Source organism: Triticum urartu, chromosome 3 (genome assembly GCF_003073215.2).
Source record: "Triticum urartu cultivar G1812 chromosome 3, Tu2.1, whole genome shotgun sequence".
In the NCBI taxonomy this organism is placed as follows: domain Eukaryota; kingdom Viridiplantae; phylum Streptophyta; class Magnoliopsida; order Poales; family Poaceae; genus Triticum; species Triticum urartu.
The window spans coordinates 543,640,153-543,712,241 of NC_053024.1; the positions used below are offsets into that span (position 1 = coordinate 543,640,153).

The 72,089-nt window shown below is 44.3% G+C and overlaps 1 protein-coding gene across 1 annotated transcript; it reads right to left on the bottom strand.

Annotated features, from left to right (window-relative positions):
- Positions 1 to 13,432: 13,432 nt before the first annotated feature.
- LOC125546942 lies at positions 13,433 to 25,383 on the bottom strand. Its single transcript, XM_048711028.1, has 6 exons — positions 25,240 to 25,383; positions 25,179 to 25,194; positions 24,987 to 25,094; positions 23,687 to 24,714; positions 14,309 to 14,371; positions 13,433 to 13,678 (listed from the first exon to the last, which is right to left on the bottom strand). Exons 1-6 carry the CDS (start codon positions 25,381 to 25,383, stop codon positions 13,433 to 13,435), a joined length of 1,605 nt encoding a protein of 534 aa, XP_048566985.1.
- Positions 25,384 to 72,089: the final 46,706 nt, after the last annotated feature.

Here is a 72,089-nt window from a genome sequence, read left to right on the forward strand (position 1 = left end):
AGACCGACTCCTGCCTGCATCTACTACTATTACTCCACACATCGACCGCTCTCTGACATGCATCTAGTGTATTAAGTTCATGGAGAAATGGAGTAATGAAATAAGAACGATGATATGATGTAGACAAGATCTATCTATGTAAAGATAGACCCCATCCCTTTATCTTTAGTAGCAACGATACATACGTGTCGGTTCACTTTCTGTCACTGGGATCAAGCATCGTAAGATCGAACCCACTACAAAGCACCTCTTATCATTGCAAGACAAATAGATCAAGTTGGCCAAACAAAACCCAAATATCGGAGAATAAATATGAGGCTATAAGAGATCATGCATAAAAGAGATCAAAGAAACTCAAATACTTTCATGGATATAAAAAGATAGATTTGATCATAAACTCAAAGTTCATCGATCCCAACAAACACACCGCAAAAAGAGTTACATCATATGGATCTCCAAGAGACCATTGTATTGAGAATAAAAAGAGAGACATGAAGCCATCTATCCACTAACTGCGGGCCCGAAGGTCTACAAAGAACTACTCACGCATCATCGGAGAGTCACCAATGGAGGTGGTGAACCCCATCCGAGATGGTGTCTAGATTGGATCTGGTGGTTATGGACTCTGCAGCGGCTGGATGAATATTTCGTCGACCCCCTAGGGTTTTGGGAATATTGGGGTATATATAGAGCTAAGAGGCGGTCCGGGGGGCACCCGAGGTGGGCACAACCCACCAGGGCGCGGATGGGCCTCCTGGTGTGCCCTGGTGGGTTGTGCCTCCCTCGGGGCACCCCCAGGCGCAGCCAGGGCCCGTTGTGTTCCTTCTAGCCCATTAAAATTCTCCGTAAAGTTTCATGGCATTTGGACTCCGTTTGATATTGATTTTCTGTGATGTAAAAAACATGGAAAAACATCAACTGGCACTTGGCACTATGTCAATAGGTTACTACCAAAAAATGATATAAAATGACTATAAAATGATTATAAAACATCCAAGATTGATAATATAACAACATGGGACAATCAAAAATTATAGATATGTTGGAGACATATCAGGCACCCTGGATGTCTTCTGGATGTCTTCTGGTCCATAAAAAATCCACAAAAAGTTTCGCGGTGTTTGGACTCCGTTTGATATTGATTTCCTGTGATGTAAAAAACAAGCAAAAAACTGCAACTGGCACTGGGCACTGGGTCAATAGGTTAGTCCCAAAAAATGATATAAAGTTTCTATAAAATGATTGTAAAACATCCAAGAATGATAATGTAACAGCATGAATACTTCATAAATTATAGATACATTGGAGACGTATCAGCATCCCCAAGCTTAATTCCTACTCGTCATCGAGTAGGTAAATGATAAAAGAAATAACTTATGAAGTGTGAATGCTAACAAAGTGCACAAATTTGATCAATGATAATTTCAATGACTTTTCCTAGCATCATAACAACAACTCTTTCTCATAAAACTTATCATGATAAAGTAGCAGTTGAAAATGGAATATTTGTTGTGGAAAGCTACCTATCATATTCATCACATATTCTTTTCTTTTGTAGTATGGACATTTGGACTTTTATCTGGTTCAAAGCAATAGTCTAGTTTTGCCATGAAGATTTGAATACTCAAGCATATCAATAAGCAACCATGTCTTTCAAAATATCAACACTAAAGAAAGTTATCCCTAGCCCATCATGCTCAATCATTGATCCATTCATGAAACACACTCGCATATGAGCTACATCCAGTGCTCAAGTACGATCATAGTACCCCTTAGTTGGTGCTTTATAAGAGAAGATGGAGACTCAAATAAAAATAAAAATTGCATAAAGTAAATAGATAGGCCCTTCGAAGAGGGAAGTAGGGATTTATAGAGGTGCTAGAGCTCAAAGTGAAAAAGAGAGATAAAAACATTTTCGATGGCATCCTTTTCCTGTCAACGAAAATGGTCGAGTAGTTCCCAATACTTTCCATGCTAGATATGTCATAGGTGGTTCCAAAATAGAAAATAAAGTTTATTCCTTTTCCACCATTCTTTCACATTCCACGGCTAGCCGTATCCACGGGTACCATCCATACCAACACTTTCCAAGGAATTTATTATTTGGCAACTGTTGGGGATATTACTATTAGGTATGACCCGTCTAGATGGGTCGGGTCATACCACTGGCAGCCTAAAGATGAAGATGGCGGGTCGTGAAGGAAGCCTATGGAAGGCCCAAGAACCAGAGGCGGCCTGAGGTCCAAGAGGATGAACTGCCATATGTGCAACTTGTATTGTAAGGCATGCTTAGTTAGTCACCGAGCCGGACACATTGTGTATGCGCCGGCCGAGACTCTGTAAGCCGTCGGGAGTCAACCTGTGTATATAAAAGGGGTGACCCAGCGGCGGGTTAGGGCAAGAAACAATCAATCGAGATCTAGGTCAATCGTATTCGCTCCCTGGTAATTGAAACCCAAGCAATACAACCTAAAGCAGGAGTAGGCTTTTACCTCGTTGAGAGGGGCCGAACCTGGGTAAACTCTCTATGTCCTTTGTCCCGTTTAAACCCCTTCAAGCTAACCTAGCTGCGATGGCTCCACTCATAAGTCCTTTTGTTAGGGCATCTGCCGTGTTAAGTCCATGATAGTTGGCACCCACCGTGGGGCTATGGCATGGTGGTTTCGAGTTCTTGAAGGGCAGCTTTGCATGGATCAAGGGATACACTGTGGGCCGGATGACCAAGAGCCGGTGCAGCAAGATCTACATCGACGATGCTAGCTGGGGTCCTGAGGCCGACTCAATCGAGTATGGGTACAGGGTCCCCTTTGGTGGGATTCATGTCTTCATCGGCAAGATCGGCGAACCGGGCCCTAAGCCGGATCTCTGTCCCAGTGTTGTCGAGACGGTCCAACGCATTCGACCCGCCAAGCATCAACCTGCCGCGAAGCACGTCTTCATGGGGTGTGTGCATGAAACAAGTCTGGATGAAGGATCTATGTCCAATGGAGAGACAACCATCTATTCGGGTGATGAGTCCTCCACTGTAGAGACTGATTCAATGTATCTGTTGCAAGATGACCGGCTTGGGGGCTGTTCCGATGGCGATAGTATTCCGGACCCCTATGAGCCGCCGACTAGGGCTGCGATCTTCATGGCTGGTATGCAACTGGTTCATAATTCATCAACGGTAGCGGCTATGACTTCCAGTTCAACGGTCGCGGTGACAGCCGGTGCGAGCGGTTCAGCACGCTCGGCCTCCGGTGCAAGTGTTGTCCGAGCTTTTGGACGCCTTAGCAACACTCATGGAGGTTGAGGTCACCTCGGCGACTCAAGCACATCATAAGGTGGATGTTGCAAAGCTAATAGATGAGATAGCTCAGGCTAAGAAGGAGCTCAATGCAGAGAACACTAGGATGGCTACGGAGCGAGCCGCCCTGGATGCAGAGTTCCAACGGATTTAGGTTGAAAATTTCCGTTTAAGTTTGGACCATGTTGTTCTGCGAAGAAGTCATGAGAGCCGGCTGCCCCTCGGGTACAGTGCATGGAATCTATTCAACACACCAGGGGCAGGGCCAAGTAACCCGACGGAGGTGGGCTGGGCTCTAGAGGCGCCTACGACCGATGCAACGGTGCAGCCGCGCGCCGTCGATCCGCCTCGTTTGATTTTGACTCTGCCTCAGCAGACGTTAACACTGTCGGGTCACTATTCCAACCCCCTAGATAATTTGGTTGCTGCGCAACATGACTGGAAGCTCTTCCGGTACAAGGTGAATCTCCCATGGCTGTTGAGACTCGGAAAGCTGTGGAACTTCTTAACACAGCACTAGTTCAGCAAGCGGCTTATTCTTAGAGCCGCAACTAGATTGATTCGACTCCGCGTCCCAGACGGAGCTTTAGCAGGCATATTGAGTCGGCGGTGGTTTCAAGCAGTGAGCGGCACCGTAGGCATGACACGGCGCGTGTTCGGATAACAATGCTCAGGTTTTGGTGGATCAAAGTGGGGTGCATCAAGAGGCTAAGCTGGTGGCTCAACAACGATCTCTGGTTTACCCATCGGTGTCCATGGGGGCTGGAGTGACCTCTAGAACCCTTGGTGTACCATGCCTAGTACCGGCTTTGCGTAATGAGCATCTGCCAAAGGATTTTAAGGGACCTCGCAAGGTGCCTAATTACACGGCAGATCATCCCCCTAAGGCTTGGGTTGAAATCTATGACATGGCCATGGAGATGCTAGACGTCAGTGATGCTGTGTGTGCTAAATATTTTACCATGATGTTGGTTGGGCCGGCTCGTAACTGGTTGAAGGGGTTGCCTGCCAATTCCGTTGGATCGTGGGTGGAATTGAAGTCCCGTTTCATTCAGAATTTTAAGGATACATGCGAACAGCCCATGTCGATTCTTGACTTAGACACTTGTGTCTAGGGCGAAGGCGAGTCAACAACCCATTGGGTGCGCCGGATCTCAACCATTATTCACTCCTCGGACAGTATTAACGTCAGCTCAGCTATCCTCATGTTAGAGAAGAACTGACGTTTTCTTCCCCTCAAATAGAAGCTGGGGTGGCTTAAGCACCACTGTAATGATATGGGGGAGCTCATGGCGGCTCTCGTCAAATACGCCGACTCAGATAGTACCAACGATCTAGAATCTGATGAGGAGAAGGCTGGAAAGGGGAAGAAGAATAGCAACGGAAAGGGGCAGCAACCCAATACGGCGGGTCAAGGTAATAATAGTAAGCGCAAGGCGGACGGTGGTTCAGACTTTGTGGCTAATACCAATGCTCGTAACAGTAATCAGCCTCATAAGGGGAAGCCATTCGTACCCCGGATCAGCGGGCCAAGGTTCAATATTGAGGCGGTGATGAATCAGCCTTGCCCAAAGCATAGCACCCCAGATAAGCCGTCTACCCATATGTGGAAAGATTGCTTCATCATGAAGGAGTACCGAAATTCTGGTTTTCATCAGGACCATAATGGCCTACATGGTGGGTCGAGATCCGGCTCACAGGGGCACGACTTTGGAATTAGCGGTTCAAATTCTGGATTCCAGGGCCAAGGCAGTCAAGGTGGTTTTAACCAGCAGTCTACCCAAGGCAATCAGCCACAGCAATCTGGTTATCAGAGCAACCCTAAGCAACTGAATAGTGGTCAGTATCATGTGTTCACCACCATTTTATGCAAACGAGATCAAAAGATTCATAAGCGAGCAGTGAATGCGGTTGAGCCGACGGTTCCTCGATACTTGCGATGGTCTGAGCAGCCTATTGTATGGAGCCGTGAGGATCACCCGTCCCGGGTTGACAATCCGGGTCAGCTGGCTTTGGTGGTAGCTCCTCAGGTTGGAGGATACAAATTTACAAAAGTGCTCATGGACAGAGGTAGCATTATCAATATCCTTTATTATGATATTTTTCGCTGCATGGAATTGACTGATAAAGATGTTAAGCTGTCTTCTACCGTCTTTCATGGAGTGGTGCCTGGTAAGTCAGCGTATCTGGTGGGTAAGATAGTGTTGGAGGTGGCTTTTTGTGATGAGCATGATTACAGGGCCGAAAAATTAACGTTTGAGGTTGTTACGATCAAGAGCCCTTATCACGCCCTGTTTGGGCAGCCAGCTTACGCCAAATTTATGGCACAGTCTTGTTATGTCTATTTGTAGCTGAAGATGCCGGGTCATAAGGGCACCATCACAGTGCACGGTAACAGGAAGATAGCCTTGGAATGTGAAGAAGGCGATACTACTTATGCAGAGTCTGTTTGTGCAATAGAGGAGTTGAAGTTTTACAAAGATAATGTTGAACCGGCAGATATGACACCTTTGAAGAAATCAACCACGGAGCATGGCCCTCTGTTGAATTTTAAGTCGGCGGATGACACTAAGCTGGTTGACTTTGTTCCTGGCGAGTCATCCAAGCAGTTCAGTATTGCTATGTCTTGAGCTTGCGTTGGTTTTCCTCGAAGAGGAAGGGATGATGCAGCAGAGTAGCGTAAGTATTCCCTCAGTTTTTGAGAACCAAGGTATCAATCCAGTAGGAGGCCACGCTCAAGTCCCTCGTACCTGCACAAAACGATAGCTACTCGCAACCAACGCGATTAGGGGTTGTCAATCCCTTCACGGTCACTTACGAGAGTGAGATCTGATAGATATAATATTTTTGGTATAAAGATGCAAAGTAAAAAGTAAAGGCAAAGTAAAAAAGCAAAGCAAGATTAAAGTGATGGAGATTGATATGATGAGAATAGACCCGGGGGCCATAAGTTTCACTAGTGGCTTCTCTCAAGAGCATAAGTATTCTACGGTGGGTGAACAAATTACTGTTGAGCAATTGACAGAATTGAGCATAGTTATGAGAATATCTAGGCATGATCATGTATATAGGCATCACGTCCGTGACAAGTAGACTGAAATGATTCTGCACCTACTACTATTACTCCACTCATCGACCGCTATCCAGCATGCATCTAGAGTATTAAGTTAAAAACAGAGTAACGCCTTAAGCAAGATGACATGATGTAGAGAGATAAATTCATGCAATATGAAATAAACTCCATCTTTTTATCCTCGATGGCAACGATACAATACGTGCCTTGCTGCCCCTTCTGTCACTGGGTAAGGACACCGCAAGATCAAACCCAAAGCTAAGCACTTCTCCCATGGCAAGAACTACCAATCTAGTTGGCCAAACCAAACGGATAATTCAAAGAGACTTGCAAAGATAACCAATCATACATAAAAGAATTCAGAGAAGATTCAAATATTATTCATAGATAGACTTGATCATAAACCCACAATTCATCGGTCTCAACAAACACACCGCAAAAGAAGATTACATCGAATAGATCTCCACAAGAGAGGGGGAGAACTTTGTATTGAGATCCAAAAAGAGAGAAGAAGCCATCTAGCTACTAACTATGGACCCGAAGGTCTGAGGTAAACTACTCACACTTCATCGGAGGGGCTAGGATGATGTAGAAGCCCTCCGTGATGACGACCCTCTTCCGGCGGAGCTCCGGAACAGGCCCCAAGATGGGATCTCATGGATACAGAACGTTGCAGCGGTGGAATTAGGTTTTTGGCTCTTGTTCTGATCGTTTGGGGGTACATAGGTATATATAGGAGGAAGAAGTACGTCGGTGGAGCACCGAGGGGCCCACAAGGCAGGGGGCGCGTCCTAGGGGGGTGCGCCCCCCCACCCTCGTGACCTCCTCTTTGACTCCCTAGAGTAGGGTCCAAGTCTCCTGGATCATGTTTGGTGAGAAAATCACGTTCCCGAAGATTTTATTCCGTTTGGACTCCGTTTGATATTCTGTTTCTCCGAAACACTGAAATAGGCAAAAAACAGCAATTCTGGGCTGGGCCTCCGGTTAATAGGTTAGTCCCAAAAATAATATAAAAGTGGAGAATAAAGCCCAATATAGTCCAAAACATTAGATAATATAGCATGGAGCAATCAAAAATTATAGATACGTTGGAGACGTATCAAGTATCAGTGCTAATTTGGATCCCAAATAGGAAAGCACGCTCATCGAGTTCATCCATGAGAACTGGGACATCTTTTCATGGAAGCCTTCATACATGCTAGGTGTACCGAGAGAACTCACTGAGCACACTCTCAACATTGATCCAAAGTTTAAACCGGTCAAGCAATTCCTTCGTCATTTTAATGAAGAAAGGCGTAAGGCCATTGGTGAAGAAGTGGCCCGGCTCTTGGCGGCAGGGTTTATTGTTGAAGTGTTTCATCCTGACTGGTTGGCTAACCCGGTGCCGGTACTTAAGAAAAATGGCACTTGGCACATGTGTGTGTATTACACAGATCTTAATAAGGCTTGCGCCGCTGATCCTTTTGCTCTCCCTCATATTGATCAGATTATTGATGCTATGGCGGGTTGTGAGCGACTGAGTTTTTTGGATGCTTATTCTGGGTATCATAAGATCAGGATGGCAGTTAAGGATGAGGAGAAGACAACCTTCGTCACTCCCTTTGGAGCCTTCTGCTATGTGTCTATGCCATGTGGGCTCAAGAGTGCCCAGGGGACTTATCAGCGGTGTGTTCAAAATTGCCTTCATAACCAGATTGGACGCAATGTTCATGCTTATGTGGATGATATTATTGTGAAATCCACGAAGAAGGAAACCTTAATAGATGATTTGAAAGGGACCTTTGAAAATCTCTGGGTCTACAAGATGATGCTTAACCCAGCTAATTGTGTTTTGGTGTGCCAGCAGGCAAGCTCTTGGGTTTTTTGGTTTCTGAAAGAGGCATTGAAGCTAACCCAGAGAAAATCAAGGCTATCACTTCCTTGGCTAAACCGGTGTGTATTAATGGTGTTCAGCATTTGGCGGGTCGTATTGCGGCCTTAAGACGGTTCGTAAGCCGATTGGGAGAAAAGGCCATCCCTCTGTATCAGATGATGAAAAAGACGGATCACTTTGTCTGGAGTGATGCTGCTGATCAGGCATTTGAGGCATTGAAAAAGTAGTTGGTTGAGCCACCGATCCTTGCAGCTCCTATTGGTAAGGAGCCCTTATTGTTATATGTAGCTGCTAATAGCCGAGCCATCAGTGTGGTGATTGTGGTGGAATGGAAGGAAGGAGTCAAGAAACATCCGGTTCAGCAGCCGGTTTATTATATCAGTGAGGTGCTCATTGAATCCAAGCAGAGGTATCCGCATTGGCAGAAGCTGGTATATGGGGTGTTCATGGCTAGTCGTAACCTGAAGCGATATTTCTATGGTCATCCCATCACTGTGGTGAGTTCTGCTCCTTTAGGAGATATTATTCAAAACAAAGAAGCCACAGGTCGGGTAGCCAAGTGGGCCATTGAGCTTGGACCCCATGGTTTGAAGTACATGCCTAGGAGAGCCACCAAGTCTCAAGCACTTGTGGACTTCATCAATGACTGGACAGAGTTGCTGATGCCTGAGGACAAGCCAGATAGCACATATTGGACTATTCACTTTGATGGATCCAGCCAATTGGAAGGCTCAGGGGCTGGAGTTATTTTGACTTCCCCACGAGGTGATAAATTTTGTTATGTCTTAAGATTGATGTTCCCTTTCACTAATAATGCAGCTGAGTATGAGGCCTTGCTCCACGGTCTTCCGATGGCTAAGGAGATGAATTTAAGCTGGGTGAGGTGTTTTGGTGACTCAGACTTGGTGGCCCAGCAAGTTTCAGGCACTTGGGATTCCAAGGACTCGCTCATGGCGGCTTATCGCCGAGAGGTGGATGTTATTGCTGGCCATTTCAAGGGTTATCAAGTGGAACATATTGACCGCAGGAAAAATGAGGCGGCGGATGCTTTAAGCTAGTTGGGATCCCAGCGCAAGCCGGTACCACCTAATGTTTTCCTTGATATTTTGCATAACCCTCAGGCAAATTTCCTACAGAGGAAGATCTTGCTGTTCCTGGCCCGGAGACACAATTGGTGGCGGCTCTTCATGCTATTCCCGATTGGACTATTCCATATTTGGCTTATATGACCCGGGGCGAGTTACCTGATGATGAAACTTTGGCTAGGCAGATAACCCGGCGGTCTAAGTCAATGACTATTGTCAATGGAGAGTTGCACTGATGCAGTGTCACAGGGGCGTTTCAACATTGTGTTTCTCCTGAGGAGGGCCGTGAGATTCTATGAGAGATTCATGAAGGAGATTGTGGTCATCATGTCGGTTATAAGTCTCTCGTGGCTGAGGCTTTTTGTCATGGGTTCTATTGGCTGACGGCTCATGCTGATGTAGAGGATCTTGTCAGTAAATGTGATGGTTGCCAGAAATTTTCTGGACGAGTGATACGTCTCTAACGTATCTATAATTTTTGATTGTTCCATGCTATTATATTATCTGTTTTGGATGTTGAAAGTGCGTTATATCGACTAGAGGGGGGTGAATAGGCGATTTTTATGAAATCTTCACTGAGTAATTTCAGGGTGAGGAAATTCCTGAGTGAAGAACTACTTGTAGCAGAATAAGTACTCAGAAGTAAACATAACATAACATGAGCATGGTCTTCATGATGAAATGAAAAACAAGCACAGAGTACAGAAAGCGTAAACACAGGATAACACAGGATAAAGACAAAATAGACTGAAGAAATTGAACTGAGGAAATAGAGAAAGACTTCAGTCAAAGTCTTCAAACAGATATGAACAAGCTCACAACACAGAAATGAGGAAATGAAAGGGTTGAGGAAATGGAAACAGGTAGCTTGGTGAAGACAATGATTTGGTAGACCAGTTCCAACTGTTGTAACAGTTGTATGTCTGGTTAGGGCGGCTAGGTATTTAAACCTGAGGACACACAGTCCCGGACACCCAGTTCTGAACACGCAGTCCAGAACACTCAGTCCTCACCATATTCCCCTTGAGCTAAGGTCACACAGACCTCGCTCAATCACTCGTGGTAAGTCTTCAAGTGACTTCCAAACCTTCACAGACTGATCCACAATTTCCTATTGGATGCTCTAGACCATGACGCCTAACTGTCTGGAAGATGCACAGTCTTCAAAGGTAACAAGTGTCAGATCCACGCAGGATCAATCTCTTCAGTGATGCTCAATCACTTTGGGTTTGTAGGTGTTTGGGTTTGGGTTTTCCTCACTTGATTGTTTTCACTCAAAGTCCTCGGAGGATGGGATGCTCTCAAATGACAAGTGTCAGTTTCTCTCGGAGCAGCCAACCAGCTAGTGGTTGTAGGGGCAGCTATTTATAGCCTAGGGAGCAGCCCAACATGATAAGACATAAATGACCTTCAATGATATGACCATTAGGTGGGTAGATATTTTGGGACAGCTGGCGCATAGCACAGCAACGGTCGGATATTTGAGTATCAAATTCCTCAGGTCTATCATGTTCCTCACTGTGTAGGCAATCCGCACTGGCGAATTCCTAACTCCTCAGTCAGAACAAATTCCTCAGAGACCAGAAGAACTTCGTCTCTATCACTGAAGAAATTGACTGAACTGCATGAGATTTCCAATGGCTTCACTCGAAGGGATTGATAGGTGTAGGATTTGAGTTGAGCACCACTTAGAAATTTTTCCTTAGTATTTCCTCGACCCCCTTTAACAGTACGGTGTTTCCTGTGACTCAAGAAATAGAAAAAGAAACTACAAAAACAAAAGTCTTCACGCTTCATGTTCCTCGAATGAATACCAAGTCTTCAGGATTACACCAATCTCTTCTCTTTCAAAGTCTTCAGAAATAAAAAGTCTTCAGTCAAAGAACTTCATTTTTAGGGGTCGGCTTTCTCTGTAAATATCAAACTCCTCATAGACTTATAGACCTGTGTACACTCACAAATGCATTAGTCCCTTAACCTATAAGTCTTCAATACACCAAAATCACTAAGGGGCACTAGATGCAGTTACAATCTCCCCCTTTTGGTGATTGATGACAATATAGGTTAAGTTTTCAACGGGGATAAACATATGAAGTGTAAATACTAAAATTGAGGATTTTGATTGCAAGATATAGAAGAACTCCCCCTGAAGATGTGCATAATGAGGAATTTACTTTTGAAGCAATGCACACTTGAAGAGTCGAATCATGGAGATCTCCCCCTATATCTTGTAATTCATACACGCATTTAACATATAATATGAAGAGTTTGAAATGCATGATGAAATATGGTGACTGATGTAATTCAGCATGCATGCATTAACATTAATGATGAATAAGCATGCAGAAAAACTCAGCAAAAATATCATACCACCATAGAGTTTAAGTTTACAACTCAATCGAATAAAGTCTCAGAAGAACGAGAGTTGTATCTCAAAACAACGCCCATATAAGTAGACCCGCTTGAAGACTAACTCAAATTTATCCCCCTTTGTCATCGAATGACCAAAAGGATCGAAAATGAGGACTAACGCCCCTGAAGAATATCAAGTTGATGGAGGAGCGCCAGCGTTGTTGGGGTCGTTTGTCGTTGTAGGGCCTCCCGCAGTGTCGTCCAAGTCTTCATACTCGTCGGTGTCGCGGATGAAGAATAGGAGCTGGCCACCAAGGTAGGAACTTTGACCTTCTTGAATTTCTTCGGAGGAGGTGCAGACCAGTCAAAGTTCTCCTTGAGACCCATTTGCTTCAGATCTTCCTCGCCATACAGATGTGATAAGACAGCCCAGGTGTGACCGAAAACTTCATGGAGGTAGTAATGGTTTTTCTTCACTGTATTATGTGTAGTAGTCATGTTGTGAAGAATTGAACCAAACTGACGCTTAACCCATTTATGGTTGCGATCCACCTTCTGGTGAAGACTAAGAAGTAGCTCACGGTCAGTCATCACTCTTGGAGCTGTGGCTTGAGGAGTAGACTTGGGTGCATTTGCAGCAGAGTCATGAGTGGCAGAGTCATCATTGGTGGAATAAGATGCAGCTTTGCGAAACTGACCATCCAATGGACGAATGCCTTCATCAATGACAACAGGTGCCTTCCCTTTTTCATCACTTGAGGTAAAAGTCTGCTTGAGGACTTCAATCGGGGGCAGGTAGCTGAGGTGATTCTGAAAATCAGCCTTGTAGTTGAGTGAAGACCTTGTTCTGAGGAATCTCATAATCCAAGGAGCATAAGGCTTCAACTCAAATGGAGAGAGTGCAACATTTGCCAGAGTCCTCATGAAGAAATCATAGTAATTGACAGGAATGCTATGAATGATGTTGAATAGCAGATTCTTCATGATGCCAACAATTTCCTCATCAGATGAGTCGTCGCCTTTGATAGGACTCATTGTCCTCGTCAGAATGTGATAGACTGTTCTGGGCACATAGAGTAAGTCCTTCACAAGGAATTTGGTCCTTGGGGCTTGACCAGGCTTCAGAGGCTTCATTAGAACTTGCATGTAATGAGCGGTGAGTTCTGGTTCTTGGTACAGGCAGCGAGCTCCTTCACTGGGTGGACTGATGGGCAGGGCGTGAAGTAATTCAAAGGCCGGTGCCTTATAGTGAGTGTTATCGGTCATCCAGTCCAAGACCCAGGTGTTGATATCTTCAGGATCACTTGTGATATGCAGTGTAGCGTAGAACTGAAGAATAAGCTCTTCATTCCAATCAACAATGTCAGAGCAAAAGTTGAGGAGGCCTGCATCATGAAGCACACCGAGGACAAGAGAGAAACAAGGCAACGATTCCATGTCCACATGAGGAATATGCTCATGGTAGAAGATTTTGTCCTTGTTGAAAAGCAGTGAAGAATAGAAGTTGGCCTGGCTTGCAGTCCAGAAACGCTTCCTCCTTAGACGAGTAGAGTCATAAGGGTTGTAGTCAGTGAAGAATACATGCTCGCCAAAGAAGTCATCATCCTTGAATTTTTGTTTCTTCGAGAAGGGATCCTTTGGCTTGGGGTGAGGAGTGTCAGTCAATTGCATCACAACCTCAGGGATCTCGATCTCAGGTTCCGCAGGCTGAGGAATTTCAGGTTCTTCTTCAGTGGCAGCCTGGGACTTCAATTTTTCATTTACATTTCTTCAGCACTAGTGGCTAAAATTTCTTCATGAACAGATGGGGTTGCATGTGGTTCATCAGATCCCATTTGTACTTCAGTAGCTACAGGGGACTGAGGAATTTGTTGAAGCAGTGTGAACAGAGGAGAATTAGGGTGCTGACTTTCCCAAAAGTCATCATTCATCACTGGTGTAGTGCTTCCAATGTCCACATGTTCTTCTTCATCCATTTCTTCAACACCGGCCTCTTCAGCAGTGAACTAAGGCATGGGCGATGAGATAAGTGGGGTTGAAGGGATTTCATCCACTTCAATTTCTTCATCCAACTGCTCTAACGAAGCAGTAGAAGGAATGTCATCATCTGATCCGCTTGGGATCATGTATTCTTCATCAAAAGGAATAAGGTCCTTTGATGGCATGGATGAGACAGGAACAACATCAATTGGATTGTCATAGGAACTTGTCAGTGGCTTCATTTTCTTCGGAGCTGAAGAATCTGATGCAGTTGATGCCTTCCTTTTCTTCACAGTTGCACGCTCTGCAGCCTTGTTCTTCTTTGCATCTGATGCAGATGGAAGGATTGGAGTTGGTGTAGGCGCAGGAGGAACAAAGGAATTTGGTTGAATTTCTTCAGGCGCAACTGATGCAGTTGCCCTGACTTCTTCATTTTCTTCAGGCACAACACTAGTGGTTGCCCTGGCAATTTCATCATCGGCTGGAATGCAGTCATCAACCCTGGAATTAGCATTTTCTTTAGCAGCCTGAGTGTCATCAGCGGTGCTGGCATATTCTTCAGTAGGCTGAGCAGATGCAGCAGCCTGAGGAATTTCTTGTTGCGATTGGGAAGCAACAGTGGAGGTGAAGTTGTCAGCGAGTCTCACAAAACGAACCTTGGCTCCCAGCCAATCAGCATGGTATGCGTTAAATTCATCACTGAGCTTCTTGATTTCAGACTGCATATTGACGAGTTCTTCAGTTGTCATAGAGACAAAGTTTTTCTTCAGGAAGCGCTCCTTTTTGTACTGCGCTTTCTTGATTTGCCTGGCCTTTTCAAATTTCCATTTCTCTTCTTGAATGAAGTGAGTCAACATATGACTTTGGCCAGGAGTCAACTTGAAATCAGGCATGGGAGTGTTGGGGTCCTTGTGCCAGAGATCAATGTAATCAAGGATCAACTTTGGATCCAAAAGAAGAGGCACACTTGTGCCTTTGGCTCTAGCGGCCCTGACTTGTTTGTCCCTGATGATTTCAGCAAGTTCTTCATCATCAGCTTCGTCTTCATCAGACGGTACTTGAAAAGCGACCTGCTTCTTTTGAGGACTTGGTCGAGAGCCTCGTCCAGCAGTTGCCTTGGTCTTCAACAAAGTGGGACCAATTGAAGAATGCAGTGGTGCTGAGGAACTAGCAGATGCTCCTGAGGCAATAGAGATGCCTGTTTTCCTTTGGCACGTGGTGAGATGCACAGGTGCAGAGGATTTGGTCGGAGCAGCTGAGGACTTTGGAGGAGCAGGTGAGGGTTGAGGAATTTGCCGTGAGGGATTTGAAGAAACTGGCTGTGAGGGCATAGCTGAGGAACTTGGCCGAGAGGGCATTTGAGTAGAAGCACTTGGCTTATGAGCCGACTTCTTTGGCATAGCCTTCTTGGGCTTACTTGCAGAGGCCTCAGCAGAGGCAGCAGCAGCAGCATCAGAGTCTTCATTGAATTTCCTCACCGCTTCCTTAGCAACTCTGGCAAGCTTGGTCTGGCGCTTGGCCCATTCATTAGGATAATCCTCACCATGCTTGAGGCTGGTAGGATCAGCTTCTTGGCCAGGCGCCAACGGAGGTCTTGGGCATGGAGGATCAAGATTGAATTACTTCATATACTTGGGAGTGACATATCTGTATTCCCTCCATTCCCATGCCCATCTCCTCTCTATTCTTTGGATGCGCACTTTGCGCTCATTCTTGGTTTCCTTTCCATGAGTGGCCTCATCAAGAGTGCAATAATCCTTGTATATGTCCTCAGGGATTTCAAACGCACTGTTGACTTCCAACCTCTTTCCTCCCTTTTGAGGTTTCTTGCCATGTGCCATTTTCTTCAGCTGAGGGTTTTTAACAATTGAGTTCTCTGAAGAGGTATGCAAGTTTTCTTCGAGGAACGCTGCAAATGAGTTAAGTTGATTAGAACCTAATGATTCAGCAGCACACATGAGTACTTGTGAACAGAGTATAGGTGCGAAGAATTTGGAGAGGTCATATGCGTTCTCATAAGTTTTTGCAAAAAGAACAAGTTTGAGGAAATTGACCAGATGAGTCTTGAAGAATTTCACTAAGCATTCTTTGACTTAGGTTCCAGAGTTGTACAGATTTGAAAATCCACACAATTGAGGAATCTTGAAGAAAAATGTTTCTTAGAGAAATAGATCAAGAACAGATGATATGTGAGGTGTTTAGTGTGTGAAGAGTTGAGGAATAAACACCTTTTGAAGATTTGAAGAAAACATCAGAATCAACAAGGGCAGTAAAAGTAACTTTTAATTGCCGTTGACGAAGAACACGACAAACTAGGAAGTATATATTTGAAGCTCGTCGGTTCAGATCTTCCACGCCCTAACTTGGCTGAGGAAGACAGCTACGGCGACGGCGGAGTGAAGAAATCCGCCTCCGGCATGAGTACGGCGGCGACGAGGTCGAGGCAGTGAAGCTCTTCCTCACTGGCGACAATGGAGGTAGCGGCGGCGCTAGGGTTGGGAAGCTCGAGCGAGGGAGTGAGATCGAGCGGAGTAAAAGTGAAGTGAGGAAGGGAGAGGGGTACTCATAGCCGAAGTGAAAAAACCACTCGCCCGAGGAAATAGGACAAACATGCCCCTGACCTTTCTCATTCGCTTGACATGTGTCACCCACGTATAGAGAGGTGACGATCGTGTCCGATCATGGGTGAATAGGTAAACATCACATAGAATGCGGAACGGTTTGAGCGGCAAAGCCGAAAATTTAGATAAGATAGGTTTTAATGTTCCGTTCGCAATTTCTTCAGCTAGCAAGAACACAGTGAAGATTTTGAACGAGCTTCAAATAGAACTCACATGAAGAATTTGTGAATAGACTGGGTTGAGTTTAGCATAGAGGGGGAAGGGTCCAATCACATTCACTTAGCAGAACAAGCAACTTGAAGAAATAGCAATAAGTGAATGCTGTAGAGGACATAAACACACACACACACACACACACACACACACACACACACACACATATATATATATAGCCAATGAAGAAAAATGACAGAAATGGTGAAGACAATGCAAGTTGAAAAACAACTAAGGAATTTCAAAGAACTATGGAAAAACTCAATTGAAGATTTTCAACATTTTGTGGTGGCGTGACCCACCGTATAAGAATGATGATTTCAGACACCGCGTACAATTGTCGTAGGGTTCTGAGAATCAAATTCTTCTTTAATTTCTTCACACTTAGAGTGTTATTCTTCATTAATTGAAGAAAAACGTTTCTTCATGTGTTGCACATCTAAGTCATCAATTTTGCATAAGTGTTAGGATGAGTGTCCTTTTCAAAGAACATTCGAAGATTCTAGGATATTTAGCTCACACCGCAACTTGCTAAATCTCTTCTCATCCAAGGGCTTAGCGAAGATATCGGCTAGCTGTTCTTCAGTCTTCACATGCTCAATAGAGATGTCTCCCTTCAACACATGATCGCGAAGAAAATGATGACGAATCTGAATGTGCTTTGTCTTCGAGTGCTGATCTGGGTTATGAGCAATCTTGATGGCACTCTCATTGTCACAGTAGAGTGGCACATTCTTCACGTTGATGTTGTAGTCCTTGAGTGTTTGATTCATCCATAGTAGTTGAGCACAGCAAGAACCAGCAGCAATGTACTCAGCTTCAGCAGTACACAGTGATACGCAGTTCTGTTTCTTCGAGGACCAACAAACCAAGGATCGTCCGAGGAAATGGCATGTGCTAGATGTTGACTTGCGGTCCACACGATCACCAGCATAGTCAGAGTCTGAAAATCCAATGAGATCAAAAGCCGAGCCCTTGGGGTACCACAATCCAAGTGTTGGTGTGTGAGCTAGATATCGAAGAATATGCTTCACAGCCTTATGGTGTGATTCCTTCGGTGTAGCTTGAAATCAGGCACACATGCAAACACTAAGCATAATATCTGGCTTAGATGCACATAAGTACAATAAAGAACTTATCATGGAGCAGTATAACTTTTGATCGAAGTCAATACCATTTTCATCAGTGCATAGATGACCACTAGCACAAATGCCCGTGCATTGCAACGGGAGAAATTTTTAGAATCCCATGTTAATTACACTCAACGGACCCACATGTCATCTCCAACCTTTTCTCACATTCTGCTCCACTTTGTCCCTCCCCCCCCCCCCCCTTTCTTCTCTCATTAAATCTATATAATTATACCCACAGCCTATGAAAAGCATGAGAATCTCTCCGGTTTTTTCTCTCATCAAATCAATCATGTTTAATTACCATAAATCCCTTTTAATTACCCTCAACATGTACCACACCTTATTTGATCTCTAGCGGCTCCTTGCTTTTTGAAGCAAGTCTCGGCCGTATAACAATTAGTGAAGTTTTATTTCAAAAGGCGAGGTGGTACTAATTACTAAAGGAACCCTTCATCTAACACAATCATCATCTAGACCAGTTGGCTAGTTGTTATGTCGTTGGGAGGCAAGGTGGGCTTTTGGTTCGGCTCGACTTTTTGTTCCAATCTTGGAGGCCGAGTGCAACGGTCGCTACAATATGGAATAGTCCCACCTCGTTGAACCGGCCAAACTAACTGGAGAAAACATACGAACTAAAATAATACGATCAAAGCGGAACGAAACCAAGAATATTGCCTTGTTTTATTAGTATATATATATATATCACCGCATTGTCTTCCTCGACGCTGACCCACGGGGCTTGAAGGCCTGCCTCGCCGCTTTCGATTACAACATGCACACTTCCTTGCAGGCATAGCACGCCGACAACAGTTGGCCCCAACGCCGCCGACGTCAGTAGCGTTGACGCTTTGTTTTATTAGTAGGTATGTGTGTTGCAATGGGAGAAAACAAAAAGTTGGTTATGTCAATAAAACATTCTTATGAACATGTAATCTATAAAATTTCCTGGTGAATAAAAATATAAGAAAAGAGAAACTTATCAATTATGTATATGCGGAAAAATGATCTATGGCCTGGATATGATAATTTAGATTTCGATCAGTACCCAATTAAAAGGAGGGTAAATTGCAAAAATTCACCTCTGTCAGCTCGCAAAGTTCAGCGAATGGAGAGTTTTGCCCACACCATTCTTATTGGGGCTAATTTGAACAAACATCAAAGTTTTGGAGTCTCCACCTGCAGTGCCTTGTGCATTAGTACCAGCCAATCATTTGCTCCATCCACGTACACATATGTATCAACCAGCACCATGCGCCATTGTCAGAAGAAACTAATTAAACAGAAGGGTTAGCTTGGAGACATGGTGAAACTGCAATTATCTTAGTTGCAGGCATAAATTAATATTCAATGTCATTACCTTTGTTGCCTGCATACTGCGGGGCTGTTTGGATCGTGGCCTTGAGATGTCGTGCCAAAAATTTGGTGGTTGACTCTACATTGGTTGCTCGTTTGGATGGAGGCCAATTTTTGGTAAGCCTAGGTCTCCACAGCGGTCCCAGTTCAATTCCCAGCCAAAATTTTGGCAAGGCATGGGTTGGCAAATTCTGCGCCAATTATTTGGCGTGCCCGCGATTGGCAGGGCGGGCGGTGGCGCAAACCAAACAGCCCTTGCATACAGAAATATGGGCGCCAAAGAGTAGCTCTCATCTTGGCAGTCCTCGTGCTTGTAATCTGTTGGGAACTATCAAAAAGCATGTGAACACATCAGGGAAACATCAAAGCGGGTTCTTTCATATTTTTATTCTGCGTACCTGATCTACTGACATCATCACGCCATGTAACTTGGTTCCAATATGAGTTCAGGTGAGGACACCTTCATTAGCCCAAAGATAAAGACAGCCAAAGCAATTAACATAGAAAGCCTGTATCTGGTAGCCAAGCGAGACCTACAGGAGCATCGAGGTGCATGGATTGATCAAGAAGTTGGGGGCGTGTTGAGCAGGTCAAACGCTACTGACGTCGGCGGTGTTGGGGCCAACTATTGTCGGCGTGCTATGCCTGCAAGGAAGTGTGCATGTTGTAATCGAAAGCGGCGAGGCAGGCCTTCAAGCCCCGTGGGTCAGCGTCGAGGAAGACAATGCGGTGATCTAGGCTGCAAATTTAGCTGCCGCAAAATCCTTTCTCCGACGATTTAAATTAGTGCTTTATACTGGATATAGACATCACAAAGTCAGAATAGGCCTTCTTAGAGATGAACCATATATTAAAATATTATACTAAAAGATTAGATATGCACGCAAGGATTGTTTTAAAGATTTATCACTATATGAAGAAAATAACACGGTAAGATGCAACGCTAGCTTTTTAGTTCCTCACTGATACCGAGCATTTGCAGCAGGTTGTAGCCAACAAGCTCATTTTCTTCCCCTGTATCTATCTTCCAATCTAATCAACATCTGACTTGATTAGTCACTGGGTCATCTCTCTGTTTGTAGTTTATATTGACCAAGCAAAGGGCATATTAGATGCCATTCACAGAGCTTCAAAGTGGAGGTAGGGCCAGCGATTGATGGGAGAGAGAGCGCACAAGCTGCAGGTGCCCCAGCCCCTCAACGGGGCCGCAAGGATCAAGGATCGAGCCGCTGCTGCACCCCTGTTGCCGGTGAAGGAGGTAGTACGAGCACATGGCCGCACGCTGCTGCTGGATCTCACCTCCATGGATCAGAAGAGATAGTAGGCACAGACGACCCTGAGCCATGACCAATACTCCAATAGCACCCATCATGGCTCGGGACGACAACCACCCTCGTTGGTCCTGCAGCCGAGAGCGACACGCGCGGGGCCGCGGGCGGATAAATCTTCCTCTACTCCGTCACTTGACCTCAGCGGCACCTCTCATGAACCTACCTCGCCAGGATCCCCGGCGACCACGCCTCGACGACGACGGGTTAGATCGAGGGATCAACTTTGTTTTATAGTAGCGGTTTTCTTTTCTTTAGAAAAATAGTTGTGGTTTCCTTTTTTAGGAAAATACGGGTGGTTTTCCTACTTGTATAGGAAACCGACGCTATGACTTTCAACTCAGCACGTTACATGGTGTGATGGTAAGCCATGTATTCTATATTCTGTATAGGTCTCGCGTTCGACTCCCCAAGTTTCTACTCCTCGTGTTTTCTCGGCCCATAAGTGAAGCTAGCGTTCGCGTGACCCAGTGCTAGCAGCCGTTCGACAGGAACTTGTGGCCCATAATTCGCGTGCAGCCGTTCGGTGAACTTGCGGCCCATAATTCGCGTGGTCCAGTGCTAGCGATGGACAAAATTTAGTACCACCTCGAATATGTTTTAAATTCAAACTAAAAGCGTAAAATCACGGGAAGAAGCGTATTGTGACGGTGAACCCATGGAGTCAATCCGTGCTTTATTATTAGGGAAAGATTTGTGGGCATAGGGATTTTGACACCTTTGCAATCTTGCATGCCGAACTTCCTCAATACATCCTTGAGGTATTTCTCCTGAGATATGAATATGCCATTGCGCTGTTGATGAATATGAAGACCTAAGAATAATTTCAATTATGCCATCATAGACATTTGATATTCTTCACTCATCATATAGGCAAATTCATCACTATAACGTTGGTCAGTACAGCCGAAAATGATATCATCAACATATATTTGGCACACAAACAATTCACCATCATAAGATTTAGTGAAAAGAGTTGGGTCAAGTGAACCGGGTTTGAAGCCTTTCTTCATGAGGAATTCCTTCAAAGTATCATACCACGCCCGTGGGGCCTGCTTGAGGCCATAGAGGGCCTTATTGAGTCTGAAGACTTTGTCAGGATGCTTTGGATCTTCAAAACCTAGGGGTTGAGCAACATATACTTCTTCCTCAAGCTTACCATTGAGGAATGCACTTTTCACATCCATTTGATATAAGATGATATCATGATGGTTAGCATAAGCAAGTAATATGCGATAGCCTCAAGTCTAGCAACAGGTGCAAAAGTTTCATTGAAATCAATTCCTTCAACCTGTGTGTAGCCTTGAGCTACAAGCCGTGCCTTATTCCTCACCACAAGGCCATTTTCATCTTGCGTAGATCCACTTTGTGCCGATGATATTGTGCTTGCGAGGATCTGGACGTTTAACTAGTTCCCAGACGTTGTTGAGCTCGAATTGATGTAATTCCTCTTGCATAGCTTGAATCCACTCAGGCTCCAGAAATGCTTCATCTACCTTAGTGGGCTCTGTGATAGAGACGAAAGCAAAGTGCCCACAAAAGTTAGATAAATGTGAAGCTCTTGAGCGTGTGAGAGGACCTGGAATGTTGATGTCGCTGATGATTTTCTCAATTTTCACTTCATTTGCAACGCGAGGATGAGCGGGTTGACGTTGAGGAATTTGATCAGCATTTTCTTCAGCACCATTTTCCTTAGGTGCATCAGCATGACGTTCCTCATGTTCTGGAATGACTTCTTCAGCGGATTCTTCAGTAGGAATGACATCCTCAGTAGCCTTGAACTTAATAGATTCCTTAGGAGGTATTCCATCTGTCACAGGAGGTAGGTGCTCTCTTTGCGAGCCATTAGTTTCATTGAACTGCACATCTACAGTTTCAACAACCTTGTGGTGACAGGTGTTGAAGACTCTGTAGGTGTGCGAGTCCTTACCATAACCGAGCATAAAACCTTCATGTGCTTTTGGTGCAAATTTAGAACTGTGATGAGGATCTCTAATCCAACATTTAGCACTGAAGACTTTGAAATAACTCACATTGAGTTTCTTGTCAGTGAGGAGTTCATATGCAGTCTTCTTGAAGAATTTGTGAAGATATACCCTGTTGATGATGTGGCACGCAGTATCGATTGCCTCAGGCCAAAAGCGAGGAGGCGTCTTGTACTCATCAAGCATAGTGCGGGCCATCTCAACAAGATTCCTGTTCTTGCGCTCCACGACGCCATTTTGCTAAGGAGTATAAGGAGCAGATAACTCATGAGTAATACCGAGTTCATCAAGATAGTCATCAAGACCAGTGTTCTTGAACTCAGTTCCATTATCACTTCTGATGTGCTTGATCTTCACACCAAAGTTGGTTGAAGCCCTCGATGAAAATCGTTTGAAAACTTCCTGCACTTCAGTTTTGTAAGTGATGATATGGACCAATGTATATCGAGAATAATCATCAACAATAACAAAGCCATATAAGGATGCAGCATTAGTAGATGTGGCATAGTGAGTAGGGCCAAAGAGATCCATGTGAAGTAATTCAAATGGTCGAGAAGTAGTCATGATAGTCTTTGCTGGATGCTTGGCCTTGGTCATCTTTCCAGCTTCACAGGCTCTGCACAAGTGATCCTTGAGGAATTTGACATTTTCAATGCCAATGACATGCTTCTTCTTCGCGAGCGTGTGCAAATTCCTCATGCCAGCATGACCAAGTCGACGATGCCATAGCCAGCCTTCTGAAGCTTTTGCAAGTAGACATGTAGCAGGTTGTGGTCCTGTAGAGAAATCAACAATATACAAATCTCCTCTCCTAAAGCTTTCAAAGACTTTGGAATTGTTAGCTTCCATGATCACAACACAACGATACTTGCCAAAGACAACAACCATATCAAGATCACAAAGCATTGAGACAGACATGAGGTTGAACCCTAAGGACTCGACAAGCATGACTTTGTCCATGTGTCGATCCTTTGAGATTGCAACCTTACCTAGACCCAATACCTTGCTTTTGCCTTTGTCAGCATAGGTGATATGCTTCAGATGTGATGGAGATAAAGCAGTGTCCATCAATAAGCTCCTGTCACCAGTCATATGATTTGTACATCCACTATCGAGGACCCACTCAGTGGCTTTGGGTTGATCATCCTACAGATGAATTAGTGCAACTTACGAACTCATATACTTCAGCGGTGAAGAATATGGTATCAATTTCATGAGATCAATTTCATCAAGAAATAGAACAGTTAAAGCAGTATGAGGACGTGAGAAATGAAAATTCATTTCTTCATGATTAGCTTGCGTCCTTTCAAGCACATTCAGGTCTCCAGCAAATTCTTCAGATGATTAAGTTCGTCTGGAGACCTGATCATGCATAAGAGATTAGTTCTTTTTCTTCACCACCCACATCTGAAGGGGTGGCAAAGAGTTCATCATTCTACAAGCTCCATAAGAGAAAGGTGGCATATATGCCAATCCACTTCGTTTCACATAAGAGGGGTTAGGGTAAGCATAGGAGTAAGGAGAGAAATTCTTTGAGGACTTATGAGCATAATGATTTGAAGAATAATGCACATATCCATAATCCTTAGATCTTCCCTGTGAAACACACGGGTTAGCACGATGATGTTCATATGAGGACTTTGATCCTTTTGAGGAATTCGATCCATGTGAGGAGTTTGGTCCGTATGAGGACTTGGATCCATATGAAGAATTTGGTCCATATGAAGAACTTGATCTGGGGTTCCTATTCTTCACAGGTGGTGTCATGATGACATTCACCTGAAGATTTTCAAGGCACCTTTTGGGAACCCAGATTTTCTTCATAGGAGGACTGTTCCTGCAGTTAGTGCCAACATATCTAGCAAATACTTCACCATTCTGATTTTTGAACAGTTTATAGTTGGAGTCAATTGACTCATCAGAAGAATATGAAGATTCACATGTAAAGCCAGATAAAGTAGATGGATCCACTGAAGGTCCCTTTGCAGCAAACCATGAGGTTTTGGGATACTGCTCAGGTTTCCAGTAGGTCCCATCAGCATTGATTTTCCTCTCATAGGCAATACCCTCTTTCCTAGGGTTCCTGTTGAGGATCTGCTTTTTAAGCATGTCACAAAGAGCCTGATGCCCTTTGAGGCTTTTGTATATACCTATCATATACAATTCCTTTAGCCCTACATCATCAGTGATACTAGCAATGTCCTCAGATGAGGAATTAGTGATAGCAGAGGTAGTTGAAGAATTTGCAGCAATGGAAGTATTTGAGCATTCAGGTGAAGAATTAGCAGTTTCACGTTCAATGCACTTCAAACATGGAGGAACAAATTCATCCTGAGTAGCGCTGATCTGTTGAGCAAGTAATGAATCATGCTCCTTCTGAAGATCTTCATAACTCACTCTTAACTGCTCAAGATCTTGCTTTCTTTGAAGAAATTCATAAGAAAGCTTCTCATGATCAGATAGGGAGTGTTATGATGACTTTGAAGGGTGTCAAACTTAGACTGAAGTCTCTGAAGACTATCAGCCAAAGCTTTCGACTGATCCATTTCTTCACCCAACATATCATCGTTTTTATCCAGCATGTATTGAACTTTTTCCAAAGCTCTTTGTTGTTTAGTGGCAAGGGAAGCAAGTTTGACATAACTGGGTCCAAATTCATCATCACTTGACTCAGATAAGTAGCAATTAGTTACCTTAGCACCTTTTTCCATAAGGCATGGTGCAGAGGATGATGACTCTAGATTAAAAGTCATAGCCTTGCGCGATTCCATGAATTCTTCGAACCAGGGATCATGGTGAGATCGATGACCTTCATAGACCTCAGAAAGTCAGTCCCAGATGAGTTTCGCATGGCTGAGATGCATAACGTTCCTGAACTGATTTTGTGACAAGCTGGAGAAGATGATGTCCTTCGCCGTGAGGTTGAGAAGTGTGTATTTGCGAATATCATCAGCCTCCAGCATCTTGCATAGGTCAGTAAGACCAATCTCGGTGACGGTCCAAAGTTCACTGTTCATCGCCATAAGGCGCTTCTTCATCATGGCCTTCCACTTGGGATAATCATGACCGTCAAAGATGGGGTAAGTCACAGTCTTCATTCCTGTGGTCGACATAACTAAAACACCAGGTGGTTAAACCAAAATCACACAGAACAAGGGAGTACCAAGCTCTGATACCAATTGAAAGTGCGTTATATCGACTAGAGGGGGGTGAATAGACGATTTTTATGAAATCTTCACTGAGGAATTTCAGGGTGAGGAAATTCCTGAGTGAAGAACTACTTGCAGCGGAATAAGTACTCAGAAGTAAACATAACAGAACATGAGCATGGTCTTCATGATGAAATGAAAAACAAGCACAGAGTACGAAAAGCGTAAACATATGATAACACAGGATAAAGACAAAACAGACTGGAGAAATTGAACTAAGGAAATAGAGAAATACTTCAGTCAAAGTCTTCAAACAGATATGAACAAGCTCAAAACACAGAAATGAGGAAATGAAAGGGTTGAGGAAATGGAACCAGGTAGCTTGGTGAAGACAAAGATTTGGTAGACCAGTTCCAACTGCTGTGACAGTTGTACGTCTGGTTAGGGCGGCTAGGTATTTAAACCTGAGGACACAGTCCTGGACACCCAGTTCTGAACACGCAGTCCAGAACACTCAGTCCTCACCGTATTCCCCTTGAGCTAAGGCCACACATACCTTGCCCAATCACTTGTGGTAAGTCTTCAAGTGACTTCCAAACCTTCACAGACTCGGTCACTCAGCAATCCACAATTTCCTCTTGGATGCTCTAGACCATGACGCCTAACCGTCTGGAAGATGCACAGTCTTCAAATGTAACAAGCGTTGGATCCACCCAGGATCAATCTCTTCAGTGATGCTCAATCACTTTGGGTTTGTAGGTGTTTGGGTTTGGGTTTTCCTCACTTGATGATTTTCAGTCAAAGTCCTCGAAGGATGGGATGCTCTCAAATGACAAGTGTTAGTTTCTCTCAGAGCAGCCAACCAGCTAGTGGTTGTAGGGGGCGGCTATTTATAGCCTAGGGAGCAGCCCGACATGATAAGACATAAATGCCCTTCAATGATATGACCGTTAGGTGGGTAGATATTTTGGGACAGCTGGCGCATAGCACAACAACGGTCGGATATTTGAATATCAAATTCCTCAGGGCTATCATGTTCCTCACTGTGTAGGCAATCCGCACTGGCGAATTCCTAACTCCTCAGTCAGAACAAATTCCTCAGAGACCAGAAGAACTTCGTCTCTGTCACTGAAGAAATTGACTGAACTGTATGAGATTTCCAATGGCTTCACTCGAAGGGATTGGTAGGTGTAGGATTTTGGTTGAGCATCACTTGGAAATTTTTCCTTAGTATTTCCTCGACCCCCTTTAACAGTACGGTGTTTCCTATGACTCAAGAAAGAGAAAAAGAAACTACGAAAACAAAAGTCTTCACGCTTCATGTTCCTCGAATGAATACCAAGTCTTCAGGATTACACCAATTTCTTCACTTTCAAAGTCTTCAGAAAGTCTTTAGAAATACAAAGTCTTCAGTCAAAGAACTTCATTTTTAGCGGTCGACTTCCTTTGTAAATATCAAACTCCTCATAAACTTATAGACATGTGTACACTCACAAACACATTAGTCCGTTAACCTATAAGTCTTCAATACACCAAAATCACTAAGGGGCACTAGATGCACTTACAGATGTTTAATGGGCTTTATTATGCTCTTTTATATTATTTTTGGGACTAACCTATTAACCGGAGGCCCAGTGCCAGTTTTTGTTTCTTTGCCTATTTTAGAGTTTCGCGGGAAAGGAGTACCAAACGGAATGAAACCTTCGCGATGATCTTTCTTGGACCGAAAGCAATCCAGAAGACTTGGAGTCGAAGTCTGGAACTCCACGAGGCGGCCATGAGGCAGGAGGGCGCGCCCAGGGGTAGGCGTGCCCCCCACCCTCGAGGGCCCCTCGTAGCTCCACCGACATACTTCCTTCGCCTATATATACTCTTATACCCTAGATCGGTTGCAGAGAGCCACGAAACCACTTTTCCACTGCCGCAACCTTCTGTACCTGTGAGATCCTATCTTGGGGCCTCTTTCGGCAATCTGCCAGAGGGGGAATCGATCATGGAGGGCTTCTACATCAACACCATTGCCTCTCCGATGAAGCGTGATTACTTTACCACAGACCTTCGGGTCCATAGTTATTAGCTAGATGGCTTCTTCTCTCTCTTTGATTCTCAATACAAAGTTCTCCTCAATGTTCTTGGAGATCTATTTGATGTAATACTCTTTTGCGGTGTGTTTGTCGAGATTCGATGAATTCTGGGTTTATGAACAAGATTATCTATGAATATTATTTGGTTCTTCTCTAAATTCTTATATGCATGATTTGATATCTTTGCAAGTGTCTTCGAATTATTGGTTTAGTTTGGCCTACTAGATTGATCTTTCTTGCAATGGGAGAAGTGCTTAGCTTTGGGTTCAATCTTGCGGTGTACTTTCCCAGTGACAGTAGGGGCAGAAAGGCACGTATTGTATTGTTGCCATCGAGGATAAAAAGATCGGGTTTATATCATATTGTTTGAGTTTATCCCTCTACATCATGTCATCTTGCTTAATGCGTTACTCTACTCTATTCTTATGAACTTAATACTCTAGATGCATGCTGGATAGCGGTCAATGTGTGGAGTAATAGTAGTAGATGCAGAATCGTTTCGATCTACTTGACACGGACGTGATGCCTATATTCATGATCATTGCCTTAGATATCTTCATAACTATGTGCTTTTCTATCAATTGCTCGACAGTAATTTGTTCACCCACCGTGATACATGCTATCTTGAGAGAATCCACTAGTGAAACCTATGGCCCCCGGGTCTCTTTCTTATTATATTGCATCTCTTTTATTTACATCGCATCTCGTTTACTATTTTGCAATCTTTACTTTCCAATCTATACAACAAAAATACCAAAAATATTTACTTTACTAGCTTTATTAGGTCTCACTTTTGCGAGTGACTGTGAAGGGATTGAGAACCCCTTTATCGTGTTGGTTGCAAGGTTCTTGATTGTTTGTGTAGGTACTAGGTGACTTGTGCGTTGTCTCCTACTGGATTGTTACCTGGGTTCTCAAAACTGAGGGAAATACTTACTCTACTTTGCTGCATCACCCTTTCCTCTTCAAGGGAAAACCAACGCATGCTCAAGAGGTAGCAACGAGCTCATGTGCTGGCTCAAGAATTAAGGGTGATTCCAATAACTTGGACATTTGTAGTCTAGGGTCTTGATATGGTTTGGCCTTTTAAATGATCCAAGGACAAAAAACCCACCTGTTGGTGGCAGTGGACAAGTTTACAAAGTGGATTGAAGCTGGCAAATGTGATGTAGCGATGGCGGTTCAATTCCTTAAAAAGGTGATCTTTCATTTTGGGTACCCCCATGGTATCATCACTGATAATGGTACGAATCTATCTAAGGGTGCAATGAAAGAATTTTGCCAACGTGAACATATTCGCCTGGACGTTTCATCTGTGGCTCATCCCCAGTCCAATGGCCAAGCTGAAAGAGCCAATCAATAAATCTTGAAAGGTATAAAGCCCCAGCTTATGGTCCCTTTGCAGAGGACGCCGGGTTGTTGGGTTGAGGAGTTGCCTTCAGTGCTATGGAGTATTAATACTACCCCCTACAGATCTACGGGTTACACGCTGTTCTTCACGGTTTGCGGAGCAAAGGCGGTTCTCCCAAGTGACATTCATCACAACTCGCCCAGGGTGGCGGCTTATGTTGAAGTTGATAATGAAAAAGCACATCAGGATGCTCTTGACCTTCTAGATGAGGAGCATGACCTTGTGGCGGCTCCTTCGGTGATTTACCAGCAAGATCTGCGTCGTTATCATAGCCGCCGTGTTAAAACTCGAACTTTTCAAGAAGGTGACTTGGTGCTCCGGCTCATCCAGGATCAAACTGACATGCATAAGTCATCCCCACCTTGGGAAGGGCCTTTTATGGTCAGCAAAAATCTGAACAACGGGTCATACTACCTCATTGATATTCGAGAGTGCAAGGACTCACGCAAATCTGAGGAGGAGACCCGCCGGTCATGGAACATTGCTCATCTTCGGCCTTATTACACCCGAGCCATCGGCTCTTGTGATGTAAATACTTCTATCAATGTATATATTATGATTAGTATAATAAAGTCGGCATCCCTGATAATTCAGGGCCTCTGTCGTTTCATTTCTGAGAATATGAGTCTTTATTATCACTTAATAAGATCACTTGGGGGCTTCCTACTCATTGAGCATAGCTATGACTACCCTCTTGATCCGGCTTGTACGCCATGATTACAAAATACTTGGGGGCTTCCTGCTCATTGAGCATAGTTGTGACTACCCTATTGATCCGGCTTGAACGCCGTTGCTACAACTTACTTGGCGGCTTGATGCCCGGGTTAAAGGGACCAAAGAGAGTCTGTTGCAGAGCACGGCTCAAACATAGGTACCCTGCCTTGATGGTTCAATATATATCACTTGGGGGCTCCCTGTTCATTGAACATAGCTTTGATAACCATTTTGATTGGCTTGAAACACCAGGTGTATACACCAAAAAAAATTAGTTGATCATGCCTTGTACGTCTGCCACTCCGCCCAGGTAATCCTGGAATGACCCGCTGAACTCTTGACAATCAATCTTATTAAGACCCTAAAATTGTCAAGGTTAAAACGACGGTTGGTCATCGGAGGCACGGCTTACAAGGTTTGAATGAAGGATTAACTTAGTGGTTGTGCAAGCCCATGAAAAGCACTTGATGATTGAGGCCTGGTCGCCTATGAAAGCCTTGATTTTTTATTCATTTTTTGAACTTCATTTATTGATATATGGTTTAACAAATTGGTTCGGGCCTGATAACCCACAAGTCTAGGGGATCAATTGTAGCCTCTTTCGATAAGTAAGAGTGTTGAACCCAACGTGGAGCTAAAGGTAGAACAAATATTCCCTCAAGTTCTATCGACCATCGATACAACTCTACGCACGCTTGACGTTCGCTTTACCTAGAACAAGTATAAAACTAGAAGTACTTTGTAGGTGTAACGGGATATGTTTACAAGAATATAAAGAGAACATAAATAAAAACTAGGGGCTGTTTTAGGTAAAGAAGCAATAAAGTTAGTATAGAGAGTGTGGAAAAGTGGCGGTAGGAGTTGCGAAATTGTCCCTAATCAATTGACTACTTTACTAGACCGATAGCAAGTTTTATGTGGGAGAGGCCACTGCTAGCATGTCATCCCTGACTTGGAATTCCATGCACTTACGATTGGAACTATTAGCAAGCATCCGCAACTACTAATGTTCATTAAGGTAAAACCCAACCATAGCATTAAGATATGTTGGTCCCCCTTCAATCCCGTATGCATCAATTTCTATGCTAGGTTGAAGCTTCTGTCACTCTTGCCCTCCAATACATAGTCCTATCAACATACAACTAACCCTATGGTGTGATCCACGCGCACGCTCATATGATGGGCACCAAAGGACAGCAACATAACCACAAGAAAATTAAACCAATCATAGCAATTCACCAATTAACGATAGTACAACGAAAATCTACTCAGACATCATAGGATGGCAACACATCATTGGATAATAATATGAAGCATAAAGCACCATGTTCAAGTAGAGGGTACAACGGGTTGCGGGAGAGTGGACCGCTGTAGATAGATGGGGGAAGGTGATGAAGATGTTGGTGAAGATGACGGAGGTGTTGGTGTAGATCACCGTCACACGATGATGGCCTGGGTGGCGTTTCCGCGCCACCGGGAGAGAGGGGGAGAGGGCCCCCCTTCTTCTTATTCTTCTTCCTTGACCTTCTCCCTAGATGGGAGAAGTGTTTACCCCCTGGTCCATGGCTTCCATGGTGGCGGAGGGGCGAGAGCCCCTCCGAGATTGGACATGTCTCTCTATCTCTCTCTGTTTCTGCGTTCCAGATTCTTCCCTTTCACCGTTTCTTAAATTCCCGGAGATCCATAACTCCGATTGGGATGAAATTTTAACACGATTTCTATCCAGATATTGGCTTTCTCGTGGCGAAAGAAGGGCACCAACTACCTTATGGGGTGGCCACGAGGTCCCAGGGCGCGCCAGATCCCTTGGGGCGCGCCCCCTGCCTCGTGGCCCCCTCGGGCATCGTCTCGCGTTGATTCTTCTTCCAAAAAATCACATATATTCCAAAAAAAATCTCTGCCAGTTTTTATCCCATTTGGACTCTGTTTGATATGGATTTTCTGCGAAACAAAAACATGCAACAAACATGAACTGGCACTGGGCACTGGATCAATACGTTAGTCCCAAAAATAATATAAAAAGTTGCCAAAAGTATATGAAAGTTGTATAATATTGGCATGGAACAATCAAAAATTATAGATTCGACGGATATGTATCAGCATCCCCAAGCTTAATTCATGCTCGTCCTCGAGTAGGTAAATGATAAAAAAGATAATTTTTGATGTGGAATGCAACCTAGCATAATCTTGATCATGTAATCTAATAATGGCATGAATATTAAGACATGAGTGATTCAAAGCAATAGTTTATCATTTGACATTAAGACAATAATACTTCAAGCATACTAACCAAGCAATTATGTCTTTTAAAAATAACATGGCCAAAGGAAGTTATCCCTACAAAATCAGATGGTCTGGCTATGCTCCATCTTCACCACACAAAGCATTCAAATCATGCACAACCCCGATGACAAGCCAAGCAATTGTTTCATACTTTTGACGTTCTCAAACCTTTTCAACTTTCACGCAATACATGAGGGTGAGCCATGGATATAGCACTATGGGCGGAATAGAATATGATGGTGGAGGTTGTGTGGAGAAGACAAAAAGGAGAAAGTCTCACATCGACGCGGCTAATAAATGGGCTATGGAGATGCCCATCAATTGATGTCAATGTGAGGAGTAGGGATTACCATGCAACGGATGCACTATAGCTATAAGTGTATGAAAGCTCAAACTGAAAACTAAGTGGGTGTGCATCCAACTTGCTTGCTCATGAAGACCTCGGGCATTTGAGGAAGCACATCATCGGAATATACAAGCCAAGTTCTATAATGAAAAATTCCCACTAGTATATGAAAGTGACAATGTAGGAGACTCTCTCTATGAAGAACATGGTGCTACTCTGAAGCACAAGTGTGGTAAAAGGATAGTAACATTGTCCCTTCTCTCTTTTCTCTCATTTTTTTTATTTTTTCTCTTTTTTTAATTTTTTTCCTTTTTTTGTAGGCTTCTTTGGCCTCTCTCTTTTTTTTGGGGGGGGGGGGCTTCTTTGGCCACTTTTATTTTGATAACCTCACATGGGACAATGTTCTAATAATGATGATCATCACACTTTTATTTACTTACAACTCAATACTAGAACAAAATATGACTATATGAATGCCTCCGGCGGTGTACCGGGATGTGAAATGATCTAGCATAGCAATGACATCAAAAAACGGACAAGCCATGAAAACATCATGCTAGCTATCTTACGATCATGCAAAGCAATATGACAATAAATGCTCAAGTCATGTATATGATGATGATGGAAGTTGCATGGCAATATATCTCGGAATGGCTATGGAAATGCCATGATAGGTAGGTATGGTGGCTGTTTTGAGGAAGATACAAGGAGGCTTATGTGTGATAGAGCGTATCATATCACGGGGTTTGGATGCACCGATGAAGTTTGCACCGACTCTCAAGGTGATAAAGGGCAATGCACGATACCGAAGAGGCTAGCAATGATGGAAGGGTGAGAGTGCGTATAATCCATGGACTCAACATTAGTCATAAAGAACTCACATACTTATTGCAAAAATCTATTAGTCATCGAAACAAAGTACTACGCGCATGCTCCTAGGGGGATAGATTGGTAGGAAAAGACCATCGCTCGTCCCCAACCGCCACTCATAAGGAAGACAATCAATAAATACCTCATGCTCCAACTTCATTACATAACGGTTCACCATACGTGCATGCTACGAGAATCAAAAACTTCCACACAAGTATTTCTACAATCCATAACTACCCACTAGAGTAGATATAAGCAATGGATCATGTGATATATGTTTTATGTAGGATTTTATGACTAACCATGTGAATGACCAATTCTTATCCTCTCTCAAAATAGATATAAGTGAAGCAAGAGAGTTTAATTCTTTCTACAAAAGATATGCCCACGCTCTAACAAATATAAGTGAAGCAAAAGAGCATTCTACAAATGACGATTTTCTATGTGAAGAGAAACATGCAATCCAAACTTCAAATGATATAAGTGAAGCACATGAGGCATTCTATAAAGCCATACTCAAAAGATATAAGTGAAGTGCAAAGAGCATTCTATAAATCAACTGGACTATCTCATACCAGCATGGTGCATCAAAGAAAAGTGAAAACTAAATGCAAAAGACGCTCCAAGATTTGCACATATCACATGAATGAAACGAATCCAAAAACATACCGATACTTATTGAAGAAAGATGGGATGCCTTCTGGGGCATCCCAAAGCTTAGATGCTTGAGTCTCCTTGAATATTTACTTGGGGTGCCTTGGGCATCCCCAATCTTGAGCTCTTGCCTCTCCTCCTTCTCCTCACATCGAGACCTCCTCGATCTTCGGACACTTCATCCACACAAAACTCCAACAGAAAGCTCGGTAAGATCCGTTAGTATAATAAACCAAATCACTACTCTAAGTACTGTTGCAAACCAATTCATATTTTGTTTTTTCATTGTATCTACAATAATATAACTTTTCAATGGCTTAATCCACTAATAGAAATCAATAGTTTCATCAAAACAAGCAAACTATGCATCAAAAACAGAATATGTCTTAAACAGGACACTCTGTAGTAATCTGAACATTCACCATACCTATGGTACTCCAACAATTCTGCACAAATTAGGAAAAATAAAAAAAATTGTATTGAAAGACATTGCAAAAAGTTTTAGAACCGTTCGACGTTCCAGTAAAAAATGTAAAATCGCGCACTACAGCCAAAGTTTCTGTCTTGCACCGCACAAACCAATAAGCAATGTAAACATCCTAAAGGCAAACCTTGGCACATTATTTTTTATTTTTTAACTTTATAAAAGCACACAACAGAAATAAATGACTCTCTAAAACTTCCAGGTTGTCTCCCTGGCAGCGCTTTCTTTAAAGCCATTAAGCTAGGCATATAGTGCTCAAGTAATGGATCCACCCGGATCCCAAGGTATCAAAGCCAATTTTAATTAACAATGATTTGTAATTTAGTAGTAAGCACAAAGCAACATATATCATGTAACAACGAATTCTAACTCTCTTCCTATGCATCGGCATGTCGTAAAAGAACAATTCATGCACACATAGTAAAGGCCAATGCATAGTATAAATAGTTTCTTACAATTTTATCATGTTGGAAACATGGAGAGGCAGAGATGTAGTTCGTCTCTCATAATAATTGCAAGTGGGAGCATCAAGCACATGCATATTATATCTATCAAAATCATCATGTGTAGTAGTGAAACGCAACCCATCAATATAATCCTTAATAAGGGCAAACTTCTCCGATATAGTGTAGTCGGGAGAATTCAAAAAGATAATAGGACTATCATGCGTGGGTGCAATAGCAACAGTTTCATGTTTAACATAAGGAACTATAGCAAGTTCATATTCATAAGCATAATTCATATTGGCATCTTGGCCACAAGAATAGAAAGCATCATCAAAAATGGATATTTCAAAAGAATCAGCAGGATCATAACAATCATCATAGCATTCATCCTTCGGTAAATTCGAAGGGAAATTAAACAATGTATGAGTTGAAGAGTTACTCTCATTAGAAGGTGGGCATGGGTAGCTAATCCGCTCTTCCTCCTTTTGTTCTTCGCTCTCCTCATCATATTTTTCATCCAATGAGCTCACAGTTTCATCAATTTCTTCTTCCGTAGACTCCTGCAAAATATTAGTCTCTTCTCGGACACCGGAGACTTTCTCAATAAATTCATCAATATCATAATTGTATTTATAATTCTCATAGCAATATTTAAGGATAGCTAAATCTCAGGTCTATAAACTGAATCATCAAAATCTTCAAACTCCTTAAACAAAGATTTAATTTCACAAGCACTCTTAAAAGCAACAAATTCTTCTATTCATTCCACATCATAGTAATCATATATACCATTAGCATAAGAAGCTAAGGTTTCATTATCATTAAAATGGCATGAAAAGGGAAGGTCTGGAGCCTTCATCCTAGAGCAACAAGTATAATAATATCTCAAGCATAGTTGCCGAGCATACCAATGCAACATATAAATTTGATCCCATAAAAATTTCCCTTTTTGAGTCAAGCGATAATCCCTAAAGTATTCACGTTGATCCAACGTGTCTCCCATTACATAATTGAATGGGTTTTTCTCAGGATTATTAAAGTAGTGCATAATATCTTTCACATGATGAGCATAGAGGGATTTAGGAGGTTCCCCATCTCCATGAGTAGCAAGTAAACCTAATTTTTTTGGTATTTCGTGTTCCGTATCCAACATCATTGGACAACGAAAATCTACTCAGACATCATAGGATGGCAACACATCATTGGATAATAATATGAAGCATAAATCACCATGTTCAAGTAGAGGGTACAGCGGGTTGCGGCAGAGTGGACCGCTGTAGATAGATGGGGGAAGGTGATGAAGATGTTGGTGAAGATGACAGAGGTGTTGGTGTAGATCGCCGTCACACGATGATGGCCCCGGCGGCGTTCCGGCGCCACCGGGAGAGAGGGGGAGAGGGGCCCCCTTCTTCTTCTTCTTCCTTGACCTTCTCCCTAGATGGGAGAAGGGTTTACCCCCTGGTCCATGGCTTCCATGGCGGGGGAGGGGCGAGATCCCCTCCGAGATTTGATCTGTCTCTCTATCTCTCTCTGTTTCTGCGTTCTAGATTCTGCCATTTTTTCGTTTCTTAAATTCCCGGAGATCCGTAACTCCGATTGGGCTAAAATTTTAACACGATTTCTATCTGGATATTGTATTTCTTGTAGAGAAAGAAGGGCACAAACTGCTTATAGGGTGGCCACGAGGGCCTAGGGCGCGCCTGACCCCCTGGGGCGCGCCCCCTGCCTCGTGGCCCTCTCGGGCATCGTCTCGCATTGATTCTTCTTCCCAAAAATCACATCTATTCCAAAAAATCTCCGCCAGTTTTTATCCCATTTGGACTCCGTTTGATATGGATTTTCTGCGAAACAAAACATGCAACAAGTAGGAACTGGCACTGGGCACTGGATCAATATGTTAGTCCCCAAAAAGTATAAAAAGTTGCAAAAAGTATATGAAAGTTGTATAATATTGGCATGGAACAATCAAAAATTATAAATTCGACGGAGACGTATCAGGGCCATGTTGCTTTGATCCTTATGATTCATATTTGAATTTATCCGGAGTTTTGATAATCCGGCCTGGCTTTGGACGATTAAGTCGCAAGTGTATCATGATTATGCGCTTGGAGTTTTGCTCTATAAGCTCTGGGATGATATACCCTTTGATGTGTATGGCATTATAAGCCGGTAGTATGAATTTATGGATAGGGCGCTGTGCTCTACGTCTTTGGCAGTTACCCTTACTGCATGTGGCATGATAAGCTGGCGGTATGAACAAATATTACAGGTATGTTATTTACTTGTTATGAATAAATGAGGTTTTGATAAACCCGACCTGGTTATAAACAATCTAGTCACCGGTGGATTTTCTATGGGGCATTATGACCCGCCCTGGGGTAAGGCGCCAGGGCATTTGTTATCTGCTTGAATGGAGGGCTAATGACAACATGATCAGCATGGTTGACACAAGTTATGAGCATAAATAGTGGAGTTTCAACTCAACTCAGGCGGCTTAAAACTGTTATGCAAATAAACACGCGCGATGGCGTGACAGATCATGGTTTTTCAACTAAGTCTATTACAAGGCATCATATGGCCACAAAAGAATCAGTGTTTTGAGACGCATGACATCCCAATGTTGCAGGTGATAAACCGGTTCATGGATTATGACTCCTGGTCTTGGCGGGTTGAGGCTTCTGGGTCATCTTCTTCCGGTTCTTCTTCTCCTTGGTTATCCATTGGCTGGAATTCAGGTGTAGCCCAGTTGATACCAGTCAAAGCTCTAAACATAGCCTCGTCATCTATAAGATTTGTCAGATCAATGTCAGGAGAGAAGGTGTGCTTATGAGTCGGCGGGATGAGATCCACCTCCTGATGAACCGAGGCCTTCACCTTCTTGTTTTCAACGTCATAAACCGCCTGATACTGGGATAGATTTGTGTCTTCAGCCCATTTTCTTGCTAATGACCGCATGTCCCTTACTATTTTTGCAAAGTCACCAGCGCTGAAGGGAGACCCGTCTTCTTTTACACTGGGGCAGCCATTGGCCAAGTCTTCTGGATCAAGATCTTCTTGCCATGCCTTTGCCCGACTTAGGGTGGTGATGGTGCCGGCTCTGGTGGCTGATCTCTTTAATTCCTCAATTCTTTGGGGCAGCACAGACAGCTTCTCCAATGTTTCCTTGATAAGGGACAGTGGCTGTTTCTTATGAATAGCGCAGAGATTGTCTATTGAGCACCAGTGTATAGCGCTCCACAAGAGTGTAGACTACCTTAAGCTTGATGTGCATGTCTGGACTGAGCTTCGAGCTTCGGGAGCCTGCATCAGTAAAATTATTGGTAAACTGGCAAATGATTATGATGTTCTGCTGGTGCAAAGGAGGGTATTTTTACTACTTACCAAAGATGGCCGACGTCATGCTGTTGATTTGATGTTTTAAACCACACAACTCGTCAGTTACCACTTTAAAGGCTGATTCGGCATCCTCTGCTCTTTTCAATAGAGCTGCCCTCTCAGACTCCCAGCCGGTTTTATCAGCATTGAAGTCTTGTTTCAGTTTTTCAATGTTTTGCAATGAAGTCTTCGGCTCTAATTTGGCTTTTGCTGTCTCAGATTGTTGGGTTTGAATGTTGGCCCTCGAATCTTTGACTTGGGATTCCTTCACATTTAGTTAAGCCTGCAACATGAACAAGGTGGAAGGTATTATGATCATATTATTTTTGAAGTCCCAAGCACAATACAAGTATTTTCCTTGACACTTGGGGGCTAATGCCTATTACTCTTTGTAAAGACAGTTTCTATGATGGCCCGGACAAAATGATATGATTTAATCTGGTTCATGGGGGCAATACATATTTGTTAATTTAATAGTTTAAGCCAGCCCTTGGGGGTACTGGTTTTGACCTTGATATATATAAGGCTATCTAAAAGTCTACATCATATTCAATTCTATCATATTCAGTAGACTTGGCGGTTGATAGAGGTATATTTATTTGAAGAGGATTGTGGTGGATTACCTGTGACGCCCCGAGACCGATGTGCCAGGTGTCTTCCAGTTATTCGCTGTCGTTGCCATGTCATTTGCTTGCGTGTTGTATCTTGTCATGTCTACTTTTCCTTAAAACTTGCATAAACTTTCACATGTCATCCGCATCATGATAACAACTTCAAGATTGGTTAAAATTGTTGTTTGCATTAAATTACTAATGCATATGGGGATTTACCGGATTTGTTGTTTATTATACCCGGCCCCATTTAAATTGTTTAGATGGTATAGTTTTGTTATGTATCATCTCTTGACATGCTTAACAACATTTAATATTGGTGAGTACATAACCGAGAGAGAACTAAATAATTGATGTGGTGTTCCGTCAATATGCAACCCGTTGCATATTGAGCTCCACTTAATTTGTATTTTGGTTGTTGCACTTTGCCATGTCATGCATACTTAAACCGGACATGCATCATACTTGGTTGTGCATCATGCCATGCTTATGTGATGGTTGTTTACCATGTTGTTTGCTTCTTTCCGGTGTTGCTTCTTCGGGTTAGTTCCGTTAATGTCGCGTTTGTGAGGATCCGTTCGACTATGTCTGTTTGTCTTCTTCATGGACTCGTTCTTCTTCCTTGCGGGATCTCAGGCAAGATGACCATACCCTCGAAATCACTTCTATCTTTGCTTGCTAGATGCTCGCTCTTTTGCTATGCCTATGTTGCGATACCTACCACTTGCTTATCATGCCTCCCATATTGCCATGTCAAACCTCTAACCCACCTTGTCATAGCAAACCGTTGTTTGGCTATGTTACCGCTTTGCTCAGCCCCTCTTATAGCGTTGTTAGTTGCAGGTGAAGATTGGAGCTTGTTCCATGTTTGGAACATGGATATTTGTTGGGATATCACAATATCTCTTATTTAATTAATGCATCTATATACTTGGTAAAGGGTGGAAGGCTCGGCCTTATGCCTGGTGTTTTGTTCCACTCTTGCCGCCCTAGTTTCCGTCATACCGGTGTTATGTTCCTTGATTTTGCGTTCCTTACACAGTGGGTTTACAATGGGAACCCCTTGACAGTTCGCCCTGAATAAAACTCCTCCAGCAAGGCCCAACATTGGTTTTACCATTTGCCACCTAGCCTTTTCTTTCCCTTGGGTCGGCCGGCTCAAGGGTCATCTTTATTTACCCCCCCCCCCCGGGGCCAGTGCTTCTCTAAGTGTTGGTCCAACTGAGCGATGTCTGGGGCTACCAGGGGCAACTCTGGGCTGGCCTACCCGACGTCTTGCTCATCCGGTGTGCCCTGAGAACGAGATATGTGCAGATCCTATCGGGATTTGTCAGCACATCTGGGTGGCTTTGCTGGTCTTGTTTTACCATTGTCGAAATGTCTTGTAACCGGGATTCCGAGCCTGATCGGGTCATCCTGGGAGAAGGAATATCCTTTGTTGACCGTGAGAGCTTGTGATGGGCTAAGTTGGGACACCCCTGCAGGGATTTGAACTTTCGAAAGCCGTGCCCGCGGTTATGGGAAGATGGGAATTTTTTAATGTCTGGTTGTAGAAAACCTGAAACTTATCTTAATTAAAATGCATCAACCACGTGTGTAGCCGTGATGGTCTCTTTCCGGTGGTGTCCGGGAAGTGAACACGGTGTTGGAGTTATGCTTGAACGTAGGTTGTTCTAGGATCACTTCTTGATCATAGTTCATCGATCATGCCTTTGCCTTCTCTTCTCACTCTCATTTGCGTATGTTAGCTACTAAATATTCTAGTCACTTGCTGTAGCTCCACCTCATACCTTTTCCCTACCCATAAGCTTAAATAGTCTTGATCGCGAGGGTGTGAGATTGCTGAGTCCCCGTGACTCACAGTTTACTTCCAAAACCAGCTTGCAGGTGCCGATGATATCGTGCAGGTGATGCAACCAAGCTCAAGGAGGAGCTTGATGAAGTCTGTGTTCGTTATGTTGTTCCGTTTTCCAGTTGATCAGTAGTGGAGCCCAGTTGGGGCGATCGGGGATCTGTAGCATTAGTGGTAGTCTTCTTTTATTTTGGTTCCGTAGTCGGACCTTGATTGTATCTGGATGATGTAATGTTATATTCATGTATTGTGTGAAGTGGCGATGGTAAGCCAACTATGTATCCCTTTCCTTATTCATTACATGGGTTGTGTGAAGATTACCTCTCTTGCGACATTGCCTTCAATGCGGTTATGCCTCTAAGTCGTGCTCCGACACGTGGGAGATATAGCCGCATCCAGGGTGTTACAAGTTGGTAATCAGAGCCTTCCCCGACTTAGGAGCCCCCTGCTTGATCGAATCGCTGGCATTGTTGAGTCTAGAAAAATGTTTTGAGTCATTTAGGATTATATACATCGGAGAGTAGGTGTTGAGGCATATCTCTCTCGATGTGGTTTTGGTGATTGATGACAACATGTTTGCGGAATAATCGTGTGCTTTGAGTATTTCAGAGATTCATCCTTGGCACGAGACGATTTCTTCCCCTCGGAGTGTCATTCAAGATGGTGTAGCTCTTTCGTTTCTCTTTCGGTGGACTAGTTGCGTAGAGGGCACCGTACTATCAAGAGGGGGTCCGCTGGGGTATTGCATGGGTGGAATCAACACGTACACATCCGCTTCTCACCCTTAGAGCTCTTCCGCTTCGTTGGAGAGATCCCTTCTCTCTTGTGTCTTGTCTGGGTCCCAGCGGTAGTACCGTGCAACCCAGCGGTAGTACCGCTGAGGGGTCACAAGCGGCAGTATCGCTCCGCAGCGGTAGTACCGCCGGTGACTCCGCAGCAGTACTATCGCTGGCCTGCCTGGCACTACCTCCTCGACCTCAGCCTTGACAGAGAGATCTTCTCTCTCTTATCTGGGTCCCAGCGGTAGTACCGTGCTACCTAGTGGTAGTACCGCTGAGGGGTCACAAGCGGCAGTACTGCTCCGCAGCGGTAGTACCGCCGGTGACTCCGCAGCTGTACTACTGCTGGTCTGTTTGGCTCCTACTGCCTCGACTCGAGGGATCTCTTTCTAGTGTCGGGTTTTGCGGCACTAGTTGTGGCAGTAGAGGCGGTAGTACCGTTTCGCAGCGGTAGTACCGCCCTTACCACCGCGGTAGTACCGCTCTGGGTCCAGGTCCCTGCTGCACTCCTCTGCGTGGCAGTACTGCTGGCTCAGTGGTAGTACCGCCCCCCTAGCGGTACTACCGCCCTCTGCGGGGCTGGTTGGTGGGGCGACGGTTGGATTGTTGCCCCCACTATAAAAGGGGGTCCCCTTCTTCCCGTTGACTTACCTCTTCCCTCTCAAGCTCCATTAATGCTCCAAGCTCCATTTTCGCCCGATCTATCTCTCTAGCCAATGAAACTTGTTGATTTGCTCGGGAGTGGTTGAGAAGGCCCCGATCTACACTTCCACCAAGGGATTTTCGATTCCCCCACTCATCCCTAGCGGATCTTGTTACTCTTGGGTGTTTGAGCACCCTAGACGGTTGAGGTCACCACAAAGCCATAGTCCATTGTGGTGAAGCTTCATGGTATTGTTGGGAGCCTCCGATTAAGTTGTGGAGATTGCCCCAACCTTGTTTGTAAAGGTCCGGTCGCCACCTTCAAGGGCACCAATAGTGGAATCACGGCATCTTGCATTGTGTGAGGGCATGAGGAGAATACGGTGGCCCTAGTGGCTTCTTGGGGAGCATTGTGCCTCCACACCGCTCTAACGGGGACGTACTTCCCCTCAAATGGAAGGAACTTCGGTAACACATCCTCGTCTTCACCGGATCCACTCTTGGTTATTTCCTACCTTTACTTGTGCAAGCTCTTTAGTGTTACTTCTCGTGCTTGCTTGTTTGTTTGTTGTTATTGCATCATATGGGTTGCTCACCTAGTTGCACATCTAGACAACCTAATTTGATGCAAAGTTTAATTTGGTAAAGAAAAGCTAAAATTGTTAGTTGCCTATTCACCCCCCCCCCTCTAGTCAACCATATCGATCCTTTCAATTGCTATCAGAGCCTCCTCTCTTTATTAAGTACTTTACCGTCTGAAGAGTATGGTTGATACCGTAGATGGTGTGGAGGAATACTCCGGTGTGAATCTGACCTCGTCTACGTGTGATGGGGGAACCTCGGTCTCTCGTGAGGAGTTCAATGTGGCCTTGGAGACATTGAAAACCTCCATGACGACCGAGGTTGAAAGCATGTTTACTAAATTCCTTGAGGGGCTTAAACTATCCACCGCACCATTGAAAATGGGTGATCCCACCGACAAGGTGACGGATGCTATCTCCAACAAGGGGGAAGCTAGTAGTGAAAAGGCTCCTTCTTCTAGTGGTGAAAATGGCACCGGCATCTTTGCTCATGTGGAACCACCACTTGTTTATGGTGGACCGGTTCCTTCCACTCATTTGAATCATGCCGGTCCTCCCCCTAAGATTGTGAAAAATGAGGACTTTGATTCTTGGGTTTACCGCTTTAAACGTCATTTAAATCATGTGAACACTAATCTTTGGAGAATCATTGAAGAAGGTTTCTATCCGCATGATCCAAGCAACTTCACTCCTCGAGAAGCCGCGGATAATAAATTCAATGAGAATGCTCTCTTCATCATTCAAGATGCAATCCCACCCGAAGACCTACCTCATCTTCGGCCCTTCGCCTTGGCCAAAGACGCATGGCATTGTGTTGTCTCACTCTACCGGGGAAGCGCAAGCATTCAACGCTCCAACTATGAAGTGGTGCAAGATGAGGCTGATGAGTTTGCAATGAAAGAAGATGAAGAACCTCGTGAGCTTTATCGGAGAGTAACCAAACTCGCGGTCTCACTCCGAGATCACGGGAGCAAGGACACGGATGACAATTGGATCAAGCGCAAATTCCTCAAGGCAATGATGACCTACCACAAGGCCATGTCCTCCGTCATTCGTCAAAGGCCGGACTTCCACACTTTGACCTCAAGCAAAGTGTTGGATGAGTTTGTGGCCATGAACATTTTGGACAAGACCGCCGACAATGCGGTGCTTCATTCTCAAAGGGCAAAGAAGCCCAACCTTGCATTGAAGGCCAAGCTCTGCGTTGAAGAAGAAGAAGAAGAAGAGGAAGAAGAGGAGAGCAACCCCGAGGATACAAAGTATGCATATCATGAACACATGGCACTCGCTTCAAGGCAATTTTGGAGCAAGAAAAACACGAGGCCAAACTTTAACAAGAGCAACTCAAGTGGCACAAAGAGCAAGCAACGTGTAAGGACTTGCTACAATTGTGGCAACGTGAGTCATTTTGTTGCGGAGTGCCCATATGAGAAGAGGGAAGACAATGGTGGCAAGCTCATCCGAAAGGACAAGGCCAAGTCGTTCCCCAACAAGAGCAACTTCACCAAGAAGACTCCTCCCAAGGCATTGGTGGTACAAGAAGAGTACAATGAGGATGATGATGATGATGATGAAGGTGATGATTCGGTTGCCATGGCCTCCGTTGCCATTGAGACGGCTCCACGGGTGTCTCTCTTCGACTCACCCAATGAGAGCATCACCGCCAAGTGCCTCATGGCTAAAGCCACCAACAAGGTAACCCCCAACATCAAAACTACCATCATTAATAATCCTTCTCCGACGGATAGCATTAACGAACTTGAGGGAGCTAATGTGGAGGCAAATGAGTTTGAGACCTTTATGGGCAAACTTAAGGGAAAATCCAAGAAGCACTTTGTTGCTCTCTTGGAACAACTTGGTGAAGCCAATGACATGATCGAGGCTCACAAAGATACCATCACTAAGATGGAAGGGCATAGTCGTGACTATGCCGATGAGATTTCGGATCTTTCCAATGCTCTTGAGGAAGAGCGTGGTCTTTGTTTGGCTCTTGAGGAGTCACACAACGTTGATCATGCTAAGTTAAAGAAAGATTATGATCATGTCCTCATTGTTTCTCATGTGCTAAACTCTGAGAAGGCCGAACTTGAGGTTGATCTTGCTAGACTCAAAGAGTAGTTTGATCTACTTGACAAGGCTCACAAGGTCTTGAAGGGTGCTCATGCTAGCCTCAAAGAGCCTCATGATCAACTTCAAGTAAAGCTAACTAAGGAAAAAGCCACCTTTCCTCGTATGATGTTAATTGATAATGCAAATGCTACTAACCCGTGTTGTGAGCATGTGCATGTTGTTGAGGAGAACGCTAAGCTAAAGGGTCAACTTGAGAGAGGTCTTGCGACTTGCATACAAGGCAAGAAGAACCTCAACGACCTCTTGATCAACCAAAAGGGAGTTGTGGCCAAGGAAGGGGTTGGGTACGTGCCCGAGTCCAAGAACAAGAAGAAGAATGACAAGACCAAACGGCCTCCTCCTCTCATGCAAGCCTTTGTGAAGGAGGGAGAGAGTGCCTCCGAGGAGAAGAAGAAGAACAATGCGAAGGGTGGCATTGTCAAAAAGGGCAATGCCACTCCTCGCATCAAAGCCGGCGACTTTGATCCTTCTTATGTGTTATGCCATGCTAGTGATGGGCATGTCTATGCCAAATTCGTTTGTTCTCCTCATGAATACATTGAATGGTCTATTTGGGTTCCAAAGACCCTTGTTACTAACATCAAAGGACCCATTACAAAATGGGTACCTAAAACCAAGCATTAATCTCTTGTAGGTGTTTGCTTCCGGTGGGGGATCATGGTTGCTCGATAGCGGAGCTACAAATCATATGACCAGAAGCAAGGACTTGGTGGTAGATGTGCACAAGATTCCATCTATGCCCACCAATGTCGAGTGGGGTGACGCCTCTTCCTCTAAGATATTGGGACTTGGCAAGGTGGTCATCTCTCATGATCTCATGATCGAGAAGGTCATGCTTGTTGAGTCCCTTGCATACAATTTACTTTTTGTTCGTCAACTTGCAATCATGGGCTTTGCCACTTTCTTTGATATTGATACCGTGGCCCTCTTGTGGAGCAAGGCTCCTAAAGTAGCCTTTGTTGGGCATGTCGAGAACGGTTTATATGTGATTAACTTTTCGGAGCGACCCACTAAGACCGCGACATGCCTAATGGCTAAAGTTGATGTGGGATGGCTTTGGCATCGCCGTCTAGCCCATGTCAATATGAGATCTTTGCAAAGTCTTATCAAGGGGGACCATGTCCGTGGACTAATGAATGTTAGTTTTGCTAAAGATCGTGCTTGCAGTGCTTGTATCGAAGGAAAGCTACATGAGAAGGCTCACCCTCCCACGACTATCATTTACTCAAAGAGGCCTTTGGAGCTCCTTCACATGGATCTCTTTGGGCCTCCATCCTTCGATAGTCTTGGGGGTAGGAAGTATTGCTTGGTGATTGTGGATGACTACTCAAGATACACTTGGGTGTATTTCTTCAAGAGGAAGAGCGAGACCCAACAAACCGTCATTGACTTTGCATATGAAGCACAACGTCAACACAATGCAAAGAACTTGACAATAAGAAGTGACAATGGCACCGAGTTCAAGAACTACACCTTGGATGAGTTTCTTAGTGATGAGGGGATCAAGCATCAATATTCCGCACCTTACACCCCTCAACAAAATGGTGTTGTGGAGAGGAAGAACCGGACGTTGATGGATGCGGCAAGGACCATGATGGCGGAGTTCAAGTCTCCGTACAACTTTTGGGCCGAAGCCATCAACACCGCGTGTCATGCATCCAATCGGCTCTACCTCCGCAAGGGCTTGAACAATACTCCATATGAGATACTCACCGGTAACAAGCCCAACCTCAAGTACTTTCGGGTGTTCGGGTGTAAGTGTTTCATTCTCAAGAAAGGTGTTCGGTTGTCTAAATTTGAGGCTAGAGCTTATGAGGGCATATTTGTTGGTTATGCTACAAACTCTCATGCTTACCGTGTCCTCAATAAATCCACGGGACTTATTGAGGAGACATGTAACGTGGAGTTTGATGAGAATAATGGCTCCCAAGTGGAGCAAAGTGGCACTTGTGATGTAGGTGATGAAATTCCTCCTCAAGCCATAAGAAGAATGGGTGTTGGTTTTATCCTACCCATTGAGGAACCCCTTGTGGCTGAAGGAGAAGGACAATGCTCCACTCAAGTGGAGCCATCACCAACCCAAGGCCCACACGCTTCCGAAGAACAACATGAAGGCCCTCATCCTCAAGAACATGACCAAGGGCAAGATCATGCTCAAGACGGTGTTGACATATCAAGTGATGCCCAAGGTCAAGTTCTCTCCTCCGAGCAAGTTCAAGAACAAGACCAAGCTCAAGACGACACTCAAGATGATCAAGTGACCACTCCTCGTCTCACCCCCGAGGAGGAATTGGAGCATCGTGCCGCCAAGGTTGCTTCCAAGCTCTCCACCAAGGATCATCTCATGACGAATGTCCTTGGAAGCTTAAGAAAGTGGGTAAGCACTCATAGACAATTAGCAAACTATTGTGAGCATCACGCGTTTGTCTCTTGTGTCGAACCCCACAAGGTCTATGAGGCGCTAGAAGATCCGGATTGGCTCAATGCCATGCATGAAGAACTCAACAACTTCGAGCGCAACAAAGTGTGGAGATTGGTGCCAAGACCGACAGCGAACCACAATGTCATTGGAACCAAGTGGATATTTAAGAACAAGCAAGATGCCCATGGGATTATCATTCGCAACAAGGCTCATTTGGTAGCACAAGGCTACTCCCAAGTCGAGGGTATCGACTATGGTGAAACCTTTGCTCCCGTTGCTCGTCTTGAATCCATTCGCATGTTGATTGCATATGCTTCTCATCATAACTTTAAGTTAAAACAAATGGATGTGAAGAGTGCTTTTCTTAATGGTCCTATTAATGAATTGGTTTATGTCAAGAAACCCCCCGGGTTCGAGGATCCCTACTTTCCCGATCATGTGTATCAACTCGATAAGGCACTCTATGGCCTTAAACAAGCCCCACGTGCGTGGTATGACCACCTTACCGAGTTGTTACAAGACCGTGGTTTTGAAGTTGGGCTAATCGGCCCCACTCTTTTTTACTAAGAAGGTCAAAGGGGAGTTGTTTGTGTGCCAATTATACGTTGATGATATTATCTTTGGTTCAGCTAACAAAGCTTTCAATGAGGAATTTGCCGCTCTCATGACTTAAAAGTTCGAGATGTCTTCCATGGGAGAGTTGAAGTTCTTTCTAGGGTTCGAAGTGAAGCAAAGAAGAGAAGGAACCTTCATCAACCAAGCCAAATACACTCAAGACATTCTCAAGAGATTCAAGCTAAGTGATGTCAAGCCGGCATCCACTCCAATGCCCACCAAGTGCCAACTTGACATAGATCCCAATGGTAAAGCGGTGGATCAAAAGGTATATCGCTCCATGATTGGATCCTTGCTTTATCTTTGTGCATCTAGACCAGATATCATGTTGAGTGTGGGAATTTGTGCACGGTTTCAAGCCGCACCTAAGGAAAGTAACTATGTGGCGGTCAAACGAATCTTTCGATATTTGGCTCATACCCCAAACTTTGGCTTATGGTACCCAAGAGGATCAAACTTCAAGCTTGTAGGGTACTCGGATTCCGATTGGGCGGGAGACAAAGTGGATAGGAAGTCCACTTCCGGAGAGTGCCAATTCCTTGGTTGCTCTTTGGTAAGTTGGTCTTCCAAAAAGCAAAGTTGTGTGTCTCTCTCGTCCACCGAAGCGGAGTATGTAGCGGCCGGTAGTTGTTGTGCACAACTCCTATGGATGAGGCAAAATTTAAAGGATTACGGTGTCACTTGTGGCAAAGTGCCTCTTTGGTGTGACAATGAAAGTGCCATCAAGATCTCTCTCAACCCGGTGCAACACTTCAAGATGAAGCATATTGAGATTCGGTATCACTTCATCCGGGATCACATTAGGCGAGGAGAGATCGAGCTCAACTATGTCAACACTCATGATAACCTTGCAGATATTTTCATGAAGCCCTTGCATGAAGCAAGATTTCGCGAGTTAAGGCATGAGCTAAATATCATTGATTCGAGCAATGTGACTTGAACCCTTGCACACCCCACCACGCTCAATTTGTTGTCTAGTTTAGATGTAGGCATGGACATAGGGGGAGTGATCCGCCAACAAGCCAAAGGGAAAGACTGTGACTGAGATGACTGAGGAGTTTTGGGAAAAGCGTCGCTGCAATCCCTATGAGGTGGACCAAGATCCCACTTTGGTCAACCGCCCGTTCTGGAACCGCTTTCAGTTTGCCATCTATTTTGATGTGATCAAGGCCAAGAAGAATCTCTATGTTGATGTTTGCTCCATCGACACTGATGCCATGGAGAAGGACCCTGAGTACTTTGGCGAAGCCCTTCAGCTGTGCAATCAGCTGAACATTCTTAGGATCATGCGGTTCAATAAGGATTTCGATGCAGATTTGGTGGCTCAATTCTTTGCTACCGTTCATCTTGGAACGGATGCCGACAGCACTCTGACTTGGATGACCAATGGCAAGTTGCTTTCCGTCAAGTGGAAGGCCTTCATGGAGTTACTTGATGTGGAAGATCGCGGGCTTGAGACTTCAGTAGGTTTCCGCCCTCACCGCAATACTACATCCACTCACAAGAAAGCCCTTTGGCCCTACTGCACTGTGAAGGTTCACCCAGTGACTAAGAAGGAAACCTACGAGCTGTCTACATATCTGGACATTCTTCATCGTGTCTTCCATGAGACTCTCTTCCCTCGCATCAGGAATCTGGATATGGTCCACTCCTATATCGTGGACATGCTTCTTTTCTGCCAGCATGAGAAGGAAGAAAACACTGGAGAGAGACTGGACATTTCTCATGTTATGTGGTCTGAACTTCCCTCTGCCGTTTCTGAGCGCAAGTACCCGATATATGGTCCATTCATTATGAGGCTCATTGAGAAGGCATGGGCACATGTCTATCCCAGAGTGATGCTGGAAACTAGAGACTTGGTTTCTCATGAGATCAAGCGTCTGAGGAAGAAGGACAATTGGGGCACCCCAGCGCCTAAACCCTGGGGTCCATCAACTGCTGCTGCTGCCATGGAGACTAAGGGTGGGGCTGCCACTGATGATCACGAGGAGGACTTTGGGCCTTCTAGTGCAGAACCTTCTTGGGCAAAGAAGCTTAAACGCAAGATGAAGAAGCTTTTCTGCATGGAGTCTCATGGTCAGTACATGACTCATGTGGTGGATAAGCAGGCCAGGGTGCGCCACAAGGAGCTCATGCGTCACCTGGGTGCAACCGTTACTAGCGGTTCTGAGGGACAGATCACTGAAGAGGAAGAATGGATTCACCAGCATTGCCCTTGGACTGATTCAGACGCCGAGCAGTTTCTGACCAACGACGGAGATGCAGATGATCACGCTGAGATGTGATGTTCGAGATCCTCAGCTTGCCATCACCTGGAGTCATAGCATCGCTCTCTACCCTTTTGGTGTCTCGATGCCAAAGGGGGAGAGAGTTTAGGGATTTGTGTTGTTGCCGTGCTGCGAGTGTGTCTTTGTGTTCTCTCGTTGCCTTTGTTTCGTTGTCTTTGGTTGGTTTGGTTTGGTGCCTGTGAGACCTAAGTTCTAGACATATGGTGTGAGACATATGGTCCCTATCGCTACCTTATTACTTATGTCTATTCAGTACTGTAGCATCTTATGAGTTGCATGCTTGTCCTGTTTTTTTACCCTACTCTCTTTTATCCTGTGCTTAGAATTGTTGGACTATAAAATATAGGGGGAGTGTTGATCCGGATGTGTGTGTTTTGCATTCCAAAGGCTCCACTAACTAGGTGCACACATTCAAGGGGAGCCCGTCTATATTTTGTAGTTCTAAGTATTCATACTTTTATATCTTTTCCTTGTGCAAATCCCTAGTTGTCATCAATCCACCAAAAAGGGGGAGGTTGTTGAGGCATATCTCTCTCGATGTGGTTTTGGTGATTGATGACAACATGTTTGCGGACTAATCGTGTGCTTTGAGTATTTCAGAGATTCATCCTTGGCATGAGATGATTTCTTCCCCTCGGAGTGTCATTCAAGATGGTGTAGCTCTTTCGTTTCTCTTTCGGTGGACTAGTTGCGTAGAGGGCACCGTACTATCAAGTGGGGGTCCGCTGGGGTATTGCTTGGGTGGAATCAACACGTACGCATCCGCTTCTCACCCTCAGAGCTCTTCCGCTTCGTTGGAGAGATCCCTTCTCTCTCGTGTCTTGTCTGGGTCCCAGCGGTAGTACCGTGCAACCCAGCGGTAGTACCGCTGAGGGGTCACAAGCGGCAGTACCGCTCCGCAACGGTAGTACCGCCAGTGACTCCGCAGCAGTACTACCGCTGGCCTGCCTGGCACTACCGCCTCGACCTCAGCCTCGACGGAGAGATCTTCTCTCTCTTGTCTGGGTCCCAGCGGTAGTACCGTGCTACCCAGCGGTAGTACCGCTGAGGGGTCACAAGCGGCAGTACCGCTCCGCAGCGGTAGTACCGCAGGTGACTCCGCGGTTGTACTACCGCTGGTCTGTCTGGCTCCTACCGCCTCGACTCGAGGGCTCTTTTTCTCGTGTCGGGTTTTGCGGCACTAGTTGCGGCAGTAGAGGCGGTAGTACCGTTTCGCAGCGATAGTACCGCCCTTACCACAGCGGTAGTACCGCTCTGGGTCCAGGTCCCTGCTGCACTCCTCTGCGCAACAGTACCGCTAGCTGGAGCGGCAGTACCGTTGGCTCAGTGGTAGTACCGCCCCCCTAGCGGTACTACCGCTCTCTACGGGGCTGGTTGATGGGGCAACGGTTGGATTGTTGCCCCCACTATAAAAGGGGGTCCCCTTCTTCCCCATTGACTTACCTCTTCCCTCTCAAGCTCCATCAATGCTCCAAGCTCCATTTTCGCCCGATCTATCTCTCTAGCCAATCAAACTTGTTGATTTGCTCAGGAGTGGTTGAGAAGGCCCCGATCTACACTTCCACCAAGGGATTTTCGATTCCCCCACTCATCCCTAGCGGATCTTGTTACTCTTGGGTGTTTGAGCACCCTAGATGGTTGAGGTCACCACGGAGCCATAGTCCATTGTGGTGAAGCTTCGTGGTATTGTTGGGAGCCTCCGATTAAGTTGTAGAGATTGCCCCAACCTTGTTTGTAAAGGTCCGGTCGCTGCCTTCAAGGGCACCAATAGTGGAATCACGGCATCTCGCATTGCGTGAGGGCGTGAGGAGAATACGGTGGCCCTAGTGGCTTCTTGGGGAGCATTGTGCCTCCACACCGCTCTAACAGAGACGTACTTCCCCTCAAAAGGAAGGAACTTCGGTAACACATCCTCGTCTTCACCGGATCCACTCTTGGTTATGTCCTACCTTTACTTGTGCAAGCTCTTTAGTGTTACTTCTCGTGCTTGCTTGTTTGTTTGTTGTTATTGCATCATACAGGTTGCTCACCTAGTTGCACATCTAGACAACCTACTTTGATGCAAAGTTTAATTTGGTAAAGAAAAGCTAAAATTGTTAGTTGCCTATTCACCCCCCCCCCTCTAGTCAACCATATCGATCCTTTCAGTAGAATTATTTTTACTCATCAGTCCCTTCGTCGCTTTGGTGAGGCATCCTGACGTGGAGTTTTGACTCTTCTCTTCTCAAATTTCACTAAAAAAATTTAGGATCACGCGGGTATCTTGGAATCGTTCCGATGGTTTTGTGATGAGAACATTGTTCTTGGTGCCTCCTGACATTTAGGGGTTGTGGCAGTGTCCCGGGGAGTTGAGCTCCGAGGTGTTGTCGTCACAATTTTATCATTGCAGTTCTGGAATATCTGAGTTTCGCCGACATCGAAAATCGGTTTTATGCAGTTGTTGGTGAGATAACCTCGACGCCACCCAGTACTGGGGCGGGAGTTCGGGAGTATTGCCATAACTCGTATAACGGATGCTTTTCGAAGGTTGAGGTAAATGATTTTTGAAGGTTTCTTGGTTATGTGTTGAAGGATGGATACAGCTGGATGTAGGATTTGCTAGTTTTGGGTGAGATATTATGCTTCCCATGTATCCCCAACACCTGATTGCATAACCGGAAAGTTTCGAGAGTTTATAAGTGGAAACTTAAGTAGCTCTTAGGATATCTTTCCGACAGATGTATGATATGAAATTGGGGTTCGACGTCTAGTGGTCCGCCTATCCACGGTTGGTTTTACAGTGGTCTCGTTGTGTCTTAAAGAGTCCTTGGCTATGCTGACTCGGGGACGCTTCGTATGTCATGTGCACTACCTTGTACATGATGGTGTTGTACGATCGAGCCCGTGTGGGCCCCACCACGAAAACTTCGGACGGAATCTCTATCATATGTTTGTTCCGGCTTATTTTGCAAGCCAATCCTTGTTTTGTTTTGATTGTGGTATTTGAGTTTCTTCGAAGTCAAATGTTGATTCCATACCTTTCCTAAGCGGTGTTCTCATATTTCTATGTGAATACTAATCCCTCTCGATCATCGAGTTTGTCATGTTAATTCTTTTTCAACCGGTGTGCTCCTCTTCAAGTGGATCCAATCTTGTCAACATTCGCAAGATCAATTATCAGTTCTCCTCAACGGTGTTGGTTTCATCTGTCCCAAGTTGTCTTTCTTTTCCCACCCACCCACCCCTTTTTTTAAGGACTCAGATATCTTAATCAAGTATCCATCTTATCGATGGGAAGTCTCTCCATTCTTTTCCGTCAATCTTCTTACCCGGTGATGCCCATGAAGATTTTAACGGAGCTTCTAGTTCACCATTATTCGTTCTTTTTCTCCTCCGGTGGATTCAATTCAAGCTTTTAGTGTTGATCATATCCTTTAACTCGTTTCAAATGTTTTCCAGGCCGGTGCACCTTATTATCATTCCACTTCTCGCTATTGAATTGTTCCGGAGTGCTGAAGATATCTCGAGGTTGTTATCTCATTCAAGCCTTTTAATTCAACCGGTGCATTCTCTCTTTTGAATCGTTCAATAGTGTTTCTTTTGAGTGGGCCTTAACCCACAGGTCTTTTCCCAGGATCTTACCTGACTCTTCTTATTTTTCCCGGAGCTATCCTCAAATTTCATTTCGAAGTTTGACGTAAGAATGAATTATCATTAGTCAGATGGTTTCTCCAAGATCTTTCAAATTCTTGCCATCGTCAGTTCAACCTTTCTATTTTTTTCATTCCGGAGTGCCTCAACAATTCATGGTGGTGTTTCTCGTCATCATTCTCAACATTTGAAGACCGAAGAAGAGTTTCTCTTAAATCTTGCTCCATTCTCTTCAAGATTCGTGGCTTTAGTTTTGTTGTTGTCCTCTCATAATTGTTTTCGCCCGTGATAATTCTTTTCACCTATCAGGTGCAATTCAGAGTATTTTCAGTTTGTTTCTCCGAAGGCCATTTTCTCAGATTTATTCATTTCAGCTTTCAGCTCACATTCTCAAAATCTAACCGGTGCATCATTCAAGTATATTCTCTAATCAGTTCATGATCTCTTCGTTCTCTTGTATCTAAACTCTCTCATGTATCTTCATTCATTTGCTAATTCTTACCGGTGATTCATCCCTTTACTTCGTTCATTTCCAATTTTACGGGGGTTCGTTCAAGATTTCTCTTCCTTGTTTATCATATCAATTTATTCATTGTTTCAATCCTACCGGTGGATCGTTGAAGACCTTTCTCAAGTTTATGCTATATCTCTCTTCAATCCTTTGCAACGGGAATAAGTAGTGTGCCAAATCCATTGTTTATCATCAATTTAATTGATGAAGGACAATCATAACATAATTCTTATTCTTGTTCATCCAAGTGATTAATTCCTTATTCCGGAGGTTCATTGAAAAATTCTTGGTTTCTTTTGCTCATCTTTCTTTTCCGGAGTTCCAAGTTTCCACTTTATCTTGTCGCAAAGCTCCATTTAAATCATCGCAAGGCTTCACCTTGTGTTTTCAACTTCTTTTTCCTTTCGTCTTCATCATCCTTTTTGTTAGCGGAGTTCTTCATGGATGTTCTACATGATGGTTCATCAAGGAAATAATTCCTTCTCCAAGTGTTCATTGAGATTCTTTTCTAAGGAGCTCAAGCATTTCTTCATCTCGCATTCCGAAGTGCAATCCTTTCTACCGTATCATTGGAGATGGTATTATGTCATTCTTGATAATTTGAGTTCATGTTTCATGATTCACTTGTTGTTAAGAATGAGATAGTTAAACCCATCAATCTCTTCTAGCATGAGCTCTTCTCAATCCATCAATCTCTTCGTTGGAGTTATCTTGGGTTATATTTCACCTAAAGCTTTCCATAAGGATTGTTGCTATTTATGGTGCTTATAAATGACCCAAGTTCTTCATTTATCCTCCCGGTGGAATAAGTTTCCCGTCTCCTTGTTGATATCAATCCAATCCATTGTTTCCGTTTGTGGCAGAATTTCACCTCATAATTTTGAGATGTTCTCCATAAGTCCACTTCAAACTTCTCCTTTTCGTTGTTGATAATCCAACAACTCCGTTCTAGCCTTTGTTGTAAGCGTGCTCTACCAAGATCTTGTTTTCTCCTCCGTTCATTCCTTTCCATTCTCTCATTTTTTTCCAGAGGCATTGTGTTGTTGCTCTCTTCGATCCATCATCTTGTTTTCTCAAAGATCATGTTTTTCCTTTGCTTATCCATTTAACCGGAGTGTTCTGAACTCTGCTCAAGTTCTTTTCGCCTTATCAAGTCTTGCATCTCTTTTCAACCGGAGTGCTGCCCGAATTTGCTCTTCCTTGTTCCTCTTTCCTAACGGAGTGCTTTCAACGTCGTTCATCTTCGTTGTATTCTTTCTTTAAATTTGTTCAACCTTGCAAGGTTCTTTGGTTTCACTCATTTGTCAAAGAAGCAATTAGTTTTACCTCTTCTCTTACTTTTCCGTTTCCCTCCGGTGCCATCCTAGATCTTGGGACGAGATCCTCTCGTAGTGGTGGAGTGTTGTGACGCCCCGAGACCAATGTGCCAGGTGTCTTCCAGTTATTCGTTGTCGTTGCCATGTCATTTGCTTGCATGGTGTATCTTGTCATGTCTACTTTTCCTTAAAACTTGCATAAACTTGCACATGTCATCCGCCTCATGATAACAACTTCAAGATTGGTTAAAATTGTTGTTTGCATTAAATTACTAATGCATATGGGGATTTACCGGGTTTGTTGTTTATTACACCCGACCCCATTTAAATTGTTTAGATGGTATAGTTTTGTTATGTATCATCTCTTGACATGCTTAACAACATTTAATATTGGTGAGTACATAACCAAGAGAGAACTAAATAATTGATGTGGTGTTCCGTCAATATGCAACCCGTTGCATATTGAGCTCCACTTAATTTGTAGTTTTGGTTGTTGCACTTTGCCATGTCATGCATACTTAAACCGGACATGCATCATACTTGGTTGTGCATCATGCCATGCTTATGTGATGGTTGTTTACCATGTTGTTTGCTTCTTTCCGGTGTTGCTTCTTCGGGTTAGTTTTGTTAACGTTGCGTTTGTGAGGATCCATTTGACTACGTCCATTTGTCTTCTTCATGGACTCGTTCTTCTTCCTTGCGGGATCTCAGGAAAGATGACCATACCCTCGAAATCACTTATATCTTTGCTTGCTAGATGCTCGCTCTTTTCCTATGCCTATGCTGCGATACCTACCACTTGCTTATCATGCCTCCCATATTGCCATGTCAAACCTCTAACCCACCTTGTCCTAGCAAACCGTTGTTTGGCTATGTTACCACTTTGCTCAGCCCCTCTTATAGCGTTGTTAGTTGCAGGTGAAGATTGGAGCTTGTTCCATGTTTGGAACATGGATATTTGTTGGGATATCACAATATCTCTTATTTAATTAATGCATCTATATACTTGGTAAAGGGTGGAAGGCTCGGCCTTATGCCTGGTGATTTGTTCCACTCTTGCCGCCCTAGTTTCCGTCATACCGGTGTTATGTTCCTTGATTTTGCGTTCCTTACACGGTTGGGTTATAATGGGAACCCCTTGACAGTTCGCCTTGAATAAAACTCCTCCAGCAAGGCCCAACATTGGTTTTACCATTTGCCACATAGCCTTTTCTTTCCCTTGGGTAGGACGGCTCAAGGGTCATCTTTATTTAACCCCCCCCCCCGGGCCAGTGCTTCTCTAAGTGTTGGTCCAACTGAGCGATGTCCGGGGCTACCAGGGGAACTCTGGGCTGGACTACCCGACGTCTTGCTCATCCGGTGTGCCCTGAGAACGAGATATGTGCAGCTCCTATCGGGATTTGTCGGCACATCTGGGTGGCTTTGCTGGTCTTGTTTTACCATTGTCGAAATGTCTTGTAACCGGGATTCCGAGCCTAATCGGGTCTTCCAAGGAGAAGGAATATCCTTCGTTGACCGTGAGAGCTTGTGATGGGCTAAGTTGGGACACCCCTGCAGGGATTTGAACTTTCGAGAGCCGTGCCCGCGGTTATGGGCAGATGGGAATTTGTTAATGTCCGGTTATAGAAAACCTGAAACTTATCTTAATTAAAATGCATCAACCGCGTGTGTAGCCGTGATGGTCTCTTTCCGGTGGTGTCCGGGAAGTGAACACGGTGTTGGAGTTATGCTTGAAAGTAGGTTGTTCTAGGATCACTTCTTGATCATAGTTCATCGATCGTGCCTTTGCCTTCTCTTCTCGCTCTCATTTGCGTATGTTAGCCACCAAATATGCTGGTCGCTTGCTGCAGCTCCACCTCATACCTTTTTCCTACCCATAAGCTTAAATAGTCTTGATCGCGAGGGTCTGAGATTGCTGAGTCCCCGTGACTCACATTTTACTTCCAAAACCAGCTTGCAGGTGCCAATGATATCATGCAGGTGATGCAACCAACCTCAAGGAGGAGCTCGATGAAGTTCATGTTCGTTATGTTGTTCCGTTTTCCAGTTGATCAGTAGTGGAGCCGAGTTGAGGCGATCGGGGATCTGTAGCATTAGGGGTAGTCTTCTTTTATTTTGGTTCCATAGTCGGACCTTGATTGTATCTGGATGATGTAATGTTATATTCATGTATTGTGTGAAGTGGCGATTGTAAGCCAACTATGTATCCCTTTCCTTATTCATTACATGGGTTGTGTGAAGATTACCTCTCTTGCGACATTGCCTTCAATGCAGTTATGCCTCTAAGTCGTGCTCCGACACGTGGGAGATATAGCCGCATCGAGGGTGTTACATTACCTCAAAGCGTTCCTTCATAAGATTGACCAGGCCGGCTTCGAAGTCACGGCTGGTGTGAAGGCGGTTCAAATAGCCAGAGTGAATCTCTTGACCATTGCACTGAGCATAGCTTTCCAAGTCCACTTTCCATTTGCCCTTGTCAACAGCAGAGAACTCCTCTTTGGTGTTGTGTTTTGATAGGTCAATGGGGTTGCCTGGGGCTGTATAAGCTATGCCAGTAATCATTGTGTCTTTAGTCTCTTGTGCCGATTGAGCAGGACTGGGCGGCTTGGTTGGTTTCGGGTCAACATTTGTGGGATCCGCGGTGATTGTGTGTTCTGGTGGCGGGTCGTCCGTGGTTGTTTCTGAAGTTTGATTCAAAGACTCAGATATGGTCTTCTCCAGGTGTAACACCCTCGATGCGACTATATCTCCCACGTGTCAAGGCACGACTTAGAGGCATAATCGCATTGAAGGCACATGTCGCAAGTTAGGCAATCTTCACAACATCCCATGTAGTATAAATAATAAAGGGGAGATAACATAGTTGGCTTACAATCGCCACTTCACACAATTACAGGAATAAAGCATTACATCAACCAGATACAATCAAGGTCCGACTACGGAACCAAAATAAAATAAGAACCCCAAATGCGACAAAGGTCCCCGATCGACCCCAACTGGGCTCCACTACTGATCAACTAGAACGAAACAACACAAAGGACAAGATCTTCATCGAGCTCCTCCTAAGCTTGGTTGCGTCATCTGCACAGACTCAACGGCACCTGCAAACTAGTTTTGGAAGTATCTGTGAGCCACGGGGACTCAGCAATCTCGCACCCTCGCGATCAAGACTATTTAAGCTTATGGGTAAGGTAAAGGTATGAGGTGGAGCTGCAGCAAGCGACTAGCATATATGGTGGCTAACATACGCAAATGAGAGCGAGAAGAGAAGGCAAAGAACGGTCGATAAAAGTATGATCAAGAAGTGATCCTATAGCAACCTACGTCAAGCATAACTCCAACAACCGTGTTCACTTCCCGGACTCCGCCGGAAAGAGACCATCAGTTTAAAATAAGATGATAATCAGAGCCTTCCCCGACCTTAGGAGCCCCACTACTTGATCGTTTTTAGCGGCCGAGTTGTGTCTAGAAAAATGTTTTGAGTCATTTAGGAATTATATATCGGAGAGTTTAGGAATTCTTTTTACTTCCCAGTCTCCTCATCGCTCTGGTAAGGCATCCTGACGTAGAGTTTTGACTCTTCTCTTCTCAAATTTCACTAAAAAAAATTTTAGGATCACGCGGGTATCTTGGAATCGTTCCGATGGTTTTATGACGAGAACATTGTCTTGGTGCCTCCTGTCAGGGGTTTTGTGGAAGTCTCCCGGGGAGTTGAGCTCTGAGGTGTTGTCGTCATAATTTTATCGTTGCAGTTCTGGAATACCTGAGTTTAGTACGCCGACATCGAAAATCTCTTTTATGCAGTTCATTGGTGAGATAACCTCGACACCACCCAGTACTGGGGCGGGAGTTCGGGAGTATTGCCATAACTCGTATAACGGATGCTTTTCGAAGGTTGAGGTAGACGATTTCCGAAGGTTTCTTGGTTATGTGTTGAAGGATGGATACAGCTAGATGTAGGATTTGCTAGATTTGGGTGAGATATTATGCTTCCCCTGTATCCCCAACACCTGATTGCATAACCGGAAAGGTTCGGGAGTTTCATAAGTGGGAATTGAAGTAGCTCTTAGGATATCTTTTCGACAGATGTACGATATGAAATTGGGGTTCGACGTCTAGTGGTCCGCCTATTCACGGTTGGTTTTACAGTGGTCTCGTTGTGTCTTAAAGAGTCCTTGGCTATGCCGACTCGGGGACGCTTCGTATGTCATGTGCACTGCCTTGTACATGACGGTGCTGTACGATCGAGCCCGTGTAGGCCCCACCACGAAAACTTCAGACGAAATCTCTATCATATGTTTGTTCTGGCTTATTCTGCAAGCCAATCCTTTGTTTTGGTTTTGAGTTGTGGTATTCGAGTTGCTTCGAAGTCAAATGTTGATTCCATACCTTTTCCAAGTGGTGTTCTCATACTCCGATGTGAATACTAATCCTTCTTGATAATCGAGATTGTCTTGTCAATCCTTTTCAACCGGTGTGTCTCTCTTCAAGTGGGTCAAATCTTGTCAATTTTCGCAAGATCAATTATCAGTCCTTCTCAACGTTGTTTGTTTCATCTGCCCTCAAGTTGCCTTTGTTTTTTTCCCACCCACCCACCCCTTTTTCTTCAAGGATTCAGATTTCTTAATCACTATCCATTTTATTGATGGAAGTCCCTCCGTTCTATTTCCTTCATGTTCTTATTCGGTGATTCTCATGAAGATACTAACGGAGCTTCTAGTTCATCATTCTTCGTTTCTTTTATCTTCTCCGGTGGTTTCAAGTCAAGCTTTGTTGATCTTACCCTTTCCTCATTTCAATGCCTTCTCATACCGGTGCACCTCATAATAATTCACTTCTCACTATTCTTTTGTTCCGGCGTGCTCAAGCTTTCTCAACAGGCTCGTCTTGTCATCCAAGATCCATTCAACCTAGTTCGAGGTTGTTATCTTATTCAAGCCATTTAATTCAACCGGTGCAATATCTCTTTTTCAAGTAATCGCTCAATGGTGTTTCTTTTGAGTGGGCCCTAACCCACAGGTCTTTTCCCAGGATCTTACCTGACTCTTCTTATTTCCCGGGGATATCCTTAAAGTTCTTGTCAAAGTTTGACGTAAGAATGAATTATCATAAGTCTTATGTTTTCTCCAAGATTTGTCGAATTCTTTTCATCGTTGGCTCAACTTTTCCATTCTTCATTCCGGTGTGCCTCAATAATTCTTGGTGGTGTTCCTCATCGTCATTCTCTACATTTGAAGACCGAAGAAGAGTTTTCCCTTGAATCTTGTTTCGTTCTATCAAAAATTCGTGGTTCTAGACTAATGCCATCCTCTCATAATTGTTTTGATTGTGAGTATTCTTTTCACCTATCCGGAGCTTTTCATGAGTTGTTTCCATTTCTTTACTCCGGAGGCCATCTTCTCAGAATTGTTCATTCTCAGCTGTCAGTTATCATTCTCCTATCTTACCGGTGCATCTTTCAAGTATTCTCTAATCAGCTCGTAATCTCTTCGTTCTCATGGATCTAATTTCTCTCAGGCATCTTCGTTTATTTGCTAATTCTTCCCGGTGTTTCTCTATCTTTTCTTCGTTCATTTCCAATTAATCCGGTGGTTCGTTTAAGATCTTTTCCTTGGTTATCACATCAATTCATTCGCTCTTCCAAACCCTTCCGGTGGTTCGTTCAATACCTTTCCAAGTTGGCGCGATATCTATCTTAATCTTTTCTATGAGAATAAGTGGTGTGCCAAATCCATTGTTTTGTCATCAATTTAACTGGTGAAGGATAAAGCATAATGTAATTCTTATTCTTGTTTCATCAAGTTTATTCAATTTCTTTTCCGGAGTGGTTCATCATATCACATTCTCAATTCGAGTTGCTTATCTTTTCTTTTCCGGAGTTCCATGGTTTCCGCATTATATCATCACGGAGATCTATCTAAATCTTTACAAGGTTCCACCTTGTGTTTTTAACTACCCTTTCTTTCCGTTTGATCATTCTTTTGTTTAACGGAGTTCTTCATGGAGGTTCTACATGATGGGTCATCAAGGATTTAATTCCTTCATGAAGTGTTTTTTTAGATTCTTTTCAGGGGAGCTATACTTCAAGTATTCTTCATCTTGCATCCCGAAGTGCAATTCTTTCTACCGTATCATTGGAGGTGGTATTATGTCATTCTTGATAATTTGAGTTCATGTCTCATGATTCACATATTGTTAAGAATGAGGTATTTTAAATCCATCAATCTCGTCATTGGAGTTACCTTGGGTTATATTTCACCAAAAGCTTTCCCAAAGGATTGTTGCTAATTATGATGCTTAAAAATGACCCAAGTTCTTTTATTCCCCCAGTGTTATAGTTTCTCGTCTCCTTGTTCTTATCAAGTCAATCTATTGTTTCGTTAGTGGCAGAATTTCACCTCATAGTTTTGAGATGTTCTCCATAAGCCCACCACAAGTTTACTCTTTTTGTTGTTGGTTTTCCAGCAACTACTTTCGACCCTTCTCCTAAAGATGCTTCAATCTCATTCAAGATAGAAGATATTGTTTTTCTCCTCCGTTCATTCCATTCCATTATCTCATTTCTTCCGGAGGCATTGTGATGCTGCTCTCTTCAAACATTCTTCTTGTTCTTGTCAGGATCTTGTTCTTTTCATCTTTATCCATTTAACTGGAGTGTTGTGCCCTTTTACTCAAGTCCTTTTCATCCTATCAAGTCTTGCATCACTTCTCAACCGGAGTGCTACCCGAATCGGTTCTTTCTTTTCCTCTTTTCCTAACGGAGTGTTTGTAAACTTTGTTCATCTCCCTTGTTTTATTTTCTCGAAATGGCTTAACCTTTTAAAGGTTCTTTAGTTTCACTCGTTTGTCAAAGAAGCAACTTAGTTTTACCTCTTCTTTTTCTCTTCCGTTGTCCCTCCGGTGCCATTCTAGATCTCAGGATGAGATCCTCTCGTAGTGGTGGAGTGTTGTAACGCCCCGAGACCGATGTGCCAGGTGTCCTCCGGTTATTCGTTGTTGTTGCCTTGTCATTGCTTGCGTGTCATGCATTGCATATCATGTCATCATGTGCATTTCATTTGCATACGTGTTCGTCTCTTGCATCCGAGCCTTTTCCCCGTTGTCCGTTTTGCAATCCGGCGCTCCGTTCTCCTCCGGTGGTCATTTCTACCTTTATTTCATGTGTGGGGATTAAACATTTCCGGATTGGACCAAGACTTGCCAAGCGGCCTTGGTTTACTACCGGTAGACCACCTGTCAAGTTTCGTACCGTTTGGACTTTGTTTGATGCTCCAACGGTTAACCGAGGGACCGAAAAGGCCTCGTGTGTGTTGCAGCCCAACACCCCTCCAAGTTGGCCCAAAACCCACCAAAACCTTCTCCATCATTCAGAGCGTTCGATCACGACCGCGTGGCCGAAAACCGCACCTCATTTAGACTCTCCCAGCTCCCTCTACCTATAAATATGTCCCTCCCCCCGAAATTCGCGGTCTAACCCTAGTCTTCTTCCTCCACCGCGCATCCGGACGCATCCACGCCGCGCCGGACATGTCCGCTCTCCGCCGCCACCTCACTCCGACCAATCAGAGCATGCCACGTCGTGCCGCCGCCGCTCTCCTCCTATCAAGGGCCGCCACCTGCCCTCTCCGCGCCGTCCACCGCGCACGGGCCCACCGGAGCCCATCGGGAGCCCGCCACGGGCCGTATCGGGCCTGATCTGCCCGAGCCGCCGCGCCGCCCGTCTGCCGGTTCCTCCCGCGCCGGAGCCATCACCGGAGCGTCGCCGGAGTTTCTCGCCATCTCGCCGGCGCATCGAAGCTCGCCGCCATGGCCTCGCCAGACTTCGTCTCGGCTTCCGTGCCGCCTGACTTCGCCGTTGCACGCCGCTCCTCCGTTGCCGGCCTCCGCCGTCGCCTGCAACCTTCACCGGAGTTCGAGCCCCGCCTTCCTGCTCGTTCCTTGCACCACCGTCGCGCCCGTAGAACCCGTCTTCGCGACCCCTCCGCCTTGGAGCTCCGCTCGTCGCCAGCTGACCTCGCCGTCGCTGGGAACGGGGGCCCCGCGGCCAGATTCGTCCGGATCCGGTGCAGCAGCGCCGCCCCGGCACCTCCCCACGCCGGCAGCCAACATCGCCGCCTCCTGCCTCCCCGATCCAGGCGGGGATCGGGAGGAGGAAGACCTTTCGCGTGGGCCACCTCTTCCGCCCTAGGCCCAGATCGCCCGGCCCGCCTCGGCCTGCCTCTCCCTCCTTCCTGGGCTGAGCCCATTTGGGTGCGCCACTGCGGTGCCTTTATCTCTCGCCCCGGGCGTCATATAACTATTCTACGCTCGGGCGTTTTATTTCACTAAGTCCCCGAGTTTCCCACGTTTCAAATGCACATGTTCATCGCCTTGTAACTTTGCATCCATAGCTCCGATTCATGCTTATAGCATATCAAAACGTTCGTCTCAGAGAGTACATCATTTCATATCATTGCATCATTTTCATTTGAGTTCATCTTGATGACCGAAATGCTGTTAGAAGAGAGCTATTTGAGTTAATTGTCAGATTTGCTGCTCCATTTAGTTATTTGTCATTTTTGCCATGATTATTGTGTGCATGATATGCCCATGAGCTCTACATATGTTTTGTTAAGAGTTTTGCTATCTTTCCAGAGGTGCAACCCATGTATTTTTGTGATGTGTGTGGTGACTAGCACAAGCTTGCAAAGTGAGGCACTTGGTAATGCTGATTTCAGGGACTTAGCATTTCCACTAAGTCCTTGACCTGTTTATCTCATATGGCCATATGTTCATATTGTTTCCTAATGATCCGTGCCTCTTTTGAGGATGATCAGTAAGGATGTTTTGTTAATCTTGTAGTGCTCTATCCATCCATGCCTTTGTTTGCAATTATGGAACACCCTAGCTTGAGTCAATCGAGCTCTACTTTTGCTATTTCGTGAATCTGGGAAGATTGTCTACTTGTTAGCGATTTTGCCGAGGATGTTGTAGTTGATCCGTGCATGCCATGTTATTGTTCTTGCCATGTCTAGCTTGTATTTTGTGTATTCTTGATGGGTGTATGCTTAGATTGTCATTACTTGCTCTGTAGTGAGTGCATCGAGCTCGTAAACATGCCTACTTGATATCTGTTTTCAGCATGCTCCAGTTTTCACTAAGTCTGAGAACTGATTATGTTTTTGCCATGTTCACATGCTTGCAATTGTATTTTCTGATCCCTTTTGGCTCAAGGTCACTAAGGGACTTTTGTTAAGCTCTTTGAGTAGCTCCATTCCATGCTTTACTTTGCCATGTTAAGTTCCTGTAGCATCTAGTTTTCATGCTCCAAAGTGTGCTACCTGATCTGAAATTCCAGGCTTGTGTTAATTTCACTAAGTCTGAGATCTGTTTACCAATTGCACTTTTGCCATGCTTGTTTGAACCTGTTATTGGATGAATTGGCCGTAGCTCAGTGCTAGACTTTTGTTAAGCATCATGAATGGATCCCTTCCATGTATTTTGTTGCCATGTTTGAGTGCTGTAGCATGTTCATCTTGTTGCATTTAGATGGCTACTTGCTGTATATCACAGACCGATGTCATATTTGCATTGCTTGCCATTTCCAAACCGTAACTCCGATTCTGGTGATCTTTATATCGTTTTCAAGCGATTTCATCTCACCTCTCCAGTGGAACCCTTGGATTTCCAAGTTGAGGCCAGGTTCATTCATTTCCCTTGCAAATCATGCATATGCATCGCATACCGCATCTCGCATATCATTTCATGTTCATGTGTTGGTTGTTTACTATGTTGTGTGCTTCTTTCCGGTGTTTGCTTCTTCGGGTTGGTTCCGGTAACGTCGCGTTTGTGAGGACCCGTTCGTCTACGCCCGTTTGTCTTCTTCATGGACCCGTTCTTCTTCCTTGCGGGATTTCAGGCAAGATGACCATACCCTCGAAATCACTTCTATCTTTGCTTGCTAGTTGCTCGCTCTTTTGCTATGCCTATGCTGCGATACCTACCACTTGATTACCATGCCTCCTATATTGTTGAACCAAGCCTCTAACCCACCTTGTCATATCAAACCGTTGTTTGGCTATGTTACCGCTTTGCTCAGCCCCTCTTATAGCGTTGTTAGTTGCAGGTGAAGATTGAAGTATGTTCCTTGTTGGAACATGGAGTTGTTGTTCCTTGTTGGAACTTGTTTACTTGTTGGGATATCACTATATATCTTATTTAATTAATGCATCTATATACTTGGTAAAGGGTGGAAGGCTCGGCCTTATGCCTGGTGTTTTGTTCCACTCTTGCCACCCTAGTTTTCCGTCATATCGGTGTTATGTTCCCGGATTTTGCGTTCCTTACGCGGTTGGGTAATAATGGGAACCCCTTGACAGTTCGCCTTGAGTAAAACTCTTCTAGCAATGCCCAACATTGGTTTTACCATTCGCCACCTAGCCTTTTCTTTTCCCTTGGGGGTCACGCGCCCAAGGGTCATCATTATTTTAAACCCCCGGGCCAGTGCTCCTCTGAGTGTTGGTCCAACCTGTCAGTTGCCGGTGGCCACCAGGGGCAACTCTAGGCTGGCCTACCCGTACCTAAGACAATCTGAGTGTGCCCTGAGAAAGAGATATGTGCAGCTCCTATCGGGATTTTTCGACACATTCAGGCGGTGTTGCTGGTTTAGTTTTACCCTGTCGAAATATCTTGTAACCGGGATTCCGAGTCTGATCGGGTCTTCCCGCTAGAAGGTCTATTCCTTCGTTGACCGTGAGAGCTTGTGATGGGCTAAGTTGGGACACCCCTGCAGGGATTTGAACTTTCGAAAGTCGTGCCCGCGGTTATGGGCAGATGGGAATTTGTTAACGTCCGGTTGTAGAAAACCTGAAGTTGACCTTAATTAAAATATATCAACAGCGTGTGTAACCGTGATGGTCTCTTTCCGGCGGAGTCCGGGAAGTGAACACGGTTGTTGGAGTTATGCTTGACGTAGGTTGCTATAGGATCACTTCTTGATCATACTTTTATCGACTGTGCTTTGCCTTCTCTTCTCGCTCTCATTTGCGTATGTTAGCCACCATATATGCTAGTCGCTTGCTGCAGCTCCACCTCATACCTTTACCTTACCCATAAGCTTAAATAGTCTTGATCGCGAGGGTGCGATATTGCTGAGTCCCCGTGGCTCACAGATACTTCCAAAACCAGTTTGCAGGTGCCGTTGAGTCCGTGTAGATGACGCAACCAAGCTCAGGAGGAGCTCGATGAAGATCTTGTCCTTTGTGTTGTTTCGTTCTAGTTGATCAGTAGTGGAGCCCAGTTGGGGTCGATCGGGGACCTTTGTCGCATTTGGGGTTCTTCTTTTATTTTGGTTCCGTAGTCGGACCTTGATTGTATCTGGTTGATGTAATGCTTTATTCCTGTAATTGTGTGAAGTGGCGATTGTAAGCTAACTATGTATCTTTCCCTTACGTATTACATGGGTTGTGTGAAGATTACCTCACTTGTGACATTGCTTTCAATGCGGTTATGCCTCTAAGTCGTGCTTCGACACGTGGGAGATATAGCCGCATCGAGGGCGTTACACCAGGTTAGCATCTTTGGCCGGTTTGTCAACCTTCAGTTTTTTGTTGGGCTTGGCCATAGCGTTGAAAATAAGACATAAGACACGGTTGATATGACAATGGAGTACATAATTAAAGGAAAATAAGCTTGAAAGTGTTTCCTACCCAGGCACAGTCTTGAAAAGAGGGATTTGACTCCCAATTGAGTCTCCAGAGGAAGAATGAGAAGTCCCCTGATAGTATGAATCAGACGGGTTAAGAGGTTGTCGAAAAAGACCTGCCTTGGTATAAGCTAAGCCGAAAATGGTTGAAACCTCTGGTCGGCGCTTATGAGGAGCCGGTGTGTTTGGTATGCCGGAGGAGAGAATTCCACCACCACTGTTCCAGGACGTACAACAAGCTTCATGTTGCTGCTTCTTCAAAATAAAGTCGGGATCCAAGTAAGCTAAAGGGTGAGAAAACCTTACTTTCCAACTTGCTTGACGCACTTTCTGTGTGATCAGAGGTTCAGAGTTGGAGGAAACGATAGTTACCTCTTCAACATTGGCTTGGATTCCTTCCGCATCATCCTGATAGTGATCGTTATCAATAAGATGTACAAAAAATGAGCCAATGGAGTCAAGTTTTACCTCCGACTCATCATTACCATCCAAGTCCAATGGTTCGGAGGCGTTGGCATTTTTATTGGTAGGATTTTTCTGAGCCTTATTCTTCGTCCGGGTCGTCTTGGCCGGCTTGTCCCACAGCTTCTTACTCCAAAAAGGAGAATCGGCCTATGAAAGTCAAACGATTATAAGAGGACAGTTTAAATGAAAGTATGATTCAACTGAAAATTGTGTATACAACTTATAGTTGGCGGCTTGTTGAGAGTGCAGAAAGGATTCAGTCCGGCTTTGCTGCAATCTTCCAAGCTCTCGTTCAATAGAGTCTTGGTCATATTATTAATATCCTCGTCATTCAATTGGATCTGGCAGTGGCATTGTGGATCTTTTAAATCACCGGTGTACTTGCACATTAAGCTGGGGCGGTGGCTTAAGGGCAGAACTCTCCAGGCAACCCAGGATCGAACTAGATCAATTCTGATCAAGCCGTTAGCCATTAAGGCCCGGATCTTTGAAAAGATGAGCATATATTTTTTCCGTTCCGCTGTACTAATGCGGTCTGGAAGAGGGTGCATGTTGCGAAGCCGGCTGACACGATAACCCAGCAGAGGATTCTCACCCTCCGGAGATGTGTTTTGGTAGTAAAACCAAGTTTAATTCCAGTCCTTAAGATGACTGGGCGGCTTGGCAGCTGGAAAAGTGGCTTCTTTGCGTCTTTGAATTGCAATACCACCCAATTCTAAACTGGGCCCATCAGTAAATTCAGTCTGGCGGTTCAGATAGTAGAACTCTCTGAACAGTTCTACGATGGGTTCTTGCTGAAGGTAAACTTCACAGAGGACTTGGAAATTGCAAATGTTTGAAACAGAGTTGGGTCCTATGTCTTGTGGATGAAGTTGAAAAAGCTCAGTACGTCACGGCAAAACTTCGAGCCGGGTGGGCTGAACCCCCGGAGCAAATGATCAGTGAAAACTATAACCTCACCTTCCTTGGGTTGAGGAGGGTTTTCTGTGCCTGGGACCCTCCAATGGATGACCTCTTTCTTGGCTAAGACACATGTTTGAACAAATTCGTTCAGGGTTTCCTCGGTTGCCCAGGAGACGACCCACTTGCATGAGGTGACGGATTTCGCTTTTGACATTGTGAACTATAGGGGGAAAATATTGCTGGGTTAAGAATTATGTTGTTAAAGCCGGTTAGAGTTTAAAAAGAACATTATCAGTTTATATAAGTTATGAGGAACATACTGGCAGCTCAATCGGGCCTAATGTTATATGGCGGGTCACGGTTTATGGTATAAGCCGCCAGGCAGTTATGGTACTTCAGATCTATCAGTGAAAATTTTGCTCAGTGATGGACAAACAAATTTTGCAGATTGGTTCTGTAGTTTTGGATCTGCCGCAATTTGAAAAAAAAGAAAAGTAAAATCGAAACCTAAGGTTGTGACAGTGGAGGACCTGGTGTGCTTGAGGGATTTCTGTGTAAGAAAGATATTTTCTATGATTGAAAAGGAGCGTTATAACTACTTCCGCGCGGTTTCCACGGTGTTTTCAGATCAAACTAGGGACCCTATGGAGGAACAATGAAGTATGGCAAAGAACACCGACGAACAAAACGAACCCTAATGCAGATCTGAGGTATAAGGAGATGAGTACTTACATATGTTGATGGACAGCGGTGGCACGTCGGCGTTCTCTGGTCTAGTCAGGCTGATGCAGCGGCCTGAGCTGATGCAACGGACGGAGGTCAGCGGCGGCGGAGCTCGGGTCTGCAGAGGAGTCGCGAGGAGGAAGACGAAGACGAGGAGGCGAGGGGAAAAAAGTGAAGACAAGGACCCCCCTCCCTATTTATAAGGCAATGATCAGATGGCATGCGCGGGAATCGAGGAGGCCAAAAAATGGTAATGAGGCTATACGAACGCCTTGATTTTTAGGATATCTATTAAAACAAAGATCCGTTGAGATATACCAGGTTCTATGTGAAGTTATTGTATGATGACATCATGGCGGATTACCAAGTTTTTGTGAGGTGACGTCATGGTGGGTTACAGTGAGCTGATGATGGAAGATTTTGCTAAGAGAAGATGATGAAGATTGATACGAACAAGTTCAAATCAACCTGGGGCCTAATGTTGGGGATATAACTATTAGGCATGACCCGTATAGATGGACTGGGTTATGCCACTGGCAGCTTAAGGATGAAGATGGTGGGTCGTGAAGGAAGCCTATGGAAGGCCCAAGACCCAGAGGCGGCTTGAGTCCCAAGAGGATGAACAGCCATATGTGTAAATTGTATTGTAAGGCAAGCTTAGTTAGTCACCGAGCCGTACATTTTGTGTATGAGCCGGCCCGGACTCTGTAAGCCGTCGGGTGTCAACCTGTGTATATAAAAGGGGTGACCCGGTGGCGGGTTAGGGCAAGAAACAATTGAACGAGAGCTAGGTCAAGCGTATTCGCTCCCTGGTAATCGAAACCCAAGCAATACAACCTAAAGCAGGAGTAGGATTTTACCTCGTTGAGAGGGGCCGAACCTGGGTAAACTCTCTATGTCCTTTGTCTCGTTTTAACCCCTTCAAGCTAACCTAGCTGCGATGGCTCCACTCCTAAGTCCTTTTGTTAGAGCATCTGTCGTGTTAAGTCCACGACAACAACATAAAGTAAATTCATTTTTCATTTTGGGACTGGGCATCCCTATTACCTTTGTCGTACTCTCGTGCAATGACAAGTGAATAAACACCCATCTTGAGAATAACACATCTAGCATGGACAAATATCAGCCACCCCCTGCCGTTTCATGAATGGTACGAGCACACAAAAAGGAAATTATTTTGAAAGTTAGAGATGGCACATGCAAATTGGCTTAGAACGGCATTGAAATACCACATATAGGTAGGTATGGTGGACTCATATGGAAAAACTGGGTTTAAGTATTTTGGATGCACAAGTAGTAATCATACTTAGTGCAAAATGAAGGCTAGCAAAATATTGAGAAGCATCCAACCAAGAAACGAAAAATCTCATAAGCGAGCATTAAGCATAACTAACACTGAATAATGCACCACAAGTAGGATGTAATTTCATAGCATAACTATTGACTTTCGTGATTGCATAGGGAATCACAAACCTTAACATCAATATTCTTACTAAAGCATAATTACTCACCAACATGACTCACATATCACTATCATCATATCTCAAAACTATTACAAAGAATCAAGTTTATTTTGTCCAATGATCTTCATGAAAGTTTTTATTATATCCCTCTTGAATATCTATCACTTTGGGACTAGTTTCATATGTTGCAATTGCTTTCTGACAAGCTCAAACAAATTTAAGTGAAGATCATGAGCATAAAAAAATTCATCTGTCAAAATAATATAAGTGAAGCATGAGAGAATTTACAAACTACTCCAAAAAGATATAAGTGGAGATCAAATGAGTAGTTTAGTAAATGGGTAGCTACTTGAGGACTATTTCTTATTTAAAAAAATTTCAGACCTAAGTATTTTATTAAAATAGCAAGCCAAAAACAAAATAAAATGGCATTCTAAGAATAGCACACATCATGTGAAGACGCAAAAACTTAGGCTCAACCGAGGCTAATCAATAATTGTTGATGAAGAAAGGTGGGATGCCTACCGGGACATCCCCAAGCTTAGATGCTTGAGACTTCTTGAAATATTATCTTCGGGTGCCTTGGGCATCCCCAAGCTTGAGCTTTTGTGTCTCCTTAATTCCTCTCATATCACGGTTTTCCTAAATCTCAAAAACTTCATCCACACAAAACTCAACAAGAACTCGTGAGATAAGTTAGTATAAATCAATGCAAAACCTTATCATTCTCTACTATAGAAAATCACCAAAATTATTATTCAACATTGCATACTAAATGCCTCTACATATTTAATACTCCTATCCTCAAATATAATCATTAAACAAGCAAACATATGCAAACAATGCAACCATAACAGCAATCTGCCAAAACAGTACAGTCTGTAAAGAATGCAAGAGTATCAATACTTCTTTAACTTAAAAAATTATGAAAATTTACCACACTGTAGAAAATTTATCATATCTTATTTTTCAAAAAAAATTAACATTTTATCACATTCTGACTTTTCTCGGGGATTTTTGCAATATCGATAAACTTTCTGTCTTGAAACAGCAACTCATATACTTGCAAAATAAGCATGTTAAAGGCTACCCTTGCCACTTTTATTGAAATAAAAGATACAAAAAATTATTATAAATAACATAAAACAAATCCTAGCAAAATAAAATGACATTCCAAGCAAAACACATATCATGTGATGAATGAAAATATAGCTCCAAGTAAGGTTACCGATAATGTTGGGGACGAATGAGGGGATGCCTTCCGGGGCATCCCCAAGCTTAGTTGCTTGTATCTTCCTTGAATATTAACTTGGGGTGCCTTGGTAATCCCCAATCTTGGGGTCTTGTCACTCCTTATTCTCCTCATATCGATAT

Coding starts and splice junctions, on each gene's coding strand:
- LOC125546942 (XM_048711028.1), bottom strand. CDS start 25,383: ATGAAGACTGTGACTTACCCCATCTTTGACGGTCATGATTATCCCAAG. Junction 24,715..24,986: donor ACCATGCCTTATGGAAAAAG/GTGCTAAGGTAA, acceptor CTTATGAATTTC/TTCAAAGAAAGCAAGATCTT. Junction 13,679..14,308: donor CTGATTGGCTGGGAGCCAAG/GTTCGTTTTGTG, acceptor CCCATGCCTTAG/TTCACTGCTGAAGAGGCCGG.